The following is a 72,089-nucleotide window of genomic DNA, read 5'->3' as shown; positions in this document are numbered from 1 at the left end:
GGCTGGGCTCCTTTAGCCCAGTTTCCCCTCATTGTGAGAATAGCGTCAGAGTGATTTAATGTCATTATTATCCTATGGCTAAAGCAACAGAATTTCCGAGCACGCCCACTAAAAATATGATAGAGGAGTTCACATAGAGAAGAGAGTTGGTCTTGTGGTAGTAAGCATGAATTGTCACTTTTGCTAAGCAATTTCTGCCCTGGTATACTTTTGAATGGGAGACTATGAGGCTCTACACATGATTGGAGTGTAGAGCCTGATAGGGTTCTGCGGGGAGAGTGGGCTGAGCAGACGATTCCCTGCAGATGATTCCCAGGTTAGCCCTGTGTGGCTGGGTCGGCTGCACACATGACTACTGGCTCCTTCACAGAGCTGGTAGGGGCGGCAGAGGCCACCTGGCCTCCGGAAGTCCCAGGATGCCCCACGTGACTGCGCAGGGCATTCTGGGGAGATCCCCTGAGGCCGGGAGGCTTGCTGTAGCCTACTCATGAGGCTACTCAAGCTTCTACTCATGAGTCACTGTGGAGCCATGCTACGGTGACTCACAATTGCCAAAAAGGGGTTAGCTGAGCACTCGCTCTGCCGACCTCATTTTACTGGGGGCGGGGGGATTAGGCAGGCCAGCCACTAGGAGCTGCATAGCTTCTGGTGGTTCATATGCATGGGGGAAAGCGGGCTGGGCTCCCTTAGCCCAGTTTCCTCCATGCGTGTGGATAGCCTCTACATGTGAGCACTGTAAGATATTCCCCTTAGGGGACGGGGCTGCTCTGGCAAGAAGAAGAATGTTAAGTTCCAAGTTCCCTTCCTGGCATCTCCAGATAGGACTGGGAGAGACTCCTGCCCATAACCTTGGAAAAGCTGCTGCCATTCTGGGTAGACAATACTGAGCCAGATGGACCAATGGTCTGACTCAGTATAAGGCAACTTCTGATGATCCTAATTTGGGAGCTTGACACACTCCCAATTTTTGATCATATGTTAGATAAAAACAAGATTTTTATTGCAGCAGGGCTTGACTGGGGGGGTGGGGGGGGGGGTGCTTGACTGTTAGTCAAGCCCCAGCTGGGTGGGATGAGCTTGCCCTACCCAGATTCTGTCCATAACTTCTGAACGAATGGATCCATTTAAGCGAATGAAGAATGCCCTTTGAGCTCTGAATCCAGGGCTTCCCACTGCACTGAAGGCGTGTGGCTTGCAATATGCTGCTTTTAGCTCCAGCTAATACTTCACACCTGTTTGCAGTTGTTACAAGGGATTGCAGAAACCGGAGGAAATTACACAGACACTGTCCACCCCCAGATCTAATGTTCCCCTTCCATGCGGTTTCGGGATGCATGCAGGTTTTGAGTTGTACTTGGAAAGCATAATGGATGTACTGACATCTGGAAGTATCATAACGATGGCTGTAGGAATTATTGCCATAGTTGCAGATGAAGTCTACAGCTCTGCAATTGATCTAGCAACAGCTTGCTTTGGTTATTGGAATCATGCTCAAGAGCAGATTTTACTGAAAGGAAAAGAAAACAGAACCTAATCTAAAGATTAGAGTAAGAAACAGGGCAGCGAACTGTTTAAACTGATGACTGGTTTGTATTTGTTTGCTTGTTTTGTCCATTATTTGCAAAGCAAAATCAAGAGCATGTTCTTTTTTTTAAAAAAAGGTTTTAGAACAGAAGAAAAAGAGTTGACTGTTACTTGAACACTTTCAGTTTTGCCTTTCGCAGCGTTTTTAATTTTGCAGGCCTTTTGCAGGCCAAAAAGTTTCCACTTTTGTTGATCCAAATGAAAATAGCAATCATCTGGGTCAGGATCCAAAAGATCGCCTATAGAGCTTCCACTAGGTTTAAACCCACCCAGCCCGCCCCAATATATACTTATTAATTGCCACTCTGGCCCAAAATTTCTGGGGATACACCCAGTGGCTCTGATGTAGTGTGAGCTACTGTGCTCAGAACAGAAACCGTAGTGTACGTGTAGAAATATGCATGCACAGACATCTGAGGAACTCAGCCCTGAGCATCCGGCAGCTCAGTAATTTCCAGGTGGCCCAGGTCAGAACATATAGCAGAGGTATTGGAGCTAGACACAATATAACTATGAATAGGTATGTGTCATTGGAGATTCCTCTGGACTGCTTTGATGTGCAAGGCGTGGGTGGGAGATGTGGATGAGTTCCATTTTGTTTACTGCTCTAATTGGAAAAGGAACTGTAAATGTAAAGGCATGTTTGTATAGTTCTTAGGCTCCTCTTAGAATACTCTGAATCCCAGTTTTATTATTACAGGAAATAATAGGAACTGAGCACCATTCAAATCAATGGAAGGGAGATTGCACTGTACATTTGTAGTTGGCATTGCAGGGAAAAATATGAAGAAATGATAGGGGGGAAGAAGGGCAATGGAAAAGCCTAGATTCATTGTGCTTTTCAGACAACATGATTTCTGTCCATTATTTTTCTTGTTTCCTAAGAACTGGTCCAGGCTTTCATATATAATGATAAGCACTTCAGCTTCAATTGACAGAAAAATGCATCAAAACTATATGTTGGAAATTCCATATTAATGAAAAGTATATATGATATATGCTAAATGTATGCAGTTCAAATATGTAGATTAGCTGTGGTCCCCTGGCTGTTGTAAATCTTAGAGGCTGTCCTCACAATCAGCCTAACCTTGCCTGGGCTGCCCCAAGCAGGGTTAGGCTGGCTGTGAGAAGCAGCAGGATCCTTGCGGTTCCCTCCGCTCGCTGCCTGCCTAACCCCTTTAACAAAACTGGCTTTTAGCCAAGGTTAAAGCTGCTCTCGAGGGATAGAGCACCCAACTCCTGGGGGAATTTCCAATGGGATGCACATGCCTGGAGGATGAAACAACAGGTTCCAGCCGCAAATCCCTCCGCCCTGCTCCATGGAGCAGGGCTGTCTGTGTGGGTGCACAAGAGGCATGCTGACGATGGATGGTTTGGTCATCTGGGAGGAAGGTAGGTTAAGTTCAGCCTTTCCCCCGCACCTTCCCAGCCCGCCCAGGATGATCGTGTGACTCACCCCTTAGTGCAGCATTTTCCTGTGTCATGTCACATTTGGGTCTCATGCCAGGGCCCCTGTTATGACCCCAGATCCAACCAACCTAACTAAGGGACGACGCAGATAGTTCCAGGGGGTGAGATAGTGTGGTGAGATCCTGTGACCCAGTGGTCATGTATTACTGGTGCCTCTCATGGCAGGAGAACTGGGGGAACCTGAGCCAGTACCCCCATCTTAGCCAGAGAACATAGGAGGAGTCTTCTTAGGACTTACTAGTATTAGCAGAAACTCTTCAGCATCAGCAGATCAGCACTTACAACATCAGGCAAGGCCCCTAGGAAGGGGTGGGAAGAAGGCACTCTGTCTGAGTAGCAGCCTTAAAAACTTACAGGCACCTCTGGAGCACTGCTGGAGCAACATCCCACTGATGTTGTATTGTCTAGTTCTTTTGTCCCCACGACTCTAGCAGAGGTGCTGGCTCCTTGCACATGGAGCTGTCCAAGGTCTGTGGCATTTCTGTCTCCGTGCCTTGATCAAGGCACCAGCTTAGGCCTGAACATGATACTCTGTCGGTCAGACTTGCCACCTCCCTGCTACCTTTACTTTCTTCACTTCAAAACAAGCTGGCCAGAAATGGAGCTGCAGCTACATCATTTTGGGTCTTGGCCCTGGGACATCACTGAGGTAGCTGGCCAGATGGAAGACATAGGGGCTATTCTCACGATAAGCCAAAATCGGACTAGGACAGCCTAGCCTGATTTTGGCTGATTGCGTAAACCACCAGGCTCACAGGCGTCCCGGTGGCTTACAAGCGGCTAGCCCACTTTTTTTAGCCCTCCCCAAAGCCCGGGTTTGCGGAATGAGCGCTCCACAAACCCGAGCTTTCTGATCGTGAGTAGCCGTGGCGCAGCTCTGCAGCATGGCTACTCACAAGTAGACCCCCAAAGGGGAGGCAAAAAGCCGCCTCCCGGCTCCGGGGGTCTCCCCAGTATGGCCCCACATAGCCCCTGAGCTCCCCAGCCCCTGCTGGCTCCGTCACGGAGCTGGCAATCATGTGGGCAGCCGATCCGGCTGCCCAGGGCTCCCTCCCCGCTCACCCCACCAAACCAGGTCTCACTGATCGTGAGACCTGGCGCATAGTCAGTTTGCTGTCAAGCTTGCTGAAGACATAGTAATATGTGTCACTCCTAAACTGAAACATGCGGAGAGAGACCCAAGAACCGATTGCTGTCCATCTTGTACTATAAAGCATAGTTGGTTGGTTCCCATTATGTTTACTAGGGTAGGACAAGTGCCCCCGCCAAGTTCAGGAGTTATGCATGTGCGCTCCCATTTTGTGATTGTGGGTTTTTTAAAAACAAGGGAGGAGGTGGGAAATGATCATCTGTGAGGCTCCCACTGAGTAGGATCCTGGCTTTTCCTCCTAAGTCATTAAACAGCTGGGTACAGCTGCTGGGTGGAACAGAGCTCTCCTACCCAGCATAAGCCTCACAGGTGATCACTACCCTCCTCCCACCTTTTTTTTTTTTTTAACACACATGATCACAAGGCAGGAGTTCATGCATCTCCGGAACATGGATAGGATGCTTGTACTACCCTATTAAAGATCATGTAGACCAGCGTAAGCACTGCTTTTCCTGGGAAGCTTTTCTCTCTGGTCAGGTCAAACTGCTATTCAGCTACCTAGCCTGGCTGACTGTTACCCCTGCTCTGCCCTGCCTTGCCTCTACTCCCTGCTGACTCTCACCAAACCTGCTGTTTGTATTTTTCACATTAGTTGGAATGGCTGTGTTTTTCTTCCATACTGCCATGATCCTGGGAGCTGAGAGAGAGGATGGTATTTATCTGGGAAGGAACTATGTCATTGAGCCCACTCACATGGTTATTTCCTGGTGTAGTGTAGGTTCACGCCACAAGGAAGTCTCTCACACATCGTTGCAGATAATGGAATAATCTCTTGGGACCTGCCAATCCTTACAATTTGTCCCAGTGACTGCCTGCCAAGTTAGTTAAGGTAAAGTGTGCTGTCAAGTCGATTTCAACTCCTGGTGCCCCAAGAGCCCTGTGGTTTTCTTTCGTAGAATACAGGAGGGGTTTTCCATAGCCTCCTCCCGTGCAATATGAGATGATACCTTTTAGCATCTTCCTATATCACTGCTGCCTGATATAGTACCAGTGGGGATTTGAACCGGCAACCTTCTGCGAGTTAGTCAAGCATTTCCCCACTGCGCCACTTAAGGTGGCTTCATCCTCCAATTTAGTATGGTTCAATTTGGTCCATCCTGCACTAAGCTTTATCGCTTTCCATGATCTGGGAGGTGACTCCCAGTCTCCTCCTGTTGTATGAACAGACCAAGTAGGGATGAGTTTGTATGTAGGATCCTGGTGTGTGGGGGTTGACTAGATGCTCTTCAGAGACATGAAGCTCTATGATTCAGATGAAACCTGTTGACAAAGCTCTATATTGCCTCATTCCTGGACAGATGCCACTCCAAACATGCCACAGGCTAAGGAAGGTGGGTGTTGTTGGTTATCTGAGACACATTTCTTTACATTTCATAATAACAGCCTTTCAGGAAGAACTCTAATTAAAATGATTCCCAGCGTCATGTTTTCAAAACACAGAGTGCAATGAACGAGGTTGGCAAATGGCATGAGGGTGATAAAAATTGTTCAGTCAGGCCTTGCAGAATGAAGAACGGGAAGTAGACCTTGAGGTATTTTTGGGTTCCAGTAATACCAGGAGCCAACACAGCATTATCTATTAATTAAAACATAATAGTATGAGTGTAAGTTAAATCCAGCAGTTCTTCTCAGGTTGCAGGAACTCAAGTTAAAGCCAGGTGCACTGATCACATTTTTTTGTCTTTAGATTGCACACCAAAATGCTGACTTCGTAGCCATGTAAGTATATATTTGCCCCTGAACGGTAATGTGGCAACAGTAGGAAGAATTCTAAAGATAAGTTAGCATCTTGTGTGCGTTCTCTCACTCTCATACTTAATACATTTTGTAAAACACTCACTGGTGAAGTAAGAGCCTCCCCATCTCTGACCGTTGTTAAGGTGATGCTTAAATACATTTGTTCATCCAAGCTTTTAACTAGACTTTAATGTGAAATTGTTTTAAACTGTTTTAATTGCTGTTTTAATTATGTCATATTTATTGTAAACTGTCCAGAGATGCAAATCTGCGGCAGAATACAAATATAATCAATCAAGCAAGCAAGCAGATCTGTGTGTGAGCTCCGGAAAAGACAAGCTCAACATTTTTTAAGGGTTGTCAGTAATATGGGGCATGATCCACACACCCCCATGGGTGTTGCTGCTGCAGCAATAGGGGAATGCCATAGGCGTCTTTGCTTCTTCACCCTCCCAGCTCAGGTGCCCGTTGAGCATGTGCAAAATGCAGCTTGCTGGCCATTATTAACTGTGGATGGTCAGTCAACATGGGCCTCCTGGGGCAGCTCAAGGTACTGCAGTGCCTGAAGTAAGGTGCCAAGTGCTGCCTTATCAGACAACCCTGGTGGGGGCCAGCCTCCTTTCAAAACAGACCCTTGCAAGCTTTAAAAGTGGCATAGGGGTCAGGGAAGAGGGAAGGATCGAGCAGCCTCCTCTTGCCTTCTTGTGCATCTTACAAGCTTTGAAAGGTGTGTAAAGAAAGAAGAGCAACCTTTTCCTCTCGCCTGCCCTGCCCGGCCACTCTTTCCAAAGCCTGCAAGAATCAGATCAGTCCTGGAGAGCTACTCTGCTGGTGATGGCAGAGGGCATCTGGCCCCAATGATCTGCTGCCTAATATGGCCTCTCCTCACCTTATGGAAAGACCACCCCTACAGTGATCTATCTGTCCCTTTCCTCCCCAGCACCTGGCCTGCAAATTGATTTGCAAGAGGAAGAGAGGGAGGTAGACTGTGATATGGTTCCCCATGGGTACATAATGGCCTTTAGTCTGCAATCTGCATTTACTCACGGGCTGGCCAGAAACGGAAGGAGGGAAGTAGTCCAATATTTAGTCCTTTAGTGATAGGAGTGTGCAAGCCAGCTCGATTTGACAGGTCTCGGCTGGTCAGCATCCAAACCAAACTAGGCCCATTTGAACAGAGCCAGTTCACAACTCTGCTTGTAAAGTGGCAGCCGTGGGGGGTGGCGAAGTGGCAGTGGTCCCCCCCCCAACAAGAGTAGGCAGGGCTGGCGGTGGCCCGGTTTGGGCCTCTGTGCATACATGGAGGCCATTTTAGTGACTTCCGTGCATGTGCAAAGGCCATTCACATGATCACACAATTTTGCTGCCCTCCCTGCGGATGCCACTGCAGTTGCAGCCGCATCTGCTGGCAGCACTTGTAAGTAGCTATTTGCTTCCCTCCCGCCCCCTCGACCCTTAGGACAGCCCTCCTGCTCTTTTACTAGTAAAGGGGACTCCTCACTTGATTCCCCTTTACCAGTAGAGCTCTGAGCCGGTTGAATTGGCTCAGTTGAAAATTGCCAGTTTGAATTGGCTCAGTTTGAACTTTCAACTGGAGGCAGAAACAGGTCGGGTAGGCTTGAATCTGGTCCAGATTTGAGCCCAACTGCCAAAACTGGTATTGTGCACACACCTATGTGGCGATTCCCTGCCTCCATGCAGAGCTGCACTCACACAAAGATCAGGACTAGATTAATAATTTTAAATTTTTATATCCTGCCTTTCCACTTCCAAAATGACCAATATGACTAGCAACAATAAAACTGAAAAATATCAATTAAAGCAAATTGAGAAAACACAGACAGAAGCTACAGATAATATCAACTAAATTGAACAAGGCAGGAATCACGATTTCCAGGACAACTGAATAGGCTCTTGGCCGGCCAGAATTTAAAATGTTTCAACTGATGTTGGAACACCAGTGTGAGGTGGGATGGGAAGGAAAAGGATTTCCCAGAGGAGGTAATTCCAAGGTCCGGCACCTCAACCCTTGCCTGTGTGCAGCTAATGGTATCAATTACAACTTTTGAATTTTCAAAGCAAAGCTTTTGAGTTTTTACAGCTAAGGTTTCAAATGCTGATTGCCTCCAGTGTGCCTGATATCATTCCTCTTCTAAAGCTTTATTTTTAAAATAGGAAGTCTGGATGTAAAACAAACAAAATAAAACGGTAATAAACTACAAAAAGAAAATGCTAATTTCCTCCCCTTGTGTGCAAAGGAGAGAGGGAAGTATGCAAGCCCAAGGCTTATGTTAGTAGTGCTAAGCCATGGTTTAATCATGGTTAAGCATTACATTTGAACCCACCCAATGAGGCGCTTCACATGATTGGTGTGAAGCGCCGTTAGGGTTAGTGCCTGCATGCGGGCAGAGAGCTGTACCTGGGTGGCTGAATCGGCTACACATACGATTGCCGGCTCCATCACGGAGTTGGCAGGAGTGGTAGGGATCGGAGGCCAGCTGGCTCCCAGAAGTACCAGGATGCCCCATGCGAGCATGCAGAGCATTCTGGAGAGACCCCTGGGGCTGGGAGGCTTGTTTTAGCCTCCCAGCGGGGGGTCTCCTCATTTGTTGGTGCAGAGCCATGCGACGGCAGCACACAATCAACTAAATGGGGCTAGTGGAGCACTCGCTCTGCTAACCTTGTTTAAGGGGAGGGGTGATTTTGGTAGTTTGCTGCCGGGAGCCACGCGGCTCCCGTGGCAGCAGACAACCAAGAGAAATTGGGCTAGGCTCCCTTAGCCTGATCTCTCCTGGTCATGGGAATAGCTTCAATGTGTTGCAAGGAGAGTAGACAACAAGTTGTTCTGATAAGAACTAGTCTGCCTACTTTCATTTCACTATAATCTTAATTGATAATTACCATGTTTACAAGTTAGCCCACTTCAGCCTCAAACGTTCAAAGTCCACCATCTTGGACTGGGCTGGATGACATCATCACAAACGATGCTGTTGAGGTGTCGCTATGTGTCACTCACTACAGCTGTACTAAATTTGGTTCAAATTGGTTAGGCAGTCCACAAGTTAACCCACTTGTGCCTCAACCATTCACTCATCCTCCATCTTGAATCAAGTTGGATGAAATTATTACAAACTACGCCCTTGAGCTGTCCCTATGTGTCCCTATATCCCTATAGCAAATTTGGTTCAAATCGATGAGGCGGTTCACACTTGTGCCTCAAACATTCATGTGTCCTCCATCTTGAATTGGGGTGGATGACATCCTCACAAACTATGCTGTTGAGGTATCCCCTTGTGTCCCCAAAACTGTGCCAAATTTGGTTCAGATCAGTTACCATTTGCTTCTCAAATGTTCACACGTCCACTACCTTGAATTGTTACATCATGACATCATTACAAACTACGCCATTTAGGTGTCCCTATGTGTCACTCACTACAACTGTACCAAATTTGGTTCAAATTGGTTAAGTGTTCTACAAGTTAGCTCACTTGCACCTCAAATGTTCACACGTCTGCCATATTGAATTAGGGTGGATGACATAGTCACAAACTATGCCAAAGAGTATCCCTTTCTCCCTACAACAGTACCAAATTTGGTCCAAATCAGTTCCCACTTGTGCCTCAAACATTCATGCATGTGCTATCATGAATTGGGGTGGATGCCATCATCACAAACTATGCCATTGAGGTGTCCCTATGTGTAACTCACTACAACTGAACCAAATATGGTTCAAATCATTTAAATGGTTCACAAGTTCGCCCACTTGCACCTCAAACGTTCATGTGTCCACCATCTTGAATTAGGTGGATGACATCATCACAAACTATTGGTCCAGGCATTGCAAGGTTGACACACGGACACACACAAACACACAATGCCAGGTGATCTCATAAGTTTAGTTTCCTTAAGGAAAGTAGGCCAAAAAGCCCTCTGGAAAAATCAAGGGGGGGACTTATAGTTGGTTGTAAAATAAAACTTGGGCTACCTGGCTTTCTCAAATTGTCTCTGACTTCTCTGGCATGATGATGATGGTGGTGGTGGTGGTGATGATGATGCAGCTCACTTCTTCCTGAAAACATTGGATAATGAGGCTATTCACACAATGGGGCGAAACCCGATTTTGTCCCATCATGTGAACCACCGGGCTCGGCTGCGAGCCCAGTGGTTCCTAGGCAGGTAACCCGCCTAACTACCCCTGCCCTAAAACCAGGTTTGCAGAGTGAGCGCTCCACAAACCTGGTTTTAAAGATCATGAGTAGCCGCGGCCCGTTACTCACAAGTAGAGCCCCAGAGGGGAGGTGAAAAGCTGCCTCCTGGCTCGGGGGTCTCCCCAGTATGCCCTGCGTGCTCGCGAAGGGCATACTGGAGCTTCCGGGGGCCGCGCAGCCCCCGAGCTCCCCAGCCCCTGCCGGCTCCGTCACGGAGCCGGCAATTGTGTGGGCAGCCAGTCTGGCCGCCCAGGGCTCCCGCTCTGCTCATGTGTCTGCTCTAAATCACTCACCCTTCCAAACCGGGTCTCATTGATCGTGAGACTCGGCTCAATGTGTATTATCTAAATGCTGAAGAATTGTAATAGTAAGCCATGGTAAATATCAGTAATGCTAATAAGGCTTTTTGTTCGTAAAGTTTGACTGCTCAGAAAGACAATAAGCACATTTATTTGAATCCTAATAATAATTCAGTTCAATAATTGAACTGAAATCTGAAAGACTGAAAAGGCAATGTATCACTCAGCCATTGTCAGCTCATGACATTCTGAAGCACAGCCATCAATGCTGCCCCTCCTTTCCCCTTTCTCTTGTTTCCTACTAAAATCACACACCCAGTTCTTCTTCCCTTCTTTCAGCTCTCTTCACCTGCCCTCCTTTTCTGTTAGGAAGAGGGAAAGTAGCATGATGCACTTTCATCTTCCTACCTCTGCTGGCTGTCCAGGGGAGAGGTGCTGGGTGAGCTGCCGTGCTACCCCTGAAAACTGGCCCACAATCCGCCACCTGAAGTGGCCTGTTTCCTTCTCCTTCATGGTAGGACTGATGCTGAACTCAGCCAGCTTTACTTCTTTAGTTCTTATTTCAATGCTTCTGACTTTCAAACTCTAATCAATAAATTTTCATTTGTATTTGTATTTTTCTTTCTTTCTGTAATCCTCCTGTAGTTCAAAAATAAACATGACCCAATGTTGATATTGTTTAATGTTACCTAATATTATTGGGCCCCTGACAGAAAGAAGATCAAAGCAGTAGGGTTGGCTGAATCTCCAGGGGCCGATTTGGGTTTGGCCCACCTCAATCCCCTTCAGCCTAAAGTGAAGTGGTCTCCTGAGAGGTGGTTGAAGCAAAGTGGGGTTGAAGTGAAGTAAGCCAGGCCCCTTGAACACTTTGCTTTGGCCCCCATCCGCCACCCCTCAAACAGCAGGGGCAAGGAGAAAAGCCTCATTTCTTCCACTTTGCTCCATGCCACAAGGGAACAAGTAGCTGTCTTCTGCAGTTTGACCATTACAAGGACTTCTTTTCATTTCCCATGATGTCCCAGGAATAGTGCAGGTGCTCTGGGATCTGAAGTCTTTTCTACCATGGCTGCTGCCTCAGAAAAGGTTTGCCAAAGGGTTCACCTTGATGTGAACTGGGCCCCCTCGAAAGTGGGATTGAAAGGGGGAGAGGCAATTTAGGGAAGCTATGATGTGGTCCTGGAAGTGAATTGTTCTCACTTTGCACAGGCCTACAAAGCAGCGTGACAGACACAAGGACATCTGTTCCTTAACCTAGTTGAATCTAAAACCGAGTTTAGAACTAGAGGCTTCCAAGGTGCAGTATAGGCAAAGCTTATGATGTAAAGGGAACAGTCTCACTGAGAAGGTTTTTTGGCAATGGCTCTCTGACAAAGTTCCCTGCCGTCAACTGTCATTTATCCTATAGACATATATTTCTTCCTCAACTCCCAGTGAACAGAGAAAGGAGCAAATCTTGCCTTTTATACAAGGCCTAAATGTAAAAGGAGACAAAGGAAGGCTAAATCAGCAGAACTTTATAAATGGTGTCTAAATGGCTGCACGTGCCTGAACATTCCATTCACCCACTCTCTCCTAATACAGGCAGGAAAATATTGCTTTTAATTATATTTATTATATTTCCTGCTCCCTCCCTACATTCATCTCTGAAGTATCTGTTCCTAGACTGGGATCCATTGGAAATACCAAGTCTGCCGTGACATGGTAGGTGACTTATTGCTGCAAACGTTGTATGTCTGCAAGCATTCATGATGTTTATTGCCCTAGTATTTCTTTTAGGAGCAGTCTTTGGAGATTTCCTGTACTTCCTCACTGGTGCCTCTTCCATATGTGCGGTTGCATAGGATGTGTTTAAGCACACCTTCACACCAGGTCACTGCTCTTTCAGACGGGGTCAGAGTGAGTTCTAGCACCATGGGTCTTGCATAGGCACACTGAAAAGGTCTGTCACGCATTCTCTTCCTGGCCACTAAAATAACTCCACAGCGAACTTGTCCTTTCCTCAGTCATTCTGGTTTGGCTGAGAACTAAATACAGAAACTTTCTTATTATTTCCATATCTTTAACTCATGTTACATTTATTGCAAGTTAACTTCACAGACAGCATGAGCAGAGAACATCACTGTACTGCAGAATCCTTTTATCCTATCCTATCTCTGCAGAATCCTTTTATCCTAAGGATTACTAAAGGAGCCCAGCTCCGTTTTGCATGCACATATGAATCAGCGGGATCGGGCCTGATCCCGGCAGCACCACAGTGACAAACCCACCTATGGAGATGTTCTATTTAGAACATCCTGGGAAGGCCAACAATCCAAATCCGGAAAATCCCAACTTCTAACCAGAGTTTGAGAACAAGAAAGGATATGAATTGGCCAGTCCTTTGTTCTGGTGAAATTAAGTATTCCCTTAACAAGGAGATAATTCAAAATGAGTAGGGAGCATCAGTAAAGGGGGACAGCAGCCACAGCAGCTGTCTTGTTTTTGTTTTCTGGTAGTGAGACTGCAGCACTTGTTGGCTGCAGCCCAGCCTCCACACAGCCATCAGTTCATTTGTATGCACAGAGGCTCTCTATAGTGCATGTAGATCAGGTGGGGCTGCAGGAATGACCTCCCTCTCCACTCCATACGTTGAGTATCTCCCCACATTGGATCAACTGAACAAGAATTAACAACCTCTGCTTCATCCCTGGAATGTGTAACCAAGATGCTATATAGTATTACAGAAGTAGCGAGTGAGATGTTTTCTCACCAGTTCAGCCCACAGTACTCCTAGAGGTCATTCACCCAATCAGAAACTGTGTTCTATCTGGATTTGGGAGCTGGGTGTGCTTCCACACAACTGAAAATTGGGAGCACACACAGCTCCCAAACCCGAGTAGAACACAGTTTTTGACTGTGTGAATGACTTCCTAGAAGTAAAGACTAGTAACCGCATGAGTCTTTCCCATAGGATTAGGGAAAGAGACACATAGTTGAAGGACCTTAAACATTACAGATCAGAGTACTGTGAAATGAACCTGCAGCAAAGCACCACCAGTGATATTAGGGTATTGTTTAAAGAGGACCAAACTAGTGTCTGAAGAAGTTCAAATGTGGTGGTTAGTCCAGTCTGAGGCTATTCACACGATGGAGGAAAACCGGGCTAAGGGAGCTCAGTGGTTCATCGCAGGTGAGCCCGGTGGTTCAGTGCCGGCTAGCCCACCAAAATAGCCCTCCCCTTAAATGAGGTTAGCAGAGTGAATGTGGCAACTCACGAGGAGACCCCCTACTGGGAATCTACAACTAGTCTCCCGGCATTGGGTGTCTCTCGAGAATGCCCCACACACTTGCGCAGGGCATTCTGGAACTTCTGGGGGCTGGGCAGCCCCAATCCCTGCCATCTCAACTGTCTCTGTGATGGACCTGGTAATCGTGTGGGTGGCTGTTTTGGCCACCCAGGGACAGCTTGGCGATTGTCTGCAGGGACGGGTAAGTTAACCCACTCTTCCCGCAGACCTGTCCGAAGCTCTTCTCACTGATCATGAGAAGAGCTTCACTAACTAATGATGCAGACAGGCTCTAATCAGAGTTATTTGTTTCTCTTTGGACCACAGGTACAATATTCTTTACGAGTCATCCTAGGGAATGGGAGACTGGTGAATTGAGAGCACCCTTTCTAAAGGTTATTGATGCTTTCCTGACTCACTTCAGCTCCTGATTTCTCCTGAGCTCATCAGCAAATCAGAGATTGAAATTAGTCAGTCTAGCTGATCATGTAAACAGGCTCATAGTTCTCATTTGGGAAGATCAAAGGGAAGATCATTTTGGAAAGTGAGATGCAATGTTTGCCTTAAAGGGAAACAGTGTTGGAAAGCTTTGGAAGATTGCTATAATTGGACTTCAGACTTCAGAGTCTGCTGCAAAAAGACATGTTGATGCATATGTGTCATATGTTGCACTTGATATGCCATGATTATCAGAAGCTGATGAATAGGGCAATTAGACAGATTGGATTTGTGACTGGCATTCCATCAAGCCAGCATGAGTTAGCACAGTAATCAAGCCAACTAGTGAAGAAATGATGTCTGTGGGTGATTGAAACATTGGGAATTGTTGAACTTGTCTTCATATATTTTATGGTTAAATAATGGTTAACATTATTATTACCTTCCTGCGGATGATTCAATACATGTGTGAACCTTCAAGTCAATATGAGCTGCAGGCACAGCTAGATAGGATGGTGGAAGATCAGATCTGTGAACTGCTCTCTCGCTGTTTTTAAGGGTAAGAGCAGTTCTGGGTCCCCCATTCAAATTGTGGCTGTGCCGCTGGTGGGAGGGTTTTTTGACCCTTTCGCCTAGACCTATTCTCTTGCTCCAACCACCCCTTCCCCTGCAACTTGGAAGGATACCTATGTTTCCACCCCTTGCGGGCAAATAAAAGTTCTAACAAGGGGGCGATTCAGACTAGGGAAAGGGTGAGCTCTTCTCCCCTGTGCCACAGTCCCATCTGACTTGCCCACCCAGCTTCATTTACCCTTTAAAAACACCCACCGGAGATCTGATCTTTCTAGGAGATCTATTGTCATCTCATCTAGTTTGATCATACTAGATGACATGGCATATTACCCACGTGTGTGTTTTTTTAAAACTATGACATTGTTATGATTATGATCACCAGTTGTGTAATTCATTTTTTCCATCAAATGAAACCTGACTTTTGTCTCTCTAGATGCATGTTTGCACTGCGTATTGGGAAATTACAGAAATGGCACCTTTTGATTCATAAGCTTGATTGCTGAGTGTTTAACTCAAAAGAGCTGCTCTGTGGTTTTTGGTAGTGACAGTGAGGGTTCACTTCCCCCAACCCCCTTTTCTGACATAGCCATCAAAGCAAGTCCCCACCGTGCCAGACACAGAATATATATTTAGATTCCTTTTCAGAAGGGCATGGCTCATAAGCCACCCCACCACCCCATTTTTTCTCTTCTGGGAGAGCAGCACAGTTCAACATATATGTTTGCTGTCACAAATACACTACCAGATGCATTGAAAAGCCAGAGTTTAATTGGAAAAGAGGTAAGTGCAGACTTGCCCACATTATTTTCTTCTGTGCCAGGACTCACAGACGTTTCGAGTTAAAGCAAGCAACAGCCAGAAGGGAGGGAAATGTGCAGATGCCTAATTCTCTGCAGGATTTATATTATTATATGGTATTTGCACTCTATACAATAAAAACCAAGTTGGCTTTACTTACATAGAAAAGGAAACACAACAAAACCAAAAAATCACCAGCTTGATAGTAATTACAGTGAATAGACATTTATTTTATCCTTTTACTAGCAGGACCAATTGTGATTTTTATGCTTCGAGAAAGCTCCCTCTTAAATTTTATGTCTTGTGCCGCATTGCCAAATCTCAGCCTAATGTTGTTGTGTTAAATGGATGGCAAAATGCATTTGTAAAACCTCCATCCTGTAAAGAGGCTGTAATTTGGAAATGTGGACTAACGAGTCACAGATCCTGAGAAACCACAAGGTGCAGGTTTGTTGACAACCAAACTCAGTTCTTTTCGTAGCCTTTACAACATGAATTCAGCAGCCAAGACTTCATTGCTGGGATGGCTTTTTGTGTTCTTGGGGGCTATTGTGTTCTCCACATAGTGGTCCAGGGAAGGAACAATCTGGACTTCCTCATTCATGGGCCAAGGTCTATAATTAAGTTGGCCTTTGTTAGCAATAAAACCTTCACTGGTCTCAAGCGCATGCACTCAGGTGGTATGAGGTCATTGACTGGGAGAGGGCTCTAAAATGAATGTGGGTTTTCATAAAAGATTCCCACAAGAGGCAGATTGGCAGTGGTGCTATGCCTTTCCAGAACATACGATAGCAGTGCTATTAAACATATATGAAGTGCACATAGAGACTCACTGCTTCTTTTCCTTACGAGTAGAACTATGAGGGGGAAATGTGTACCATGCTTGATTAGCATTTGATAGGGACCTGGGACCTGGATGAAGTTGCTTTAGGACCCATACTTGGCTTGCAGGATGCTGGCTGGCTTTCCCTGGCTTAAATAGTTGCTTTCCCCAATTTACATATGAAGCATATGAACTAAATATGCCTTATACAAGTCATTCTTATACACTTAACATAAGAAAATGCTTCATACTGAGGTCATTCACACAATCAAAAACTGTATTCCACCTGGGTTTGGGAGCTGTGTGCGCTCCCAATTTTTGGTTGTGTGGAAGCAAGGTAGGAGGAAAACCTGGGTAGCTTCTCCTCCAACCTGCTTCCACACAATCACTTCTAGCCAGGTTTTCCCCTTTGTGTGTTGCCACGGCCTGGAGCCATACTGTGGCAATACAGTATTAAAAAAACAGGATTAGCAGAGCGCTCGCTAATGGGTATTTAAGGGGATGGGTATTTAAGTGGGTTATCCTTTTGGGGGGAAACTGGGCTCACCAGCGAGCCCGGTGGTTCCCATGATCCGTGGAAAGCGGGCTAAGTTCCCTTCGCCCACTTTTCACTGATAGTGAGAATACCCTCAAGGCTGGAAGTAAGCAAGATGGAAACATTGAGTGGGAAGCATGGAACAAAAGATATACTAGCAGGGGCGTAACTATTATAGAGCAAGAGGAGACCATTGTCTTGGGGCCCCCTGCCTCGGGCCCCCCGAGACATGTCTCCTCTGCCCAACGCCTGCCCGAGCTTCCTTGAATATATATATATATATATATAAAATTTTTAGATGAAGACAGTGACGGGAGGGGGCATTTTAAAATGTTGTCTCTGGGCCCACTCCAACTTGTTACGCCCCTGCGTACTAGGCCAGACAGACCGTTGCTCAGGCAAAGATCTGAGTCTGACATGAAAGCCTGTGATGTTTGCTAATTAAGGGAGCTATGGCAGGGCTGGCCAGACTGGCCTTTGAGGACAAAGCCCTCTGCTGGTGAAGACTTGTGAGTCCACATGACTCGGAGTAATTTCAGATGTGATTGTGTGGATGCTGCTGCTACAGGGAAAGTGGGAAGCAGAAGAGTCTGTCTTGCACTTTCTGCTTCTGTGTTTTTCTTTCTCATATCCAAAATAGAGAAATACATACTTCAGAACAAAGAAATAAGAAATAAAAGGTGAAAATAGAAAGTCTGAAATAGTTAGTTCTATTTTGAACTTTTTGCTTCCCAGTTTTAATTCTGATGAAATGAAGAAGTGCAGAAACAGTGGGCAAGATATTGGTGCTTCTTGTGCACTGGACATCATTGTCAAGTCCAAAGCCTCTCTCAGCCTAGTAAGCAGGTAGCTAACTAGTAGAGCATTCTGGCACAAAAGTACTTCCAACCGCCCAATTTGGCACTGACACAGTTGTGGATACTCTGTGACTAATGTGTTTTGCAAAGAATAGACAGTTTAATGGCAGAATTCTAATAGCAATTTTGAGTGTCGGGTACTATTTAGAAGTTACACAATACAGATCATCAGCCGTTAGCATATGAATTGCGGTGAGGAAATTCTTAGCTATTAGCATCAAGGGATTTTTTTAAGTGACTTCTCAATGACATGTGAATGACACTCTTTGAACGCAGGAACTGAGTAAATAATTAGTCCACATGTGAAGATAAAATTGAATAAACAAATAAAAATCTACTTCTCTCTCTGAACATTTGAATGTTCCTTGTAAGAGGACAGTTTACGTTAATGCTTCTTCATGGTCATGTAATCTGATACTTGATCCCATGCCAAAAACAACACAGATTGTTTGTGTGAATCAGCCTGAAGACATTTTGCTTATCCTAAGCTCCTAGAGAAGTCAGATCCAGGTTGCACACTATTAGATCTGAGCTATTTTGTGGCTGAGGTTTACTAAGCTTATCGTATGTATGTTTACTCAGAAGTAATCCCCACTGTGTTCAATGAAGCTTACTCCCAGGTAAAATGTGCATAAGATTACAGCCTTCATCAAGTTGCAAGATGAGCTGCAAAGTTTGCCAAGTAACTAAGCCCTTTGGACAATTTACCTTAATTCAGGTTGCTTTGAAAATACACTGACAAGTGCAAAGCAAAGTCAGAACATGCCATTTCAGCATTGGATGAAGGCAGATCAGCTTTAAAAGCCTGAAGCCCAACACACAAAGTGGAAAATCTTGGGCTGCAAAAGAACCTGAAAATTAAAACAGGGCTATTGGACTTTAGTGCCTAATCAGAGGCTCTAAATGCTCTTTTGTTTGTTACTTTCAGAAGAATTTCTAAGGTAAGTCCAAAGCCCTTTGAAACAGGGTATCAAGCATTGCAAAAAATTCTCAAGAAATGAGTTCATATGTCCGTTTGCATCGCCAGACTGTGGGCAAGGCATCAACACATCAGTAAAGTGGCAACTATTGGCTACGGTGAGTGCAATCATGCCTTTTCCACATTGATCACCTACCTTTGGAGGGCAAAACAATTGTTTGTGTTACTAGGGCATAATGTGTGTGTGCGTGCACAAAGCACTGCAATGATGAATTTTTGGAGACATCCCCTGCTGGCTCCATCTTGTCCTCCCATCCTTTATTTGATCGGGAACACGCAAAGTCCAAAACACTTAGGTGAAAGTAGGCTTGTTTCAATGTGGTTCTGTCCCTTTAAATGCATGAACTCTAGGGGCACGGCATCCCTGTTGCCAAGCAGCAGCAGGAGAAGTAAGGAGACAGCAGAGGGCAGAACATCAGCTCTGAGAAGTGGCCAGCAAGAAACACAGCTGCCCTAGAATTGATGCATTTCTGGACTGCTCTGACCTGACCTCTCTATGGTTGTGGGAGGAGCTTGTGCACAAACCCCAGGTTATAGTGGCAGCAGAATTTGGATGACAAGATGGTGCCTCAGGTTTCAGCAAGTACACTGCAAACCGAGGGTTCAAATTCAGGCTTGGAAACAAAAATGGAGCCACAGTTAGGTAACAAAACTATGGCTTCACACATTCAGATGATCACCTCTGCTTTGGCGTTCTGTCCAGATAGGACCAATAAATGAAGAGGATTTGTTTTCCAACTTTTAGCAGATTTAGTCTGATGGTCGGGAAATATAAAATGTGGTCTGCATATGATCCAGTCCAGGCAGATGACAGAATACAGTTTTGAAATACCCATCCAAAACAGGTTTTGTAGTTCACCTTGACCATAAAATGAGCCAATTCTCAGAGTTTACAAATAACACCCTCACATGGTCACCAACCTATAAGGAAGGGTGCGGTGTCCTTCCCACAAACACACCCAGTATGTTCACCTTCACAGTCCTTAATGAGACCAGGAAGTGAAAACAAAGCATTGAGGCAAGCAAGGATAATTGCTGAGGAAATATGTCCAAGCAGAAGGTTGGATGTTGCCAAAAGACAGCTAGGTGCATGTTTCAGATGACAAAAAAGCTTAAGAGTTCATAGCACATTCCCTAATGTTATGCACATAAGATATTTGTGTTACAGCATCCAGGGAAGGACCGTCATGAGTTTCAGTCAAAGGTCACTCTAGCTCAGTTGGAGTTCTCATGGATCTTGGGGGTCAAGCCTGGATATTTCCCATGTTACACCTCTCCCTATACCTCCTTTTGATCTGTATAAAAACAGCAGTGGCTGAAGAAGTGGCATGGGTGGTTGAATGGCAAGCTCAAGTGTGAGGGGCTGAGTCTTACCAGCAGATTGAACAAGGCAGCCATGCTAGAAAGGCATTAGGGCTGCACAAAGCTTCAGAGCCCTATTTGGATTCAGCCTGATTTGGCTTTATTTTGCTTGATGCAAATAGGGGTGTGCATTTTGGAATTTTCTTGTTTCAATTTGTATCCGAATCGAAACACCCCCGTTTTGTTTTGTACCCAAATTTTCTGAATCCGAATCAGCCCTGCTTTGTTTTGTAGCCGAATTTTCCGAATCTGAATCGATTTGGATCGATTTAAAAAGGGTCCCAGGGCAAAAAGAGTGGGTGGTGGTGGTAGTGTCCAATGGGTGGAAGCTACCACCCAAATTTCAAAGGAATTAGGCAATGGGCTGATATTTTGTGAATTTTTAAAGTTTACACATCTTTAAGAATTTTCCCATAGGGAATAATGGGGATTCCAGCAAATGTATCACTTCAAATCAAGGGGAAAGGGATGACCCAGAGCGGAGTGTGGTGGGTGGTAGTGCCCAATGGGGGCAAGGAAACTTCCAGAATTATCTCAAAAGAATTAGAAACATAGGAAACTGCCATATACTGAGTCAGATCATTGGTCTATCTAGCTCAGTATTGTCTTCAAAGACTGGCAGCGGCTTCTCCAAGGTTGCAGGCAGGAATCTCTCTCAGCCCTATCTTGGAGAAGCCAGGGAGGGAACTTGAAACCTTCTGCTCTTCCCAGAGCGGCTTCATCCCCTGAGGGGAATATCTTGCAGTGCTCACACATCAAGTCTCCCATTCATATGCAACCAGGGAAGATCCTGCTTAGCTATGGAGACAAGTCATGCTCAACCACAAGACCAGTTCTCCTCTCCATTGGGCAAAGGGCTGATCTTTTGTGAATTGTTGACGTTTATGTGTCTTTTAAGATTTCTCCCATAGGGAATAATGGAGGTTTCATCAGCCCCATAATTCCACTTGGGGGGCACTGGGGTTTCCCAGAGCGAGGGGTTGTGTAGTGCACATAGGGTGCCAACCACCTCCATACCCACAAGCCCTTGGGGTACTGGGTTTTGTGTTTCTGAGGTGTTCACTGTAGATTCTCTGGTAGTATATGAGATTTTCAGTGAAAAACAAGAATCCACTCTCATATGCTACCAGAGAATCTACACTCAGAAAACCACAGAAACAACAGAACCCAGCACCCCATGGGTTAGCAACCCTTCCCCTGGCCAATGTGGGGTCAGTAAAGAGTGGGAAGAAGCAAAAGAGCCAATGGGGAACAAGGAGGGAATTGTCAGTAGGTCAGCCCATGATTTAGGTCACCGATCAGAAGGCTGGAAGGGTGGGAAATTCAAAGAGATGTCAAACACAAAATGGAGACTGACTCAGAGATCACCACAAAATGGAGGTCCAAAACAACAAAACGTTTTGTAGCCGAAACAGGGACATTTTGTTTTGTATACAAAACTTTTGGATCTGGAAAATGGGTGTTTTGTTTTATCTGCAAAACACCCAAAACAGGCTGTTTTGGGTACAAAACGTTTTGTATCCGAAACATTTCACACATCCCTAGATGCAAATGCGGTCTGAGTCAGGAGAAATCAGGGCAAAATCAAAACAGATCAAGCTGATTCAGTTAGGCTGCTGAAGCATTGCACCTCATTCCTCCCTTCTCCTACTCCCTGACCCCTGAAAGTACTTACCAGACTGGGCAGTGGCAGGAGACAGGCAGGGACTTTTTTGTATGGGGTGGTATATAAATGTACTAAATAAATAAATAAAATAATAAATAGTTCATCCATCTCCTAGTAGCGAGCCAATGGCAACCTCAAGTGGTGGCAGCAGCTTGAAATTTAAAATGACAGGGTCTTCTCTGCAGCCCTGGGAATGGCATTCCTACAAATGGTCGTCTTTTCTTGAGCTGTAGATGAATTCTCTGTGCAGATGAGTAATTCTCTGCAGATTTATGTTATGTGTACATTCTGTACAATAAAGATGAAGTTGGCTTTATTTAAATAGAAAACACAACAATGCTGAAAAACCACAAGCTTAATAGTAAGGACCATGAAAGACACACACTAGCAGGGCCAATTGTGGTTGTTTTGCTCCAAGAAAGCTCCTTCTTAAATGATATGTCTAAATTTTGTGTCACTTCTGTGGGAAAGTTCAATTATCTTCTTCCTGTTTCCTGCTCACTGCCTGTGGGGTAGGGACTTCAGCCCCAAACTACTACTACTAATATTTATATACTGCTTTTCAACAAAAGTTCCCAAAGCAGTTTACACAGATAAATAATCAACTGCAAAGTAAATAACTGAAGCAACTGCTTTGAATCAGACTGAATTGAAGTGGGAACCCCCACCTAACCAACCACAAATTGAATTGAGGAGCTCTCAAACCACTGAGACAGCCCCTGAGCTGAAGCACGGCTGCTTCACCAAGCTCTTCAATGCCTATGTGTCTTCATCAACACTGTGCAGGTGTGTGGCTGCTGACAAGTTGGGCATGCCCAGTTGGTTGCTGCCATCCATAGCACATATCTGTGCTAGGCAATCTTAGCCAGTGAGAAACCACTCAGCTCTGTGATACTGACCAGGCAGCCATCTGCATCCACCTCCATCCAATACGTGCTGCTGATTAAGGCACAGAGATTTATCCTCCTTCATTAATGCAGTACCTGCTGCTGCCTATCCCTACATGCTGCCAAACCCTACATGCTGCCTCTATAGAAAAGCCATTGTTCCTCTACCAAACAAATGCAACATGGCATTATGGGGAATATCACCAGGTGGTGCTATTGCACACTGTGTTCCAAATTGTTTATCTTAGGGTGCTTTTACACATCTTGCTAGGAAAACAAAACACTCAGTGAACCCAGGTTGCCGCCTGACTTCAGCAGATAGAGTGAAAGATAGCTGCACAATCCCAACTGTGAATTTGATTCACAGCTGGTGTGCCTTGTTATGGCTGCTCCACACAACATTTCCCAGGTACACAGAAATTATCAACTTCGATAAAGATACTAATACATACAGTGTATAGGTGGGGCTGATGGCAATAAAAAATCAGCCGGAAAGGCACACTTGTGTTTGGCATATCAGGAAGCAAATGCACCCTGGAATGGGGAAATATCAGTTTTTGAACCTTGTAGCTGGTGATTATTACCTTGTTAGGGTGAGATTTGCAATGAATATAAAATGCATTCCTGGCAGAACAGAGGGTACTTAGTCTAGGGTGCTTTGCTGAATTATCCAAAGTTGGCATTTTTGGCTGCAAAAGGTGGTGGCTTTCAGGAGGTCTGAAATATTTCCTGAAATCTTCTAAATGCTTGCCTTTATATGCTTTTTGGCACCTGTTTGTTGCCCTCTTGGCAGGTGTTATGGTACTATCAGCACTATTTCCTCCCCTCCCCCAGCCCTCCCAACATTATTTTATTTAGGCTGGTTACATGATCTGAGACCATTGGAGTTCACTTGGCCAGTGTGATGATGTCACAAAGCCACATCAAATTTGGCTGTGATGTTATGAAGCCAATTCAGAATGATGACAATGTATCTTACCCACACTCTGAACAAACACCTTTACTCTTTTGCTAAAAGGGGAACACATTTCACAGGGGGTGAAAGTGTTTATAACATGCACATACACAGAGATTTCAGTTTAGCTCTGGCTTAGATGTGGTAAGAACAGGGAGGAGGCATTGATGACAGGGTAGTCCATCCTCTCATTTTCAGATCTAAAGAGCAGGCAAGTATCAGAGTTTGCAATCTGAGCAGGAGTCAAACATCAGAGGTGCATTTTGCCCATCAAGGCAGGAGAGCTGTACAGGCTGGAATGACAGGAACACAGGCCAGGAGGCAAGGACAGCCAAATCAACTGAAGATGGGGGCAAGGCAGATCTATTGTAAAAAGCAGTCGGAATTTCCAGACCAGAGGCTAACTTAGGCTGGTTTAGGAAATAGATGGAGAACAATCTGACTAGTCAGAAGTCTGAAGTAAGAGCCAATAATAGCCTGAGGAAACTTAGGATGTAGCTTAAAAGGCATTAAAGCTTTCAAGTCACTCTGCAGTTTCTTTAACTTCTGGGACATCTGCAGGGTAAAAATGTCACATGCAGCCAGAAGCAAGCCATATTCCAGATTTCTTAGAATTGCCGCAGGCTGCTGATCATGGAAACACGCACCATCACCGTTACAGTGCTTCCCTCTTCACACAAATGTTGTCATTTCCGTGAGCAGCGCTAGGAGTGAGATGAGTGACATAAGCACTTGCAAATAAGGGTGTACAATTCAATTTGACCTCAGATAGATTCAGGTCAAATCGGGGCAATTTTCTGATTCAACCTCGAATCAGATCATCCTCAAAATAGGGGGCCCAATTAGGGTTCGAAGAGAATCACCCCCGATTTGACCCCAATTGATTCAGGTGGTTTGAGTGCCATTTTGAGGTCCGTTTTGCTGGGGATATGGGCCTCAAAATGGCGATTTTTTTTTCTGGGGAACGCTGGTCTACCAATTGGGGTAAGTGGGTAGACCTGCCCTCCACTCCAGACCTGGTAGACCACTCTTCTGAGGCAGGCAGATGCACCAAGTCCAGAGTGGATGGCTGGTCTACCCAGAGACCCCAATTGGTAGACCAGCTCTCCCCAGAAAAATGGGCCTCAAAATGGCACTCAGATCACCCAGATCAATTCAGGTGATTTGAGGGTGATTTGTTGAGACAGCTGGCCAAACCGGCTGTTTTCAACAAATCAGTGTGATGATTCTGTGATTCGATTAGACCTTGAATCGAATTGCAGAATCTGATTCGTGTACACCCCTGATTGCAAGCGCATTGTGCAGCATTCTTTTGAACATGTGAATCGAGCTTGTGTGAATGACTGTACATGGATTCACTTTCAAAGTGAACCTGGGCACAGGACCCCTCAAATACAATTACAGGTAGAGAGTGTACTAGTATATACATGCATTGAACATTACATGAATAAATATATGTGCATGCAGACCTGTATGTGCATGCACTAGACACAGATTATATTGTGTTGAATTTAGCATGTGAATAGTGCTCAAGTGCCTCTTGTATCTGCCACTGGAAGGCAGAAGAGACATCCTGGGTGAGGAGGCCTTGACCTCAGAGGGAGGGAGTCTAATGTCAGACTGTTTTAAATATAGTGTAAGTCATCTCAAGAACTGAGGATAGTAGGCGAGATATAAGTATTTGAAGTAAAGGGAATAACCCTTATGTCAGGGTTTCTCAACGTTGGGTCCCCAGATGTTATTGGACTTCAACTCCCATAATCCCTAGCCCCAGTGGCACTTGGTTGGGGATTATGGGAGTTGAATTCCAACAACATCTGGGGACCCAACGTTGAGAATCCCTGCCTTATGCATTTCCAGTCTTATACAGGCAGTATACTCAGGAGGTTTGCCAACTCCCTCATGGACCATCATCCATAGCTTGTGGGCTGTTCACTTGGTTTATTCAAAGTCATGGAAGCCTGTTCTGGATATGCCCATCTCAGCTCTTCATTGTCTTTCAGCCTTCCTAAGGCACTCCTTTCTGATAGGCTGCAAAATATTACATGCCAACTTCAAAGCTGAGGAATATTGTTTCATCATCCTGGAAATCATTTATCCATGAGTTTATATTAGGTTTGAAGACTATAAGTCTTCCCCAACCACCAATCCAGTCCCATTTTAAAATATTGCAAGACAGATCATCACATTTTTGTTAGTAATCACGCAGATGTGACCATTTTATCAGAACGCTCTGCCAGTACTAATATATGTTATTCTTAATCCTATTTATAGGTTGAAAATACTCTGGGAAATACTTTGAGATTGTACAATTTAGTTTTAAGTAGGGTACAGAAGGCCACTTCAAACCAGCTTTGGCCAACATTATTTCATCACGGGCTCACAGAAATTATTTGAGCTTTCCCAGGGCCACGATCTCCATTTTACTTGCTCAGCAAACTCTTATTATGCAATTGTTTCTGACAGCCTTAAATGCAAACAGCAAGGCTGTAGTAACAAGGAAATGTAAAATATATTGCTAATGCAATGCCAAAGGCAAAGGGTTGACAGTATTTTATTGGAAATGTAACTGTGCTTTAAACAAATATACCATAGTGGCAGTAAAGCATAGGATCAGATGCAAGGTCCCATCGCCAGTGCAAGGAAACGCTTCATAAGGGGTGTGCATGGACCACTTGGTGCAGTTCGTTCCGAATTTGGACCGAACCACGGGTATACGAACCGGTTCACTTGAACTGATCAGCTGAGCTGGTCATTTCGATGAACCAGCTCAAAATGGTTTGAAGTAGTTTGCAGTCCAGCCACTCAAACCAGCCTGGTTTATGGCGGTCTGGTTCATGATCAAACCATTTCTGCACACATCCCTAGTATTCATTTCCTTTTTCTAGTATTGGGATTCTGTTATGTGCACTTGTCTACACTTATACCACATGCTTTCTTGGAGGGAGGGAAAGGAGAACACAGGCAAGAGAAACAAAGTTGCTAACAATACATTGCTGCACTTTATGAGGATCCTTTTGTGAACAGTTTATGCAAATGAGGGTGAAATTAAAGCATGATAAAGTAATTGTCTGTACTATTTATTTATTTTATTTATTTATTTTTACATTTTTATACCGCCTTTCATTAAAAGAAAACCCCAAGGACTGCAATTTTTTAATTTATTTTGGCATAACAATAAATATATTTATGTATTGCATTTTTAATCAAACTCTTCAAGGGGTTCAGGGTGGCATAAATGGTATCTTCCCCTCCCCACCACCACACACTCACTGAGCCTGTTCTCATTACCAGAGATAGGAGAGGGTTAGCCCAGGAATTTGTGGTCATCTGGGGCACCAGGAGTCCTCCTGACCCAGGAGCTCTAAACCTGAGTAGCCCAGTTCAGCTACCCAGGTTAAAAGTGAGGTGGGACAAAAACAGAGCCTGTCCTACATTTTGTTTTGGTCATCTGTGCTGCAATGCAATTTTAAACAGTTCTTTGGCAGCCGTCAGTCATGATTATCATAGAGTCCTGTGGCTTGCAGGACCAGGCAGAGAAGAACTGCCATAGGAGAGAGGGCTGTCTCTCTGCTGCTTGTGGAATGCATTGTGGAATAGCTGGAGGACCCAGCTCCCAATATCAGCAATGGAGATCACTGCTGCCTGGTTCGTGTGGGCTGGGCAGCTGCAGAGCCAAAAGGAGAGGATCTGGTCATCGGGGAGGCACAATATAGGAATGTGCCTTCAGTCCATCCCCATATGGTGTTGACAACAGGCTCAATGTCTTCACCAGTGAAGTAGCTGAGACTAAAAGAGAGTGACTAGCCTGGTGAGTTCCATTGTTGGGTAAGGATTTGCATTCAGATCTCCTCACTTTAAGTCTAGCACATCTGGTGACATAAAATTGTCAATATATCATATTTCATTTAATCACCACCACCACCACAACAACAATGGCATCCACATTTCACATACAGCCTATTCACATGATAAATCGGGCTATGAGATTTCTCCCTATTCAGACCAGCATAGCATAGGAGAGTCTAGCCCGATTTTTGCTAATCGTAAGAACCACCGGGCTTGACTGCGAGCCCGGTGGTTCTTGAGCAGCTAACCCGCTCAAGTAGCCCACTCCTTAGCCTGGGTTTGCGGAGCAAGTGCTCAGCAAACCCAGGCTATTGGATCGTGAGTAGCCATGCCATGACTACACACGAGGAGACCCCCGGAGAAGAGGCGAAAAGCTGCCTCCTGGCTCTGGGGGTCTCGCCAGCATGCCCTCACTCAGGGCATGCTGGAGCTTGCGGGGGCTGATCGGAGCCAGCAATCGTGTGGGCAGCCAATCCGGCCGCACAGGGCTCCCTGCCCGATTGTTTGCAGTTTTGGAAAAAGCGGGTCTCACAGATCATGAGACCCACCTCACATTGTTTTCATAATCCTTTCTACAAGCCAGTATAAAATCCCTGTTAGCTGGGCAAAGAGGTACCTATTGACGTGGTGGCTTTCTTTTATTTAGCAGTGGGACAGCAACTCTCCCTATTCCATTCATCCTCCTAAGGCAGACATCTCAGAATTTTCTAGGGAAGCTAAACAAGGTTCCAAAAGTTGAGTAAAATTTCTCAAGGGTCTCTGGCACATCCCTAGTTGGAAGAACTGGCCTTATGGAAGAACTATTGGTCTTTGGGTGGAGGCTGACAGAAGGAGCTTAGACAAACCTTTACAAAACAGATTCATTTTTTAAATTTACTTGGCAAACACTGGGTTATCTAATTCAGATTTTTCCTCCAGTTCCCAATTCTCCTAACAGATCATATGCTTTGTGAATAGCCACTTGTACTGTCTATGTAGGTAGAGAGATAGAAAACAAATGCATTATTTTGAATTTATAGCCTTTTAATTTAACTTTAACCAGAAGGAGAGTCCCTGGCAAAACTGAGCTGGCTGTCTCCTAAGAACTATTAATATTATAACCACACATTTAGATAGTGGCATGAACTTCTAATTTTCTGTAAAACAGTCTTAAAGGTCATAAAATTGATTCTGCTTCCCAGATTCCATCTTTCCCATTTCATTTACTGGCTGGTTATTAGGTCATTGGGCCATTTTCCTTGGGGAAAAACCAGTACGTCCCAAGAATTCTAAAAATAGACAGCCTTTTAAAAAGTCATTGTTAGTTTTTTTTACTTTTTGAATTCTTATTTGACGTCAGTTTAGAGCAGTCTGGAAAAAGTTTGACGGAGATCAATGGCTATGTTCTTCTCATGAAGGCATTAACAACAGCTTGTGCTTATCTATTACCCATTGGCAGTAATACCTAACCCTCCAACCATTTCATCCAAGTACCTCAGTATTTTATCATTTCCCCCCTCCTCCTCAATGGCTTTCAAAACTCTTATTTCTAAGAATTGGTGCACATACAAGCCCCCTAATAAAGCACAATGTTTACTGAACCTTCTCTGGGCTATGTTGGCTTCCACTAGAAGGTGTGTGTGGGCAGGGGGTGGGGGACTTCTTCTCCCCACATATCAAAACAGGCAACTGTTATTAGCTGGTGCTTTGCTTTGGGTGCTCACTAATTTTATTTTATTTTTTGCACTCACATGGATAACGTGGGGTATCTTTGCTGGTGCCAGGCATCAGGTCCATCCCTAGGGGGTCACGGGGCTGGAGGTAAATCAGCATATGTGAGGCCTCCTTAACATTTTGATCTACTACAGGAACCTAAGAAGCTGCCATATACTGAGTCAGACCATTGGTCTATCCAGCTTAGTATTGTCTTCACAGACTGGCAGCGGCTTCTCCGAGGTTTCAGGCAGGAATCTCTCTCAGCCCTATCTTGGAGATGCAAGGAAGGGAACTTGCTCTTACTAGAGTGGCTCCATCCCCTGAGGGGAATATCTTATTGTATGTAGAACACAAACACAAACATACACATTTTTACACATATGCATAACTTTTATTCCAAAATTGAATTATTTTGCAATAAAAATCTGATTTTGAAGGAAGACACTTAGATTCCCAACATGACTGTACATTTATTGCAAGGGCAGGTATCATTTTGAACAAGGTACTCCACACTTTTGCATGGAGGTAGAATTAATGCGGTCCTCCCTCCCTCATTAAAGGCCATGGGAAAACAACTGTATTTTATAGGGTGGAGGAAAACAACACTGCACCTAATTGTTCAGTGTGTGACATTCTCAGAGGTGCACCTAGGGAAGATTGGAGCCTGGACCAAAAAGCCTTTGGAGCCCCGTCCCCCCACTGCAAGTTAAGCATCATCCCCCTACACACACATATATGCACACATACTTACTGTGAGACATGCAGTATTTTTAACACATGGGTTCTAGAGGGCCCACACAGCAACTGAGTGAACAGGAAAGTGAGGATGTAACAAGTATATTCATGCAGAATATGCCTGTGGCCGATTTTGCTCTGGTTTCCCCTCCCCATTTTTACACAGTTTTTCTTTTCAGTTAAAAACCATTGAAACGCTGCTCTTAATTTGAAATGTTTGGTTTTAGATGAATTCACTCTCACTAGAATCAGTTATAGGGAATGGTGCATTGGCACTTACCTGAAGGGTCATTCTCCTCAGTGGTAGGGAGTGTCTCCTCATGACTGATGGGTTGATTGTCCCACCTGCCCTGAAACAGGGCCAATAAAATTGAGCTCCCAGATCCCCATGGGAGGATCCACCCCTCCTGACTCCAGGATTCAAAGCCCTGAAAAATATGCGTTTTGGTGGGATAAATGAAAAACTTTAACCCTGTACAGAAAGGGCCCTAAAAGTCCAACAATTGCACTATAATAACAAAATTGCAACATTCTGGAGGAAGGGCGGAAAGCCCCAGGAATCTGCCCTAGAGCTAACACAATGCCCCAGGTAGACGGACTGCCCAGATAAGAAACTGCCCAACAGGACAGAACAGTAAGGAAAAGGAAAGAACCAGATGAGGGTGTGGGGGGAAGACACACCCTACCATTGAGGAGAATGACCCTTCAGGTAAATGCCAATGCACTATTCTCCCTCAGTGGGAGAGTGACTCCTTGTGATTGATGGGACCTACCAGAGCTGAGTCCCATTGAGTGGGAGAGAGTCTGGGTCCTACAGAGGAATTACCTGTTGCAGAACCCGTCTACCAAAGGATTTTATAATGTCTTGTAAAGGTGGCTACAGAAGACCAGGTAGCCACCCTGCACATATCAACCAGGCGGCGGGGGGAGCAAGATGGCTAAGGCCACGGAGGTTGCTGGACTCTTAGTGGAGTGGGCCAAGACTCCCTGGGGGTGGGGGCATGCCCTGAGAGACATGGGCCAAATTGATACACTGGCAGATCCACCTAGATAACGTAGAACTTCTTCCCCAATCACAAAATGACACAAAAAATGATTCTGAGTGTCTAATCATGCAAGGAAAAGAAACATTTTGTGAAATATCATCCTCATCCTCCGAGAGTTCCCCATCCTCCCTGTCTGACTCAGGCTCCTCAGAGTCTGACACATTATGAGGCATGTTAGGCTAGTCATCAGTTCCCCCTGGGTTAGAAAGCCCCTGGGGCTACAAAACAGGGAGATGCTGTCGAGATCTGGCCCTTTTAGCTTTGGGTCCTACACAGGTCGAAGAGGAACTGGTTTCTGAGCTGCTGGAAGAGCGACTTGGCTGCACCTCAGACCTCTTAGCTTTGTGGCTTGAGAGCCCTCTGGAAGTGCTTTTTCCAGGCTTTCCAGGCTGAGGCTCTGCTGGTGGTTACAACCTGCCTTCCAAATCGGCAGGAACAGGGGCAGCCTATTTTTTTTCCAGCTTCTCAGCCACAACCCGTCTGAGGAGCGCTATGAAACATTCAGGGATCTCCTCCTCCTCCGATTCCCCCTCAATCCCACCTAAACTCACCCAGGTCATTCGAGGAGCGGCGGGGTCTCCAGAGGTTGCCACGAGAGGGGATCTAGAAGACCGCTCTGGGAGAGAGCCGGAGATGAGCACACCATCCGCTTCCGCACCCTGAGTTGGGTGCAGCCACTTCTTGGGATTATTGCTTTTGGCGATCACTCTGCAGAGGAAGCATGCCCCCATTTGACTAGCCACTGCTGGCTTGGCCACAACCAGGACAGCCAGGGTGGCCATAGTAATGGCCTTTGGGAATAGCAGGCCCTAAGGGAGCCATGACAGAGCAGCAAACACTGCCTCCCTTTCCCCACTGACTCATAGCTGGGATCCACAGGAAGGAAAGCGGGGAAATGAGACAGGCTAATTCAACAAAGCAAGCTCCCAAAAGGCTTATTGCTACCGAGCTGACAAAACAGGTCCTGTTCTAAGCAAGACAGGGCGAATACTGGAATCAGGAGGGGTTGATCTTCCCATGGAGCTTTGGGTGCTCAATTTTATTGGCCCTGTCTATGGGCAGGCGGGATGATGAACCCATCAATCAAGAGAAGACACTCCCCCACTGAGGGAGAATTAGAGTGAACTCTTTTACTGTACTAGGTTGTGGATAAGTATTAAGTTAGTGTTAAGGAAGATGTTGATTTGTTTTTTAAAAAAAACTATGTTACTTTAGTGGCTGCAGTTTTTAGGATTTATTCTGAATGAATTATTTCAGAAATTAACGAGTTTACAATAACCTGCAATAATCTATAACCATTTTAAAAGAAAAATCTAATTTTAAGCCAAAATTACAGCCTGGTGGAAGGCACCATTCATCCAAACACCCACTGCTCCTCCCTTTCAAAGGAAGAAAATAAACAATCTGTTGGCATTAGATTGCACTCTACTAATATATCATCCAATACATAATAGGATTGCTTACAATGCATCTAGGCACACTTAACTCAAAGTCTGATGGTGACCCCTGAGTGTTTAGTTACAGTTAAATAATCTATTATATATATTTTGAATAATTGGTGGAAAATAAAGCCATACTTAACTTTCTAATTACCGACAGATACCAAATTTTGCATGAACAATCCTGCCACTGAAATAAGTTGAATGTACTACTTTTTTACAATTTTACACCAGTGTCTGTATTTAGGGAGGAGGAATTCTCGAAACTTCCCACCCTCTTGCACTAAATTGTAGGCACAGGCATTGCCTCAGAGTTGGGGGAGGAGGGAAGTATAGTCACTCCACTCCTTTGTCTATCAGTGGGCGCAAAGGTCCGAGCTCCTCTCTGGGAGTCCACCAGACCAACAAACCTCATCCATGCTGATTGTCTCATCTTCAGCAGCCACTGCCTTAAATAAAGCCCTAGGACACTCCTCCCCCTCCCCACCTGCTTCCAGCTTGCTCCTTTTCCCCCGGCCAGGCAAGTGGATTGGCCACCCGATCGCTGGCCTCCCAAGGGGCCTTTTGCCCCAACTCCACCCCCTTCGCTAGCATTTCCACACAAGGCTGCAGCTGTGGAGCGGATATCATACCCGTGCTAACTTGGCAAAGAGGCACCTTTTGATGTGGTGATTCTTTTTATTTAGCAGGGGGAGAGTAACTGGCCCTATCCACCCCCAAGCACAGGACTTCCAGTGACTTGAATCCATCTTATTTTTTTGTTATTTCTCTGTGTAAACTGCCCTGAGCCATTTTTGTAAGGGTGGTATAGAAATTGAATGAATGAATGAATAAATAAATAAATATTCCATCTCCACCGTTCGGCTGCCTCCTGGGCTGCACCTGCCCATTCCCCCAGAAGCCACTCCCCGCCTCTCTGAGCCCTTCCTGGCTTCTGAAAGGGAATTGCTGGGGTTGGACTGGTGACTGGAGCTCTCTGCTTCTCTTGGCACACGGCCGTTTGACTGGGTACACAACCTTGACTCACGGAGGAGGGTAGGAAACCCCGACAACCAGAATATGCTGGGGGGGGGGGAGTTTTAATCTCATATTGTATTCTTTAGAAGAAACCATCAATGTTTTTTTTAAAAAAAAAACACAAATAAATATAACTATCAGATTTTAACTGTCATAGTTCTCATCAGATATTTACCACTCAATAATCAGATCAGTAACTCTAAAACCACATCATGCTCAAAAGAAACTAAAGATTTTTCTCAGATTCACATTTGTGCTCTCTCTCTCTTTCTCTTTCTCACACACATACATACACAAAAAAACCATTTATTCCCAAGCATGCAGTCTCGGGAGTCATAATTTAGAGCTACCACACCTCAGAAAGGGGGTCTGAAATTTATCAAAGTGGCTCCAAGGACTCTGGATGAGGAGAAGTAAAAAAAGGGCTTGAATTTTGAGGGCTGGCAAAATATGTACACCAAAGACAACAACATGAGCCATGGCCAGAGGTAGCCCTTTGCTTCCAGACATAAGAAATGAGAAGCACGAAGAATAACTCAATGCATACTTCTGAGAGGTTTCTCCCATGTTTTCATATGGCAGCTTGCACTAGAAAGAATGGTACAAGTGTAGATATGTTGCTGGAAATTGAACATGTACTGAAATAATGATAGGCCCGAGTTTACAGTTTCAAGTGATTGCAGTATATTGCAAGCAGAAGGAAAAGCCACACATTTGCTATCGATTTAGGTTTATATACCCACCAATCTGATTTGAAACAGGACAACAGAATGGAATACATGGAGTTACCCCAATTTCTTAGGATTTACAGATAAGCATTTCAAGACCGAGAGAGCTTTTTAAGAGACTTTCCTGTGATCTGATATGCAAAGTTTTATTTTGAAGGAAGTGGATAAAATAGATGTACTTTTGGTGATGGAGGAGGGGAAAATGTTTAATGTTCATTTCAGAAATTTGTGAAGCTACTTTCAAGAAGTTGGGGTATGTTAGTCCATTACAAGCTTATAAAAGACATAGAGGCAATTCTCATGATAGCCAAAAAGAAGGCTAAGGGAGTCTAGCCCGCTTTCTGGCGAGCGTGAGAACCACGGGGCTCGCAGGTGAGCCTGGTGTCCTCCAAGCAACTAACCCGCTTACGGAGCCCTCCGCTTAGACGAGGTTAGCAGAGCGAGTGCTCCGCTAACCCCGTCTATTTGCTCGTGTATTGCCGCGGCACATGAGGAGACACCCGCCAGCCCCGGGCGGCTCTCCAGGATGCCACGCACTCACATGGGGCATCCTGGAATGTTAGGGGGCTGCGCGCCCCCCAATCCCTGCAGTCCCCGCTGGCTTCGTGACAGAGCCGGCAGTTGTGTGGGTGGCCGATGCAGCTGCCCAGGGCTTCCTGCCTGATCGTCTGCGGAGAGAGAGGACTAAGCCCACTCTCCCCGCAGACCACATTTTGGCAAGTGTCACTGACTGTGAGATTTGCCTCAGTGTGTGTGTGTGTGTGCCCCCCCGCCCCGCCGCTGTATGAACTTGTGTGAATTTGAAAGCCTGTGTGATTGTTTCTTCCCCGTCCCTCTCATCTCAACTACTGTATAGTGTTTATATGTATGTGTGTGAGAGAAATTCTTCCCCCCACACAACACACACACACACACACACAATGGAGCTATTCTGACGATCAGCGGAAAGTGGGCTAAGGGTGCTTAGCCTGCTTTCCACCGATCATGAGACTCACTGGGCTCGCAGCCAAGCCCGGCTGAGTCAAAGCAGGTCACCCGCTTTTTTAGCCTTCCCCTATGCTCCGCTAACCTGAGCTTCCTGATCGTGTGTAGCCGCAGCACGGCTCCATGCCGCGCTGTGGCTACTCATGAGTAGACCAGGGGTCTCTCCAGTATGCCCTGCATGCTTGCACAGGGCATACTGAAGCTTCCTGCGGCTGCGTGGCCCCCGAACTCCCCAGCCCCCACCAGCTCCATCGTGTGGGCGGCCCACTCTCCCTGCTGAACTTCCCAAACCAGGTCTCACTGATCATGAGACCGGGCTCACTTTCTTCTTCATCATGTGTGTGTGTGTGTGTGTGTGAGAGAGAGAGAGAGAGAGAGAGAGAGAGGTTTAAACTTTTTTACAAGTCATGTTTAGGGGCCAAGTGTAAGCCAAAACCACTCTAATACAAAGTTGTAAGAAACCCCTCTCCCACCACCCCATAGCAAACCTTCTGGTGAGGAAATTAGTCACTACAAAAAGTATTAAAGGCTTTAAAAATATTAATAGGGAAGAAAAATCTGTTTCTGTTTCTGTTATTTTCCTGCCTTTTGGTTAGTTATGTGCTTGTTTCTGAAGGTACTAAACTGTTCATAGCCTTAATCTTGTGTGTGTGTATGTTCGCATGCTCCTTATGTCTTTACCTTATATTATGAAGATATTTATATACTGTTTTGCTTAGCAACAAAGTTCTCAAAATGGCGTACATAGCAAAGTACATGAGAAAATTATTCTTTATTCAAATGTTTCTCTATTTATTTACTGACTATTATTTTGCTTTATGCTTGTAACAGTACATAAATAACTTACATACTGTGGGGTGAGTCTCACAATCTGTGAGGCTTGCCAAGAGTGGGTTAGCAAGGAGAAGGGGCTTAGGCTGCTCTCCCTGCAGATGATTCGGCAGGAATCGGATTGGCCACCCACACAACTGCTGGCTCCATCATGGAGCCGTTGCAGGTTGTGGGGATCAGGGGCCGCATGACCCCCGGAAGTTCCAGGATGCCCTGCATGAGTGCAGGGGGCATTCTGGAGAGACCCCCAGGGCCGGGAGGCTTGTTTCTCCTCATGTGTTGCCACGGCACGGAGCCGCGCTGCAACAATACACAATCAAATAGGGGGTTAGCGGAGCACTTGCTCCGCTAACCTCATCTAAGGGGAGGGCTCCGTAAGTGGGTGATCCACTTTGAGGACACTGGGCCTGCCTGTGAGCCTGGTGGTTCTCACGCTTGCCAGAAAGCAGGCTAGGGTAACTTAGCCCGCTTTTTGGCGATCATGAGACTCGCTGCACTGACTTAAGCAAATGGAACAAATCTCTCTCTCTCTCTCTCTCTCACACACACACACACACACACACACACACACCAGATAAGTTTTTAATTTTTACTTGCTTTCAAGAGCTCAGCTTTTCCTCATGGCTGGCTTCCTTGGCATGCATTTGCATTCAAATGCCGAGCGGGGAAGGAGCACAGCGGATGGAAGGAACTCCAGGAGAGCCAATTAGGTGGCTGCTGGTGGTGCTGTGAGAAAGCAGGGGGCAGGCACAGAATGCATGATTGATTCCCTCCTTCTGTTCGCCAGGAGCCAAAGCGGGAGCAAGGCTGCTGAGCAAGCGGAGAGGTAGGTTGTTCGCTGCTCATTCGGCCACTGGTGTGCAACGCTTGTCCAGGCCCGGGGCCCGGGGTGATTGACCCGGTTGCCCAGCCCTAAGGACAAGCCTGCCAGGCATTTCGTCCTTCCAATCTTGATCTGGACCTCAAAGACCAAGAAAGAGTGTGGATAAATGAAGGGCAATTTGTAAGCGAGTAATTTGTGACATTGCACAGCATCATTACTGATCAGTCAGCATGTCTGGTAACGCATTATCCTTAGGTTTCAGTTTCCCAGTTTTGTGGAGCTTGAGCCAAATTGAGATAGCCTTAACTCTGTTCTTAAACTAGTAGGTTGTTTACCCATCAAATACATCTTGTATGAAAGTAGTCATTGAGCCCTTTCTCACGATCATGGAGAACGAGCACCATGATGCAGGGGAGGAAGCCTTAAAATGCTTACCTTCCACACAGACGATCCTGATCTTCTTGTTGGGCAAGTGGATCACTCGCCCAGGTGTTCACCAGCTGCTACCAGCAGCTGGCAGGTTTGGCAGCCAAGAGGCCCCCAAGAACTCCCATAATGAGTCCTTAATGCAAGTGTCAGCCGGGAGCTCCACAGTCTCCTACCCCAGCTGGGGCTGGCAGATCATCAGCAAAATAGGGTTAAGAGAGCACTCACTCCCTTAACCCGATTTAAGAGCATCCTCTTAAATGAGGTTAATGGCTTTGTTAGCCTGCGTGTGAGAAACGTCTCATCATATACACCACCAGGAACCCTACAGGCATTGTGTGACAGCTCCTAGCGTATCCCTACAGCCCCTTTTAACATGCACTTCATTAGTCAGGATGTCAGCCACTAAGGTCATTCTCACGACCAGTCCTACCTGAGTAGGTCAGAGCTAACCTAGTTATAGGAAGCCCTGGGATTGCCCAGGCAGCCCTGATTCTAAAACCTGGCTTATAGTGAGGTGACAAGCGCTCACCTCCTGCCTCACTCATGGGTTGTGTGGGCTGTTGGGCTGTCAGCAGCTACTCTTGGGCTGCCAGCAGCCATCTTTATCAGAGAGCCGAGGGGAATGAGTGGCCCAGCAGTAGGGAGCCTTCCCAATGCACTGTGCTGCTTGCATGGTGCACTTTGGGATACCGCTCCACTCCTGATCAACACCCGGCTTGCCACAGCGCCACTTGTGTGGTGGAGCTGTTGCTCTTTGCTTGTTGGAGGGAAAGGCAGGAAGGTTCCTACCTTCTCCCCAGCCAACCCCTTGTGGTCATGTGAACAACCTTACTGTTTTCTTCAGTCACTTCTAATTGTCAAAATAGCTTAAATATGAATGTGTTCATGCAATGTAATGCTTTAGTTATTTGAGACCCAGGCAATAGGTACTAACAAAAGCAGTACATTTGCTGGTCACCTCCAGACTTGATTACTGCAATGCGATCTACGTGGGGCTGCCTTTGTACATAATCTGGAAACTGCTGTTGGTCCAGAATGTGGCTGCCAGGTTGGTCTCTGGGTCATCTCGGAGACACCATATCACTCCTACCTTAAAAGATCTACACTGGTTGCCGATAAGTTTCTGGGCAAAATACAAGGTTTTGGTTATAACCTATAAAGCCCTAAACAGCTTGGGCCCTGGGTATTTAAGAGAATGCTTTCTTTGCTATGAACCACACTGCCCATTGAAATAATCTGGAGAGGTTCATCTGTAGTTGCCACTGGCTCATCTGGTGGCTACTTGAGGACGGGCCTTTTCCATTGCTGCCCCGTGGCTTTGGAACACACCTCCTGCTGAAATAAGAGCCTCTCCAATCTCTTACAACTTTTAAAAAGGAAATCAAGATGCATTTGTTCACTCAGGCTTTTAATTGTGTTTTAATTGTGTTTTTAACTTTTTAAATTTTAATTGTAATGTTTTAATCTTATCTCTTGTTTTCAGAAATGGATAGACAATGAAATGCCCTCAAAAGAAGATTGGTTGATAAAAATTTTGGAATATGCTGAGATGGCAGAACTTACAGTATTGATAAGGGATGGAAACTTGGAATGTTTTAAAGAAGATTGGAAACCATTCTTACTATACTTAAAGAACTATTTTTCTAATATCGATTCTTCAGCAGGGTTTGAAATTTAGTAATAATAGCAGGTTGGGTAGAGTGAAATCGAGTTTGCAATGTGTAGGATATAAGTTTTGAATTACTATAGCAATGGTTGACTTGTATAGTTAATGAATCGTGCTGATTGGTGAGCGGGAAGTCAATATTTACTTAATTAGATGTAATGGGATTGTTAAGATATTGTAAAAACCAATAAAAATTTAAAAAGCAAAAAAATTAAATAATAATCTTATCTCTTGTTTTCATTGTTTTGTTGTAAACTGCCCAGAGACTTGTGTTTTGGGCGGTATACAAATGTGTTAAACAAACAAACAAACTTACTGAAGGAATTCTGTTTTGCGGTTCCATTTCCTTATCTTGTGCATCAGAAGTCTGCAGAAAATCCAGATACCAATTAAAAATTTGGCATATTCTAGTTACATATAATTTCCCTCTATATTATTTATTCCTTGGACATGCATCCATATTTCATTTGAAGTTGAACTACATTTGAGACTGCACAAATAGTGATTAATCCTTGAGCATGTTGTTTTGCTCTTGAGAATGAAAAGAATTTGTTAGAAAAGTTAAATATTGGAAGAATACAGGTAGCTTGGCACCAAAAAGGTGCCTATTTTATTAATGCCTTGTTTATTCAAAGAATATAGAGTGGCAGTTCTTAGCCTTTTTGCACCTACGGACCCCCCAGATCCTCAAGTATTACCTATCCACCCCCAGCCCATTTATATAATATATTTTCATAAGGCTTCAATAAACATTAGAAGAAGAAAAATCAGTATTCAGGATAGTTATTTTCAAGAACTTTATTCCACCTCACCAGGAAGCAAATTAAATTCAGTGCAGCAAGGAATTTCCACAGACCACCTGGATCTATCTCATGGACCTCCAGGGAACAAGGACCCCAGGGTAGGAACCCTGATATAGAGGCTTAAGAGAATACAAAAAGAATACAGAATACAAATAAGAATGATTCAGTGATAGCTCTCTGGGTGATTTGCAGTAGATCACAATGGTTTCTGACTCCCCAACCCTGCTTTTTTTTAAACGGGAGCTGCGTGGCTCCCAGCAGAAAACCTTGGTAATTCCCCCTCCCCTTAGCCGAGGTTAACGGGCAAGTATGCACCAGTACAACAAGAGTGTAGTATAACAGAACTTCGGAACTGACTTTACTGATGCAGCAGGTAAGTTCCAGTTTTTTATACCTATGCCTTCCCCAGGAAACCCTCTGTGCCACCCAGAAAATATGTCCCCAAGGGCTGCGCAACCCACAGGGACATATTTTCTGGGTGGCACAGAAGGCTTTCTGAGGAAGCGGAGGGTGCCAAAAATTGCCATTTTCCAATTGCACTGGTGCAGTTTGTTGGGAAACTGCTTTTCAACTGCTCTGTCGCTCTTCCAGTGCATCCTTGACCTGTATGTCATCCAGTTCCACTACTCTGGGTAATATCCATCCCTCAAATGTAAAATCAATAAATTTGCTTTCTTTAGCTTCCCTCTCTTTTCTCTCTCTGGAAGGTGGTCAGTCTTTTTGTGAATAACAATCCAATGTTAGGTTCTCAGCTCTAAAACTGGGCTCTATATCCCATGTACGTTCCAGGTAGATGCATATTTGACACGCCATTATTGTTCAATAGTGTCAGCTCTAGACACTTAAAGGCTGTTGGAATGTAGTGGGGAGTGGGAGGAGGGAAATAATATTTTAAACCACAAATGGGGTAATAAACTGCAGCCAGAAGCTAATTGTCTTGAAACCTGATCTTTTATAACATGTTATTGCTGTAATGGGACTAGTCAACATTACTGTGCTGGGGTTTGTTTCACCACAGCTTGAGCAGTATGTACACATACATTATTCCTCTCCCCCTCCTCAGAAAGGCAGATTAGACAGCTTGCTCCCCACTGTAGACCTAAGCAGAGTTCTCAATGCATTTGATATGTTAACTTAATAATGACTGGGGATTGCCCCACATAATGTTTAATGGCTCGCTATGGGACTTGTTTCCTGCTGCCATGGCTCCACCCAAGAAGTCCCTCCTGTCAAGAGAAATGAATCATTACCAGGAGCCTGCCAGACCAGAGGTGAATTGAAAGAGGCACCATGGGACACTGGCACGACAATGTTGTTATTTTATTTTTACGCTAGCATTCAATAATATTTGAGCTCAGGGTGGCCATACCCATGGGTTGCTTAGCAGGCCAATTCAGCTGGAGAAAGGCTTCATCCATCAAATGTTAATTTCATTTTTTAAGAAGTTGGTTCAATAGTCATTTCATCTTTCTTTGAGTAGTTTCTAAATTAAAAGGGAAACAGACTTTCGCCCTTTATCCAGTCCAAAGCTAACGGGAGAATGATGACTGAACAGACATCCTCCAGAATTTGAGTAATTCCTTTCTTCACTGGAAACAAAAGCTTTGTCCAGGCATACTTCAAATTGTGAATATTATACCTGGCCACAGAGTCCACAAGAACACACCCATAAGCCCTGTCCCCATACTGACATGCACTGAAACCTGAGTATAGCATGTTTATGAGGAGACAAACACTGAACTACTGAAGAGAGTCTTTCCATGGTTACAAATGCTTGGATGCCAGTATAGCATTTGTCTCTTCAGGCAAACACTGTGGACCATTATGGACAACCCATTTCCTTTCCATGCAAGTAGAAAAGAGATGCACCGGAAGTGCAACTTTCGTGACATCATCCATAATCTCCGATGCCCTTCTGGCACATTCCTTTATTGCATGGGAGGCCCGTTCATCCACATGGCATTCTGAGTGCTTATATTATGCATTCTTCTTCTAATCAGAAGCCACCTAATGGTGCAGCAGGGAAGCAATCTGCCTAGAGAGCAGGAGGCTGTTGGTTAGAATCCCTGCTGGTGTGTTTCCCAGAATATGGGAAACTCCTATATTGGGCAGCAGTGATATAGGAAGGTGCTGAAAGGCATCTCATACTGTGTGGGATAAGGCAATGGTAAACCGCTCCTGTATTCTACCAAGAAAACTGCATGGCTCTGTGGTTGCCAGGAGTGGACACCAACTCGATGGCACAAAATTTCCTTTCCTTTTCTTCTAATCAGATGGGCAGGGACTATATCATCCATATCATCCATGTAATGGTGCTGAGTAGGGGTGGGTTTTCAGCACACAGCAGTACTGGAGCACGGCACCTAGGCATGCTTTGATAGACACAGTGCCCAGGTAATAGCATCCATGATTTTTAAAAATTTTTTGTTTCCAATGAAGAAAAAAATGAAGAATGAAATGTTTCCAATGAAGAATGAAATGATTCCATTTTGGGAGGATGTATATTTAGCCATCATTTTATTTTATTTTTATTTTTTTAGTTTTGGTTTGGAAAAGAAGTATGCCTCAACAGGGCTAAAGTGAGTCTGCTAATTAAAGCTGGGTACAGTTCTGGGCCCTGTTACATAGCTGCACATGTAAACGCATCAGTTCTATAATGCTTTTGATATACAAAGTGTTATAGGTCTTATTTCATTGTCCATCACAACATTTCCATGAGGTGAATCATAATTAATTAGCCCCATTATATAGATGGGGGAACTGAGTGACACTCAGAGATTTAAGAGTGACCTCCACTTTTAGCTTCCAGCTTCAGCATAAAATAGAAACGAATTCATACAAACCTGAAATGTGTGAAACCCTAAGAAAATTCACTAATCTTCTAAAAGGTTGTTTCACTTCTTTCAACATCCCTCAGATATTTCAATATAGCATCCTCAGATATTTTGCTCAGGCAAGAAACTCACCTTGAAGTTAGTTTTCATGGAGAGAACAGCAAGGACAGTGAGGAATATTTTAATAGTGTAGGGCAGTGGTTCCCAACCAGGGTTCCTCCAGGTGTTCTGGACATCTGGAGGAACCCTGGTTGGGAACCCCTGGTGTTGGGTCTGGTGAGCGAACACCTTAGACATGCTTTTGGCATACAGAGGAGCCCAGGGCAGTCCCTAGATGCTTTACGGCTCAGGGAGTTACGGCTTGGGCTTGCTCTAAACTGCTGTAGCTTCACCAATCAGAAATGACTATATGGCTTCGGGGGGTGGGGGGGTGATACCTTGTGCTGTTGTGTGACATTAGGTCAGCTAGGAAGGGCAGCCCCACCCACAGGGAAATGGGCCTGTCTGGAACCAAGGTGTGTCACCTATAATGCCATGGGCGACACACCTTGGTTCCAGACAGGCCCATTGCCTGTGGGTGGGGCTGCCCTTCCTATGTCATGCAAAATCCTGTGACTTGGGTCTTCATTTGTCTGGGTGCAAGAGACAGACACCATTCAGCTGCCATGTTCCAGCTGAGGGGGCCCCTTTCTCCCCAGCTGCCACCACAGAGCTACCTAAGAACCATCTTGTTCGAAGGGGAAGAGAGAAGGAAAAAGTGAGACAAAATTGCTCAGCATGTAATAATCTAACATGCTGCTTGATGTATGATTCATTATTGAAGCTTTTAGGTAATGCGCTTTGGGAGGTTCACCTGAAAAGGGGTATATAAATGCCATAAATAAATAAATAAATAAATAAATAAATAAATAAATAAATAAATAACACAATAAGCTCTCAGGAACAAGGAGGATAGTATTTACCCAAATCCAAGACTAGGTCCCGTCCCCCCCGCCCAGTATTTTAATATTAGAAATCAGGAAGTCATCTTAAATTCAGAGTCCTGTTCCTTTTGAGTAAATACAGGTATAACCTGTATTTAACTTTTACTTTTTAAGGGGTCATCTTAAATTCAGAGTGGCCTTTGATTTGGGTAAATACGGTCTGTGTCCCTGAGAGTTCATCCCTGAGAGACTGCATTAAAAAACAAAACAAAACAGGGAACTGGCCTGGGACAGACCAAGAGGTCTAGGGCACTGGAAGCATAAACAGTGACTTCAAATGTGCTTGTATAATGGTCTCTCCACATTTACTTTTGAAATCATCTTTTCCTTTGCAGCATAAGGATTGTGAAAGGACCTTGGAAAGGAGAGGAGAGCCGGTCTTATGGTAGCAAGCCTGACTTGTCCCCTTAGCAAAGCAAGGTCCACCCAGGTTGCATATGAATGAGAGACCACATGTGAGCTCTGTAAGATATTTCCCTTAGGGGATGGAGAAGAGCAGAAGGTTTCAAGTTCTCTCCCTGGTTTCTCCAAGATAGGGCTGAGAGAGATTCCTGCCTGCAACCTTGGAGAAGTTGCTGCCAGTCTGTGAAGACAATACTGAACTAGATAGACCAATGATCTGACTCATTATATGGCAGATTCCTATGTCCCTATGTTCCTATGAAACATTATGTTCAGTGTTGTCTCGATGCAAGTAAGGAAGGGTGGGGCCAGTGGATGCAATCATGCTCCCCCACTACATGTATAAGGACAATACTAATTGTAATGTCTGCACAGTCCTATAGAGTAAAGAGTTTAAGAAGGGGAACTCAACCTCAAGTTCTGATGTAGGAAATTGGGTCAGCAATGCCTCTTATGCTATGTTAAGATTCGTTGTTCTTACACCTGGCAGAGACTTGTAGGCCTGCATTCAAAATTAAACTCATCACTCAGTAGGATGAATAAGTAATCATTCTGAAGTGCTGCAGGACACTTTCCTTCCTTCCTCTTGTCTTCCCCACTTTTTTTTTTTTTAACATTGTAAACTGCTCAGTTCAGGGTCTTGTATTTTTTGCTTGTATTATTATCTAAACCATGTGCAGTGATGGTGCAGGCAGGCAAACAGTATGACGCTTCCTGGGAAAGCCTGGTCCAGCAGGGAGAAGAGCGAGACAGATTCCGAACTATGTGTGGCAGACACAGGATACACACAAAACCATCGGGCTTTGGGGAACACCCTCAAAATGGAGGTTTTGGCATTTTAAAATGGAAGCCAGAATGTCAAACTGGCCTATAAATGTCATCATGGCCAATGTAGGCTCTGTTCATCCCAGATGCTGTATAAAGCAAAAACAATATGATTATTTCTAGGGCGAGAGGGGATGGTTTCAGAGTTGTGGCCATAGTATATGATTTGGTTTCCATTTGCTAGGAAAGACTTGGATATTTTGTCAAAGGTACTTTACAACAAGGAGTTTGTTAGTGGAATATCACCTTCTGGTTTCCTGCCATAGGTACAGATTTTGCAGTGAGTCAGATTTGTGATTATCTCTACCATAGTCAGGTTTTCAGCTGATTCAGGTACCCATTTTTGGTTAAATAAGTCTCACCTTTTCCAAAGTAACAATAAGGCAAAGGCAGCAGTTCTCAAAACTCCTTTTAGCTAGAATTGCAGAATACCTCATATCCTGTTCTGAAAATCCTCCTACACACTGGCTGAGGGTGTCAAGCTCCTTTGAAATATCTTAGACCCTGAGTCAATAAGAAAATGCCATTTTAACACAGTTGTAACCGCATGTTGAAGCCATGGACTGTTTTAAGTTGATTCTGGCCATCCGCTAACCAAACTGAGGGCTATTCCTGTTGGTCTACATAGAGCAAATTAGAAACTAATGGCATTAAATTACTTAAGTCCAATACAGAAGGAGGGAAAATTTGTTGATAGTTTGAGCTGTTAATCTATCATACTAAAAAAACAACTGCCAAATGGGAAGAACAGAGCTGAAGCCAAGCTAACTTGAGAAGTACTTATACTTCTTTAGAGCCATGAGTGCACACACACACACACACACACACACATATATACACACACACTATATGGAAGTAATTCTGGGAATTTAATTATTTCAAGCTTTTGTGGGACAGGAGAGGAAGTAAGACCTTTCACCTCAAGATCTTTCTCACCAAACATATGATTACCAAATCCTGTAATATTTGTCAAATGAAAACAGGTCTTTTTTTTCTATATGGAGAATCATGTTCCCAACATATATATTAGGGGAGGAATATATTCTTATATGGCCATCGTTATGTCATTAAAATTCAGGGGCTGAATACACCATGCAACTTTACACTCTTTTTGTAATGCTGCATTTGTGCAGTTGCAATATTTCCAATGGATGTATCATTGCATAATTTGTGTGTGTGTGTGAGTATGTATGCAAATCGCACTTTTGTGCAACTGCACAAATGCTATGTTGCATGGTATGTCAGCCAATGCCATCAATGTTTATGATATTCACAGAATGTCAATTTTTTATAATCCTGCCACCAAAAGCTTACATTTTGGGTTTATCAAGTAGTAATTCCTGTCTTCAAAAAAGCAGCATGAGAATTTGTTCTCAGAGAGTAATTTTTCATAAATAGCTGAGTGGGGGGGTGGAATATTTTTTATGGGTTCTGGTTAGTGGCATTCTCCATTCATTAATTTTGGAAAATCCAAGCAATTGCTCAAGATTGAATTGAGATATGTAATTGTCTCTGTGGCTGAATGCTGTGTGTGTGTATGTTTTATTTCCATTATTTTATTTATTTTTGCATTTTTAGACCACCTTTTGTCTTTTGATCCCATAATGGCATACAGAGAATTAAAACATCAAAGCAACATTAAACCAGTAAATTTACATTACAGCTGAAAAAGACACAGAGGTCATTCTCACAACCAGCTCTACCCGGACTAGTGCAGCCTTACCCAGGCAGAGCGAATCATGAGAAGTGCCAGGATCAATCCCAGTCCTGGTGCTCCTCATACAGATAGTGTGAGTTTTGTACCCAGGCTAAGAATGAGGTAGGAGGGTGCGCATGCAGCCTCCTACCACACTCCCCAGTCATGTGGACACCAGGTTGCTGGCAGCCATTTTGACCAGAGAGGTTGGAGGAAGTAGCAACCCAACCTCTAGAGTTTAAACAACTCACTGTGCTGATCACACAGTGAATTGTGGGATTCCTGGAGGCTGGGCTTTGCTCCTCCAGCCTCCAGATTGCTTTGCCACTCACCACAACAGCAATCATATGGGTGTGCGAGCAGTGAGGCAGGGAGGAAAAGGAGGTCATGGGGGGGAAGGTTGGTGCAGCATGCAGCAGTCATAAGAACATAAGAGCAGCCCTGCTGGATCAGGCCCAAGGCCCATCTAGTCCAGCATCCTGTTTCGCACAGTGGCCCACCAGATGCTGCTGGAAGCCACAGACAGGAGTTGAGGGCGTGCCCTCTCACCTGCCATTACTCCCCTGTCATGTGAATGACCTCATGGACAAAGATAAAACCATATTTATAACAGTAGCTAAAAGTTACCTCCAAAAATCCTGCCATGCTGGAGGAAGAGTGGGGTTCACAAAGCATACTATCCTCTGCAATTTAAGCTGGAATGGCTCTCACTCTGTCCTTGTCTGCTGGCACCTGTCAAATCTCCCCAAAAGGCAACACTCAACACTCACTCCCCACCCCCTCTGATGCAGCCCTAACCTTACAAGGTCTGCTGCCAAAACTAACCAAGGGGAAGCCCAGACCTCAGAGACCAGCACATTATTACCCAGTCCATTATTCTTGAGTCCTTCCTCTCACTGAAGTCCAGAAACAAGAGGGAAGGTCCTTGTTTTCATAGCCAGCCAACAGTCTTTTTTTACTGCTTGCTTCTTTTCTGGTGGTGAAAGCTCCTGGGAACACCCCAGCAGCATTGGTGATGCTGACGATCACAAGAGTGCACAAAGATTACCACCAAAGAAGTTGTTCCAGTGTGACATGGAACTGAAATGGCTTACTGCATCTGCCTCCCCTTGGAACTGCTAGGTTTTGACTCTATGTTCATCAGAACCCACAACAAAGGATTGGATTGTATAATTGTCACATCTGACTCAGGGCCCCCTCTATCTATCTATCTATCTATCTATCTATCTATCTATCTATCTATCCAGTACTGGCAGGCATTATATGAACACATTCCTTTTGCTTCATTTTGCATGTTTGGATGAGCTTCTATTCAGAGCAATTGGCCCATAAATTAGGCACCATTAGGGCTACTTCTGTAAAAGACATAAATATATGTGACTGCATTTGCCCATATCCCTCCATCATGTTATCCTTCCTTCCTTCCTTCCTTCCCTTCCTTTCTTCTGTTCTCTTATCCATTTAGGGTGGCATCCAGACTAGTTAGTCATAACTAAGCACCACTGAAATCAATGAGAGAAGTTTCAAGGAAATAATGGAAATCATGACTAACTCACTCTGGATGCTGCCCTCTAAGTTTAGATAGTAAGCTCCTTGGGGAAGATACTTTTCGTTTACATCATTTTGTGGTGCACCATGTAAACAGTGTAACCAATAACAATATTTGCCACTTTTTCTAATGATGGAAGCAGGTTGCTTCATAGGAAATAGTAAAATAGAGGTTATCCAATAATAATAAAATTCAGCCACCCCAGGTCCTTGGGAAGGACTTGATGTCTGGATAAAACAAACCAGTCAATAACACCAGTTTGACTGTGTAAATAAAATAATAATAATAATAATAATAATGGATGACCTAATCAGCTGTTGTAAAAAGATCACACAGACTGACTACAAACAAAGGCATGACAAGGTAGCAGGGATGATACACTGGAACATCTGCAAAAAATACAAGCTACCTGTAGCCAAAAACTGGTAGGACCGTACAACTGAAGGGACCATAAAATTGAAAGCATCATAGAAAATGAAGATGTAAAAATATTATGGAACTTCCGACTACAAACAGACAAACATCTGCCACACAATACACCAGATATAACTGTAGTCGAGAAGAAAGAAAAACAAGTCAAAATAATCGACATAGCAATATCAGGGGATAGCAGAATAGAAGAAAAAGAAATAGAAAAAATCACAAAAGACAAAGATCTACAAATTGAAATTGAAAAGCTGTGGCAGAAGAAGACCAAAACAATCCCAGTGGTAACTGGTGCCCTAGGTGCAATTCTAAAACAACTGGAAGAGCACCTCAACACCATAGGGGCTCCATCAGCCAATCACCATCAGCCAATTACAAAAAGCAACATTACTGGGAACAGCCTATATTCTGCGACGATATCTATAATAATAACAGCAACAACATTGATAATAAAATTCAGCCATCCCAGGTCTTTTGAAAGGACTCGATGTCTGGATAAAACAAACCAGTCAATAACACCTGTCTGACTGTAAACAACAACAACAACAACAATAATAATAATACACTTTCTTTGTTAGCCACCCCAAAATAAATTGTTCTCTGCAAAGTCCAGACAATCTGCCATATTTTCATTTAAATCATTGAGCAAACCAGACCATATTCTACAGTCATCCTGGGTGAGCACAATGAAGTCTAAACAGTGCCAGTTAAATTGTTCTTGATTGTTTGGGCCTGTTTCCTTTGCTCTAGGGTAAAAGAGAGGCACCCTTCTCAAGATATTATTGGTGAAAAATTGTAAGTTCCAGTTCTAGTTCCAGTTTAATAAGCATTTTCTCCATGTGTGTAAGTGAGAGGCAGGAGTGGGTAAAATAGCTCCTTTATATATGATTCCCTCCCTGTTCCTTTTTGGGGGATACAAACTATACATTTGGGGGTTTTCCCCAAAATGTCTAAAATTCCAACATTGCTATATGCAAGGTAATTTAAACTAATCTGAAATACTTTCAGTTTTGTTTTCACTTTCTTTATTGTTGAAAAGCATCCTTTTGTTTGCTTTTGATTGCCTCACACAATTTAATCTTCTTTTTTTGTCCAAGTTCTGGACACTTATGAGCTGTCATAAACTCATAATCCACAAAAGCCTGTTTTTAAAAGGTTGATTTTGAATACTGGATTTAGATGAGGATGTAACAAGAGGTCCTCTTTTATCAAACAAGTAAATTTTTACACTGAAAATTGAAATGCACAAAAATATAGTTCAGCAATTAATATTTTACTTGTTTGCAAACAAAGGTTTTTTTAATATATAAAGTTCTTTCTTTCTTTCTTTCTTTCTTTCTTTCTTTCTTTCTTTCTTTCTTTCTTTCTTTCTTGGATTAAATGGAAATAAAGGGCCCCTTCTAACAAAAATTTTGCCCTTGTGGAAAAGGGATCTTTATTTTGGCAATGTTTAGGGGCACACATAAACAGGACCCAAAATATTCACATTCTTTCCCATGGCAGCTGCAAGAAGGCAATCTGTCTTCTTTTCATATCTCTCTGTTGCTTGAAGTATTTGGTCCTGTCACAGCAGACTTTCTCAGGGCACCCTCTGATTTCATGTGTCTGTAGTACTGATTCCCCTTGGCCACTACTGTGACATGCCATAATAATCTTTCCAGAATCTGAATTACTTCTAAGATTCAACCTTGTATATTGTGTCTGCATTATGTAGCTGCCAATAATTATTATGTGCATTGAAAGCACTCACCGTAGTATGTATTAGCATTATTGATATTAAACCACTAATTCTGATTGATTCTGCCTGAATTAGGTAACATTTGAAGCTACTTTCAAGGGTTATTATTTATCATAAAATAATTGCCCTTCACAGATTTGGACATACAGCTGAGGATTATATATGATATGTCAGAAACTAGAATGTTTCAGCGAATATTGCAAAAGGATCTGATTTGCCATGGAAAGACAAGCTGTTAAAAGTTCAGGGATATCTGTTTAGCAACAATAATTTAGATGCAGCCACAATTAAGATGGCATTAGCACTATTGCACTTGCAGCATTGTTTGTTTGTAACTCCATCTTGGACAGAGCTCCTGACATATGAAACCAGTCTAGGGCTGACCACCATGGCAACAGTCATAGGACAGATGGAATTGGAGATTTTTGTTATATAAGATCTAAATTAAGTCAAACATTAAAGCCACTCTATTAACATTTCCCTCCTATGATTGTCACAGTATTTGGTAACTTCTGTTTCTTCATAGCTGTGATTTGAGAAAGCTCCCCCCACCTCCATGACAGCAATCGCGAGTTGTAAAATAATAGACCATCAGCCAGCAATAATTTGCAATCCAAACAGACTTGACGTTCCCTGACATTTATGGAAACCTCAGCCCCTGTCCACTGGTTTCAGTTTTCCTCCCTTTGCTCTGTTTTTACAGACAGACAAGTGCTTAGACTTGGGTTTAATAATGAGGAGAAATTTTCAATTGGCCGGGCTTTGCTTGTGTTGGCTGAGCTGGGGGCGTGCAGCAGACAGGCGGTTGGAGTTAATTACACTAAATGGTGAGAACATTATTTGACCCCACTGGTTTAACACCAGATGGTGTAACTTGTCTCTAAGTAACCGGCACAGGAATAAGGCTTACATGCCAAGATGGGGAATGTAGTTGACTTGGGGCAGAGTCACAGAACATTATCTGTCCCAAACTATAGTTAGACATGATCTATAGTAGTAGTTCTCTGCTCTGGTCTATAGGTGGGGAGCTGGAACATGAGTCCCTGAGTGGGACTGGAGTTGGATAGAGCATCAGCACAGATCAGGGTCAACCCAGACACCGAATCAACTGCAGACTAGAGCCTGGTGCTGGCAGGCAGCAGGCAGAAGAGGCAGGCAAGTGCATTGGAAGCTGGCAGATTAGGTGAGGAGTAGACAAGTAGTAACCCAAAGCAGTTAGAACAATACAGAGCTCATTGCAAGACCCCATCTGGTTTACAAACTGATGGGGGGAAACTTTCCACAAGATGAACACCAAGGTAGCTTGAATCTCCATTCTCTGAGATGCTGCAAGATCTTTGTTCTTTTTCCAAGAGGGCAATATCTAGAATAGAATATATAAAGCAGAATTAAGACTAAAACTATTCTTTACAAAGGTCAAACTGTCTTTATAACAGGGACACATGCAAGATTTCTATAACCTAGCTGGCATCTATCAGAGATAGAGAGCTGGTGTAGGTACGGTAGCCTTGGTCTGATCTAGCAAGGCACTTCTTACATTATCACACTTGTAATAAAGCAGCTAGAAGGCAAGTCCTCCAGGAAATGCTAATAAGAAAAAAGAAGATTGAGGGTGAAATATGCCAAGATTTTTCAAAGGGTTCTGCTAGAAAATTGTGTACTCTATCCACTAAGATTACACTAAGATTACGAAAGCAAACTGTCAGGGTGGGGGGAAGAGAACCTATCTGCATGCCATAAGAAAAACATGCATCTCTTACATGCATCTCCCTGTTAATGTTCAATCAATCAATCATCTTTATTCGGTCCCTTGACCAGCAAACTGTGAATGTTTTGTTAAAGACAACAAGCCCTTTCTCATGATCTGTGAGAAGGGTTTGATTGGCAGGCGGAGAGGAAGGTTTCGCTACCTTACCTTCCCCGCAGATGATCCATGGAGGGCACTGGGTGCACCCAGATGATCCTCCACTACCTCCAGCAGCTTGGAAGGTTGGGGGCTGGGACACATTGTTCCATCCCCCCAGAATTACCAAAATACACTGCATAAGTACGTGATGCATTGTGGGTAGCCCCTGGCACTGGCTGGGAACCTCACAGTGGCCACCTCTTTGGGACACTCTCCCCCCCCCCCGATTCGTTCAGCCCCCTCCTTAGTGGCTTTTAAGGACCTTCTTAAGACCTACCTTTTCCACCAGGCTTTTGCCCTTTAATTTTTTTTAAAAAAAAATATAGTTATTGTTATTGTTCGCTGCCTAGAGTCTTTGGAGGAGGTGTACAAGAAAATTTTAATGAATGAATGAATGAATCTTGAAGCTATTCTTACGAGCAGCAGAAACCAGGCAAAGGGAGCCCAGCCCAGTTCCTGCAGCTTGTGAGAACCAGCGGGCTTGAGGATAAGCCCGGTGGCTCCATAGTGGCAAGCCAGCTTGTGTAAATGCTTTTAAATGAGGTTTATGGAGTGAGTGCTCCGTTAACCTCAGTTTTTTGGTTGTGTTTCTGCTGTGGCTGCTTTCAGCCATGGCGTGCACACTCGGGGAGTGGGGAGGGGAAGGGGGGGTCCCAGAAATGCACCGCACACTTGTGTGGTGCATAACTGGGGCTCCGGTGGTGGGGCTTCCCTGTGCCCAATCCCCGGAGCTGTCAGGAGAGGTAAGGGAATGCCACAGCCAATCCGTCACTTGTCTGGCCAGGCAATCCACCTGCCTAGGGAAGAGGTGAGTAGGGTTGGCTGCTCATCTGTGAAGAGTGTCAGGCAAACCCACTGCCAACAGAGGTGGAGCCCTGCTCACTTGATCATGAGGAGAGCTCTAGTATGTAGTTTGGGCCAGGAAGAACTTCCTAAAATGGGTATAATTCAGCAATTCAAAATTTACCTTTGGAGTGAAGTAGCTGAAGCAGAAGGTACATTCAAGGACTATTTGAAAAATGAAATTCCCATTGGGTGGGAAAACCTTGAGCCAGTTGTTAGTCTCAGCACTCTTCATAATAGTTTGGTGCACTGTAATTTCAAAGGGGAGATTTCAATCCAGCGATTGACTTTGACATTGGCCATAATTTATTTTGAAGCCTGAGAGAAATTAGCCTGAATTTCCAGAAGCAGATTAGACTGAAAAGATTTATAACAGCATTTAGGAGTGTTGGGATTATGACAGCATGCCACAACATGACAAAGTAGTAGGCAGCTACATATTTCATTAGGAACTGTTTATTTCAATTTAATATTATCCCATCAGAGATGTTTTCACTACTAAATGTCTTTATTTCCATAGCAATTGAATAGTGTAAAATACAGCTACCTAAAGATATATTAAATTGAGTGATTTATCTTTGTTTCAGGATGCATCTGAACCTTAGTACAAATTTGAAAGCCTAAAGCCATGTTGAGCTGAAGAAAGCCCCACACAGGGTTGGTCTGTGTAGTGTAGTGGTTAGTGTCAGTAGGGCTTAGAAGACCCATATTCAAATCCACAGTCAGCCTTAGAACTCACTAGGTGACCTTGGTCCAGTCATGCTCTCTCATACTTGTTGCAGAGTGGAATACAGAGCAAATACCAGTGGAAGTTTTATTTATGTATTTGTTTGTTTCGATTTATATAGCACATTTCCTAAAGTGGATCAGGGTGGTTTACACTAAAATAAAAAATGCATAACAATTAAAATAAAAAACCAATTACAAGCAGATTAAAATTACAATTAAAACTAGATATCATTAAAAGCCAGGATAAAAAGATTGGTCTTTAAGGCTCTTCTGAATGGCCTTATTCCAGAGTACCCAGAATGTTGGGGGCAATATGCTAAATCATTGTAAACCGCTTAGAGAGCTCCGGCTATAGAGCGGTATATAAATGTAAGTGCTATTGCTATTGCTATTATCAAAGGAAGATAATCCTCTCATATGCATGGGGAGTGCGTTGCACAACCTAGGGGCAACAACAGAGAAGGCCTATCCCAGGTTGCAACCAGATGAACTGGTGGCACGATGGACCCCTCCTGATGATCTGAAGGTGTGGTGAGGAACTTGTAGAGAAAGGTGCTCTCTCAGGTAAACCCAACCTAAGCCATTCAGGGCTTTAAATGTAATAACCACCACTTTGTTATTTGTCGAGAAACATATTGGCAGCCAGTGCAACTGTTTAAAAACAGGCATAATGTGGTCACTCTTAAAGCTTAATGGCATGCAAAAGCCCCTTAGAGGTCAGCACAAAAACATGCCAATTTACACAACCACTCAGAAAGGAACAGGAAAGAGAGCAACAAAAGCTTCTAGAAAGCCCAACCATCAACAGAACAAACTAGAACTCCTTGTTACAAAGGGTATTTAAACAACTGACATTTTTGATGGGTGGGAAGGCAGGCAGGCAGGGAAAAGGCTGTACAAAACATACCTTCCCCCAGATGAGCACCTCACCTTTAAAGGAAGCGTGGACTGCGCTGCGCTATGCAGCACAGAGTTCTGGAGGTCAGGATGTGGCATCCCAGCCTCCGTGTATCCCACAATGTACCATGCAACAAGCATGGATCATTGCGGGAGCTGCCTGCCCACCCAGCCACCCACCACGTCGGTTGTTTAAATACCCTTTGTAACAAGGAGTTCTAGTTTGTTCTGCTGTTTGCTGACAAATTTGTCAGATTTGTCTTCAAAAATTGTCCAGTGTGCAAAACCAGCCTGGTTTTGCACATGCGTGAGAACCAGCAGGACTGAGGGCGAGCCCGGTGGCTCCTCAACAGCAAGCCCACTTGTTTAGCCACCCTCTTAAATGAGGTTAATGGAGCAAGCACTCAATTAACCCAGTTTTTCTGGTTGTGTGTCTGCCATGGCTGCTTGCAGCCACGGAGGAAACACCTGGGGGGAGGGGGATCCCAGAAATGTCTTCATAAGGTGAAGATCCCAGAAATGCACCGCACACTCATAAGGTGATTTACTGGGGTTCTGGGGGTGGGGTGCCACGCAGCAGCACTTTCATTCACCTGACCCCCGGAGCTGCTGGGTAAGATGCGATGAGTTATGGGAGGCCCAGCGGGTAAGTGATCATCTGTAGGGAGAGCAGGGAGCAGGTCAAAGCCACACTCCCCGCAAACCTCCTCTTGGCGCTTCACACTGCTTGTGTGAACTGAGGGGAGCAGAAATAAGAGAAGAAAAGGACAGTACCTTTTGCTCCAACTCTCCAGCAATGCCCGCCCCAACCCCCGCAATGGTCAAATAATCACTGATCTTTTTTTTTTTTTAAGAGCCACAAAATGGTTCTCTGCTGGAAAATGGCAGCCAGAAATGCTATCGGAAGACATTTCTGGGTCATTTCCGGCCACTCAACTGCAGATAGTTGAATTTTGCTTATTTTTCTACCTGTTGGTAATGCAACTGGGTCTCTAAGACCCACTCTCAGATGTGAGAAACCGCAGATACGGAGTCCACAGATAATGAGGGCCATCAGTAATTGCACAAATAGTTTCATCCATTAATGGAGTGATCACATCTTCTGAATGGGAAGTGGCCCTCAGTGCTGATCAAGTGCTTACTGACCTTAAACCACACATAACTAATGGATGGCCATATAAAAACAAGGTACCTGAACATCTTCATGTTATACATGCACATAGTGAGTGAGCTGTCCCTTTTCAATGAGGTGGTGCTGAGGACTGAATGTTTGGTGGTGCCAATCACCTTAAATGCAGAAGTGGTCAAAATTGCCCATGAAGGACACCTGGTCATGTGCTTGACTAAAGGGCAAATCAGAATCAGAGGAAGTTTTTGGTGGCCAGGTATAGACAAACACATTGAAAATGTAATCAGGCACTTGTGCTGTATCTGAGAAATCACAGAAGACTTTTACCACCCGCTTAGCTCCAGAAGAGTTTCCCAATGGTCCCTGGGAAAAACATGTTCTGAATATAATGGGGCCTTTTGAAAACCAACCCACAAAACAAAGATTTGTTATAGTGATGGATTACTGTTCCAGGTGACCAGAAGTTTCATTTGTTGACAATGTTACTACAAACAAGGTGATCCAGTTCATGGCTGCAGTTTCTGAGAGAGAGAGGGTTCTGTGGGGAGAGCGGGCTTGACCCACTCTCCCCACAGATGAGCAGGCAGCCCACATGATTACTGGCTCTGTCACAGAGCCGGTTGGGGCTGTGGCGATCAGGGGCCGCCCAGCTCCTGGAAGTCTCAGAATGCCCCGCGCAAGTGTGTGGGGCATTCTGGGGAGCCCCCCGATGCAGGGAGGCTTATTGTAGCCTCACAATCAGGGGTCTCCTCATGAGCCACCATGCCACGGAGCCACGCCATGGTGACACACAATCCAATAAACTGGGTTAGTGGTGCGCTCGCTCCGCTATCCTTGTTTAAGGGGAGGGGCATTTAGGGAGGCTTGCTGCCGGGAGCTGTGCAGCTCCCGTTGCAGTACACCACCTGGCGAAACTGGGCTAGGCTCCCTTAGGCTGGTTTCACCTGGTCATGAGAATAGCCTCAGAGTCTTCCTAAAGAACTAGTGACAAACAATGGGACACAGCTTACCTAATTTGAAATGGAGCAAAACTTGCATGACCATGGGATAAAACAAACGACATTTTCCTTGTACCATCCTCAAGAGAATGGCTTAATGGAAAGAATGAACTGGTTAGTGAAGGAAAATTTACAGCTGGCGACTATGCAACAACAACCCTGGAAAGAGGCAATCTATGAAACTCTGAGGCTATTCACACGGTCTGCAAAAATCAGGCTAAGGGAGCCTAGCCCGATTATTGCAGACCGTGTGAACCACTGGGTTCAGCTGCGAGGCCAGTGGTTCCTGAGCGGGTAACCCGCTCAAGTAACCCTCCCCTTAAACCGGGTTTGCGGAGTGAGCGCTCTGCAAACCCATTTTTTTTTGCTCGTGAGTTGCTGCGGCACGGCTCCGCGCCATCGCTACTCATGAGTAGACCCCTGGCCAGGAGGCTCAAAAGCAGCCGCCCAGCTCGGGGGGTTTTCCAGCATGCCCTGCGCACTTGGGGCATGCGCAGGGCACTTGCACAGGGCATGCTGGAGCTTCTGGGGGCTGCATGACCCACAAACTCCCCAGCCCCCACCGGCTGCATGACGGAGCCAGCAGTCGTGTGGGCGGCTTCTGCAGCCACCCAGAGAAGACTGCTGCTCATATGCGGGGAGAGGGGGCTTAGCCCCCTCTCCTCGCAATCCTTCCCCAGGCTCTTCTCACGTGAGAAGAGCCTCTCTATTTGCTTATCAAACTACTCCTCATTCCACTATGGGAAAGTCACCTTTTGAACTGCTGAGAGGACACAAAGCACCACTAAACCTACCCAATTGCAACAACTGATAGGGCTTTCCATGCCATCTTACCCTGAGGATACAGAGATCTGTGATTGGGTAAGGAAGAAACACCAAAAATATAAATCGTATGTTAATCAGAAACAGGGTGTGAAATGGCAAGCATTTCAAGTGGGGGACTTTGAGTATGTTTGCCTCATAAAGTGAGAAAAGACTTAATTAAACAAACATCAGTTTGCTCTGTATTTACGAGAGAAGCAGCTATAAAACAATTTGACCCAGCCCCCTCTGTAGCAGTTCATAAAACTGAAGAGCCCTGCTTCTCTTGACGTTAACTCTTGAAGCCTTAGGGAGGGCTGTATGAAAAGGAGCTGAGACTGAGCATCGCCACCCCCAAAATAAAAGAAAAAGAAATGAAAAGAAACAGTAAAACAGTTTTTAAAAATGCAGATGAAGTAAGACCCATGTTAGAGCAGAGACTCCTGTCTTTTGTCACTAATTTTTGTTTTTTCAACCAACAAAACAAAACAAAACTTTTGAAAACAAAAGTTTTTTCACGAGGCTCAGCCACAGGCTCAGGTAATACTTGCACACCAAGCATGTAGTACAATGTTTTGTGTGGGTCCATACTTGTTCATAACTGCTAAGCACAACCAACAAAAGAAATGAAGTATGTGCTCCTTTTATTGGGGACATAGCAATATACACTTCACTTATTCTTGGTCTTATTCACATATTCATTCACCTATTCTTGGCCCCATGCTTTAACTGTTAACATCCACCTACCCTTGTGCCTCCTTTTCTTTTTCAAAAATGCCATGAAAACTTGCCAGTTAGGCAAGTGGTGGGTGGACACAAGCATTAAACAACTGGCAGATAGAGTCTATTGTTGGGTTGTGATTTTTTTTTTTTTTTGCATAACCAGAGTTACGTCATTGTTTCCATATGTTCTTCTCGCCCCATAATGTGCATCTTCATGTTTATTTTTAGCGTACTTAATTGTGAAGTCTTTTCAGGCAGGGATTTCATTGTCTTTTCTTAGTACCTCCTGAAATAGAACTCCAGTTGGTGATTAAAGCTTTTATGCATCATTGCAAAAATATAAATAAGTCATAATGATTTGTGTCATAAGGAAGATATTAGAAATAACTAAGTGTCCAACACTATTTATGAAAACTATGTCTCTTTTTTGGTCGTTTACTTTCTGCAGGGGCGGGGGGACATTATAATCAGGATATAGGACACAGGCTATGGCAACAATCCTAAACAGCTATGGAGAGAAATGCTTGTGCAGAAGGATATGTTTTGAAAATTTATCCTGTGATGAATCAACCAGGAGAACAGGAAAGTTGCCTTTCCATTTTAAACTAGCTTCCGTAGTAGTAGACAATGGGGCTATTCTTACGATCACAAAAATCGGGCTAGGGAAATCCTAGCCCGATTTTTGTGAGCATAAGAACCACCGCGTTCGCAGCCGTGCCTGGCGGTTCATGAGCGGCTAACCCGCTCCTGTAGCCTGAACCTTAGCCCGGGTTTGCGGAGCGAGCGCTCTGCAAACCCGGGCTATTTGCTCGTGAGTAGCCGCGGCACCGCGGCTACTTGTGAGTAGACCCCCGGCCAGGAGGCGAAAAGCCACCTTCCGGCTCGGGGGTCTCCCCAGTATGCCCTGCATGCTTGCGCAGGGCATACTGGGGCTTCCGGGGGCCGCGCAGCCCCTGAGCTCCCCAGCCCCCACCGGCTCTGTCTCGGAGCTGGCCATCGTGTGGGCGGCCAATCCGGCCGCCCAGGGCTCCCTGACCGCTCATGAGCGCGAAGAGCGGGCTTAGCCCACTCTTCCCGCTCACAGCTTAAAACCGGGTCTCACTGATCTTGAGACCCGGTCCAATGCCTACTCAACCTGCTAATCAGCTGTAGTAAAACCTTTCCAAACATAATGACAATTGCCTTCTACCAATGTTAATTAAAAGGGTCCAAATACATTAGGATGCAGTATATATGGATACCGGAGACCAACCTTCTGGTCAAAAACATCTTTTATAAATTAGTTGCATTCAGTTTACATGTGTAGTGAAAAATATGGTGATTTTCATCCAGAGTTTGTTACATCGCAGCTACTTCTATCCTATCTCCCTGTCTTTAAAAAAAGAAGCAGCAGCATTGGCATTGATTTTGCAGTGTGCAGCCTGAGTTTCCCAACAATGTAAACCAAATATCAACACTTTGTAGCTTTGCAAATCTCCCAATAGCAATGTAATGGCTGTTTTCCCTCACATGTGTCCCTTTGCTTCTGTATCAAAGTGCATTCCTAACTCCCTAAGCTGTTATTAGTTGCTCAGAGATCAAGAAGGGAAATACACACATTGAAAGCCTGTGGGAGGTGCGCATGGTCTGATTCCAGTGGTATCACACATGCCTGCTGCAGTTCATGGCTCAGGGCTGAGATCACTGTCATGGCCTCAGAACATCAGTGCCAGGGGCCTCCTGAGCACATCCGAGATGGAAACATTGGGTTTGTGGTGCTGCTTTTTAACCCTGATCTGTGCCCAGTGGAAAATACCACACCAGTAAAGTCAAATTGTGGTTTTTACCATTTCTAACTGCAGCAGTGTCTTGCTGAAGGGAAAAGAGGGAAACATCTGTGTTATTTCTTGCTAAACGTCACATCTCAGTTTCACCCAGTAATGCAAGATCCACCTTCTTTTAATTTTGGGGAGCTCTGTGAAAGATGGAAATGGGGCCCATTTTAATACAGAGCTGCTACACGAGTAGGTTTGATTTCATCCACATAATCTATATTGTGGACTGACACTGATTAGCTGAACTTGTATGATGGTTTGGAAAGTTTAGTTGCTCAGGGAACCAAACAATTTGTTGTCTAGCTGCTCAGAGGAATAGAAATACTGTGCATTTGGATGGAATTAACATTAACACCTCACACAGGGGCAGGTTGATGATGGGAAAGAGGTTCTGGAACATGTAGAAGCTAAGGGTCTGAAAGCCCAGATCCAAGGAGATGGAAGGGAGGATTTTAAAATGAACACAGATACAGCTGTTCATGCAAAAGCATGGACAGCATGCTAGGGCACGGTCTAGGATAGGAGAAGCCCCCTACCCCATTTGGGAGCTCTGCACGCTCCCAATATTTGATCGTGAGTTGCTTCACACGATCGGTGTGAAGCGCCTAAGAAGGTTCTGCAGAGAGAGCGGGCTTAGCCCATTCTCCCCACTGACGAGCAGCTGGGCAGCCAGATCGACCACCCTCATGACTGCCAGCTCCGTCACAGAGCCGACAGGGGCAGTGGGGATCAGGGGCCATATGGCCCCTGGACGTTCCAGGATGCCCCGTGTGAGCATGCAGGGCATCTTGGAGAGACCCCCAAGCCTGGGAGGCTACTTGCAGCCTCCTGGCGGTGGTCTCCTCATGTGTCGCCATGGTGCAGAGCTGCGCCATGGCAGCACACTATCCAAAAACCTAGGTTAGTGGAGCACTTGCTCTGCTAACCTGGGCTAAGGGGAGGGCTACTTTGGCGGGCTAACCACCAGAGAGCCACTGGGCTCACCCACAAGCCCGCTGGTTCTCATGATGGGGGAAAAGCGGGCTGGGCTTCTTTAGCCTGGTTTTTCCCCGTCATGAGAATAGCCTCCGTATGTTAGATAAAAACAAGGTTGGAAGCAGGGAGCTGGCTCATCTATCAAGCCTCAGTTGGGAAGATGAGCATGTGCTGCCCAGATTCCGATCCCAGCTCTGGGTTGGAGTAGGAGGGAAAATCCTCCTACCCAGAGGGACTTGACAGATGACCAAGCTGCCTGCCTCCAACCTTGCTTTTATCTAACACATGACCAAATATTGGGAGGGCAGCCCTACTGTCTGAATGGGTCTTAAGAGCATTAGACAAGCCCACCCACACAAGGCTGGAAAATAGTGAGGTTGTTCTCACATTTAGCTCTACCCAGGCTAGCACAGCCCTACCCAGATAGAGCTGCTCATGCAAACCGTTGGGATCAGTCCTGAACCCAGCACTCCTTGGCCAGCTAGCCCAGGTTTTTAATTGGTTCTAAAAGTGAGGTAGGAGGGTGCGCACGGGCCCTCCTCCCTCACCCCCCCCCCAATTTGTGTGGGCAGCTGGGCTGCTGGCAGCCATTTTAATGGTTGCTGGGATAAGGAAAGATGCTCAATAGAGCATCACAGGATAATATTCCAGTCAATTTTGCTGTTGGTTTCAAGCAAGCATATTTGCAGCTGTGGCTAAAATTATTATGAAATTTTGAATAATGATATATATTCAGTAATCTTTTTGCCTATAACCTAACAGTTTTGAGCAAAAAATAACCTCCAGCAACTTCCTGGTAGATTATGCCCTTGTTTGCTTATGCCTGGCCACAATGGTGCTTTTTAAATAGTAATATAATAGTCTAGTTTCCAACTGACTATTACAAACAATGTGAGAGAATTAAGGCACTTAGCCTAAGACACAAGCTAGATTTTCAAAAAGATAATTTCCAAAAATGCTTATAGAAATGATGATGTGCTGACTGAGGGAAACCTGGTTTAATTTGTTCCCTATGTTTTAAAGTTTTAAACACAATCATGTTTAAAAGTTTTATTGATAGTTATTTTAAACAGTTTTAAATGATCTAGAGATTGTTCACACAACCAAAAGTGGGGGAGGTGAGCTTGGGGGAAGCCAGTATCCTAACTACCTTCCCTCCACACAATTGGCAACTCTTCTGGGCAAAGCTGCCCATGCACCCACACAACCAGTGTGGTGGTGATCACCCAATATGGTATCAGGAGCAGTGTTCCCTGTAACAGGGATTTCCTGATGTTGTTGACTAAAATTACCATAATCTCCAGCTGGGGATGATAGGAATTGTAGTCAACAACATCTGGGAATCCCTGTTACAGGGAACACTGATCAAGAGGAGGAAGTACTCCCACATCCCACAATGCACTGTGCGGGCAGTAGAGAGGCAGCCCTTGCCAATGCAGCAAGGCTTCTCTCCCTGGTTACACTTTCCACAGGACTCTATGGTTGCAAGCTCCAGGAGCCCTTGAGACAGTGGTTGTGGAACAGATGACCAAATAAAAAGGTAGGAGGGGGACTGTTTCTCTCTTACCTCACTTTTAACCAAGGTTTAGAAGCTGGGCTACCTGCTTGGGAAGGAGCTGGGTTGGAGAGGGTCCCATGAAAGGGCTGGTTGTGTGAACAACCTTCTATTGTTTCTAACTGTTATGTCAATCTCATGCATCTTCAATTAAAGGAATTCAGATCAGAGCTCAGAGAATAATCATCATCATCCCCCAGTGAGGCACTACCTTGGCGTGGTTGTGGGGCTTGCGTGCTTTGAGGAAGGTGAGAGCTATGCCAGAGGTCCAACCATACTAGACAGGTCTCACCAGAGGAGCCAGACAAAGAGGTCATTCACACAATCAAAAACTGTGTTCTACCAGGGTTTGGGAACTGTGTGTACTCCCAATTTTTGATTGTGTGGAAGCAAGGCTAGAGGAAAACCTGAGTAGAAGTGATTGTGTGCAAGCAAGGTTAGAGGAAAACCTGGGTAGCTTTTTCTCCTACCTTGCTTCCACACAATCACTTCTTCCCAGGTTTTCCTCTAACCTTGCTTCCACACAATCAAAAATGGGGAGTACACACAGTTCCCAAACCCAGGTAGAAGAGTTTTCGATTGTGTGAATGACCTCAAAGAGTACCTCTCCCATCAACAATATGGTGAGACGTAACTTTAGTAAATCTATACTGGATCGGTTGTAGCCTGGGTCAACAAGGACTGCGCCAGGTGCTGGAGTCCCTGGACATCTGATAGCAAGTGGGCTACAGGACTCAGGATCTTCAGTTGAGCAACCAGGGCTGGAGACTGCAAGGTTACTGGAAGAAACATCGCTTAACCAGAAAAAATATACGAAAAATGCCAACAAGGAAATAATGATCTGCTATTACAAGTCTAGTCCAACTAGAAGAGGTTATTTAAAAAGAATGTAACAAATTTGGAAAGAGAAGCATCCAGATACAGAAATAACAGAACAAAGGCTAGCAGGCCAGAGAAGATACATAATAAGAAATAAAGTATTCACAGGAGTTGAGCTGGAAGAACTGCAAAGAGTAACACAGGCTCAAGATATGGAAGAAGAATTACCACCAACTGAAGAAGTTGCTCAGGTGCAGGTGGAGGAGGTGTTGGAAATAGAGGATGCCACTGTTGCTGAACTGTTTCAAAATCAAAACCAGGCAACCTCCCCTTTCCCTTCACCTCAAAAACCCAAATGCCGTTTAATAGAAAAGCAACAAGAACTAAAGCAAAAAATAAATTAGCACATGAGCCAAACAACTACCAGAATTCAACTTCCAGCTCTAAAAACAGTTGCCAAAAAACAACTTGCTCAGGCATTAAAAGATGTCAATGCTGCACTTGCAGAAATAACAACCAATAATTTGCAAGAAACAAACCAACTAATGTATAGTACAGCAACAATAACAACACGAGAGCTCGGATATAAGATCAGTGGACCTGACAAAATAGAAAGTAGTACATCACCTAAATGGAAGATTAGATTAGAAAATAAAATCTCCAGGCTTAGATCAGATGCTAGTAAATTGAAAGATATGAAAGAGAAGAAGCTGAAGAATGAAAACACCAAACAGTATCTGATCCAAAAATACCACCTAGATTCAAGGAAAATTAGAGAAGTCCTGGAAATAATAAAGCAGCAAATAACAGCAGTGTCAAAGAAGATTAGCAGATATGAAGCCAGAATTACACAACACAGGCAGAATCTCCAATTCCAGTCGAATCAGAGACGTTTCTACCAAAAAGTAGAAGGAGAAACTAGAAGAAACCTAGAAACACCAAATAAAGAAGAAACAGTGCAATTCTGGGGGAAATTATGGGACAATCCAATAGATTATAATAAAAAAGCAGGCTGGGTGAAAGAGGTCAAAAAATGTAACCAAAAATGCAAGATCTAATAATAACACCAGAATTAATAAGTGAAAGAGCAAAGAAAATTAAAAATTGGACTGCTCCAGGCGACGATGAACTGCATGGCTTTTGGCTTAAACACCTAACAAGCTTTCATAAACAACTGTCAAAACAGTTCAATCACATTTTGCAAGGAGGTGATATTGAACAATGGCTAACGACTGGGAAAACTCATCTCATCATGAAAGACCCAGCAAAAGGTGCAGTTCCAAAGAGTTATAGACCGATCACCTGCCTGCCAACCATGTTCAAATTATTACCTGGAATAATAATAGATTAAGTAATGCAACACTTATTAACTAACAAACAGCTTCCAGTTGAACAGAAAGAAAATTGCCCGTACACCAGAGGCACAAAAGAGCAGGTGCTGATTGACAAAATGATTTTAGAAAATTGCAAGAGAAGAAAAACAAATCTAAGTTTTGCATGGATTGACTACAAGAAAGCCTTTGATTCATTGCCTCACATATGGATACTAAAATGTTTAGAGACAACTGGTGTCAGCAAAAACATTCAGATATTTATTTTAAAAAGCAATGAACATGTGGAGTACATAGTTAACAATCAATGGCGAGACACTTGGACAGGTTAGCATTAGAAGAGGCATTTTCCAAGGGGACTCACTATCCCCTCTGTTGTTTGTAATCACCATGACCCCACTTTCACAAATACTAAACAAAACAGGCCTTGGATACCAAACATCTAAAACATCACGTAAAATCAACCATCTGCTGTACATGGACAATCTGAAGTTGTATGGAAAGTCCCAGTCAGAAATCGAATCACTGCTAAACACTGTCCGTATATTCAGTAGCGATATAGCAATGGAGTTTATTATTATTTATTTATTTATTTACATAGACTGGTGTTATTGACTGGTTTGCTTTATCCAGACATCAAGTCCTTCCCAAGGACAATATTATCAATGTTGTTGCTGTTGTTATAGATATCGTCGCAGAATATAGGCTGTTCCCAGTAAACTTGCTTTTTGAAATTGGCTGATGGTCATTTCTGTGGCCCCTGTGGTGTTGAGGTGCTCTTCAAGGTCTTTTGGAACTGCACCCAGGGCTCCAATTACCACTGGGATTATTTTGGTCTTCTACAGCCACAGCCTTTCATTTTCAATTTGTAGATCTTTGTATTTTGTGATTTTTTTCTATTACTTTTTCTTCTATTCTGCTATCCCCTGGTACTGCTATGTCCATTATGTTAACTTGTTTTTCTTTCTTCTCGACTACAGTTATATCTGGTGTATTGTGTGGCAGATGTTTGTCTGTTTGTAGTCAGAAGTCCCATAATATTTTATTTCTCAACCCACCCACCCTGAACTGAACTGAACTGGTGGGGGCGGGTTCTAAGGGGTACTGGACCAAACTGGACCAGTTCATTTCGAGGCTGGTCCGGCATCAAACCGAACTGGGCCAGCTGGTTCTGTGCACATCCCTACACCTCATTGGCAGCAGCACTCAGAGGAAGGCCTCCAAAGAAGATCTTGGGATCTGGGTTGGGAAATATGGGGCAAGGCAGTCTCTGAGTCCCAAGCTATTTAGGACATTAAAAGCAGCATTTTGAATTGGGCCTGGAAATGGATTTGGAGCCAGTGCAGCTGACAAAGCACTGGCATCATTTGATCTAAATGTCCAGTCCCAGTTAATAATCTTGCAGCCCCTATTTTGTATCAGCTGCAGTTTCTGGACCATTTTCAAAAGCTGCCTCACATTCAATGCTTTGCAGTGATCCAAGCGAGAGGTTACTAGAATGTGAGTAACTGTGGCCAAGCTATCTCTGTCCAGGTAAGGTCACAGTTGACTTATCAGCCAAAGCTTATAAAAGGCGCTCTGAGCCACAGAGGCCACTTGAGGCTCTAGGGACAGTGCTGGATCATTTAGCACCCCTGAACTGTGAACCTGTGGAGGAGAACACGGCTCGAATTTGACAGGATGGAGCATGTGACCCACCTGAGGGCTTACACAGAGGCAGTGCGTACGGCAAAAAAGAAGTTCTGGTCAGTTTTCATTGCTTCTGCAGATTCACGTTCAGCAGAGTTATCCTGGGTAGTGAGGAGTCTAATTTCTACTCCTTCTGTTTCTAATTGGCTCCCGGAGGTGCTCTGCTGTGATGCCCTCAGTGGGTTCTTTGCGGACAAAATCTCCTGTATTTGGGCTGACTTGGATTCCACTTTTTCAGCAGGGTCTATGAAGGAGGTGTCCAGCAATCCTTCTTGCAATATTAGGTTGGCTCAATTTCAATCTGTAATTCTTGAGGATGTAGACAAGCTGCTTGGAGTGGTGCGGTCCACCACTTGTTCTCTGTACCCTTGCCTGACTTGACTGCTTCGCTCTAGCAGGGAGATTATTCAAGGAGGCCTGGTGAATATCATAAATGCATCGCTGAGGGAGGGTAAGGTGCCTGCATGCTTGAAGGAGGCAATAATTAGACCGTTTCTTAAGAAGCCTTCCCTAGATCCCTTGGCGATGGGTAATTATAGGCCAATCTCTAATCTCCCTTGGTTGGGCAAGGTGATCGAGAGGGTGTTGGCCAACCAGCTCCAGGCGGTTTTGGAGGAAACTGATTATCTAGACCCATTTCAAACTGGCTTTAGAGCAGACTATGAGGTTGAGACAGCCTTGGTCGGCCTGATGGATGACCTATATTGGGGAATCAACAGAGGGAGTGTGACTCTGTTGGTTCTCTTGGATCTCTCGGTGGTGTTCGATACCATTGACCATGGTATCCTTCTGGGTCGCCTGGCGGAGTTGGGGATAGGAGGCACTTCTCTGCAGTGGTTCCGCTCCTATCTCTGGGGCAGATCCCAGATAGTGGAGCTTGGTGACAGCTGCTCTTCTCAACGAGAGCTGTTATATGGAGCCCCTCAGGGCTCCATTCTGTCACTAATGCTTTTCAGTATTTACATGAAACCGCTGGGTGAGGTCATCAGGAGATTTGATGCTGGGTGTTATCAGTATGCTGATGAAATCCAAATCTACTTCTCTCTTTAATCTGCTTAATCAGGAAATGGTGTTCATTCCCTCAATAGCTGCCTACAGGCAGTAATGGGCTGGATGAGTGATAACAAATTGAAGCTGAATCCAAGCAAGACGGAGGTGCTCATTGTAGGGGCTCAGAATCTGAGGGATGAGTTAGATCTCCCTGTGCTGGATGGGGTTACACTCCCCCAGAAGGATCAGGTATGCAGCTTGGGGGTACTCCTTGATCCAGGCCTCACCCTGGTATCCCAGGTGGAGGCTGTGGCCAGGAGTGCTTTTTATCAGCTTAGGCTGATTTGACAGCTGCATCCATTCCTAGAGGAGGATGACTTCAGAACAGTGGTGCACCAGCTGGTAACCTCCAGGCTTGACTACTGTAATGCACTTTACGTGGGGCTGCCTTTGTACGTAGTTCGGAGACTTCAGTTAGTTCAAAATGAGGCAGCAAGGCTGGTCTCTGGGAGAGACCATATTATGCCTGTTTTGAAACAGTTGCACTGGCTGCCGATATGTTTCCGAGCAAAATACAAAGTGCTGGTTATTACCTTTAAAGCCCTGAACGGCTTAGGTCCAGGTTACCTTAGAATGTGCCTTCTTCTGTCTGATCCCCACCGCATGCTAAGATCATCTGAGGAAGTCCGGATCCAGTTGCCACCAGCTCGTCTGGTGGTGACCTAGAGGGGGGCCTTCTCTGTAGCCGCTCCTGGACTGTGGAATGCACTCCCTGCAGACATTCGTAATTTGAATTCTTTATTGGAATTTAGGAGAGCCCTAAAGACCTACCTGTTCGGCCTGGCCTTCCAGTGCTCTTAAATTGCTTTAAAGGGTCTTTGATGTTTGTGAACAGCCCTGAGCTATTTTGTAAGGGCGGTCTAAAAATCGAACAAACAAACAAACAAACAAATAACCTGGTCCTTCAGGGGGAGAGAAACTCCATCTAGAATAGGCTGTACATCATTCACCTGGGCAGAGGAAACACCAACCAGCAGTACTTCTGTCTCATCTGTACTGAGTCTCAGCTTGTTCATCCTGATGTTTTCCACACTAGACCCTACAGTGAGGTCAGGGCGTATCTCGGAAGTGTGCTTCCACATCATGACACTGCAGTCCCTACGCGGACAGGAGGGTAACATTCACATTTCCAATGTCTTGTTTCAAATTTAATCACTGTGATATAGAGCTAGGGCATTATATATCTGGCTTGAAAAAGTTGCTGTTTTGGGGGGTTGTTAGTTGCTGTGAGGCTGCTCCCCCTGCTGTTTACATTTTGAACGCGACTTGCCCAAATGGAGGCATTTTGCTGCTAATGAGCAGCTAGTCTGGAAAGCACCCCTCATCCAGTCCATTACTGCATCCAGGTGCTGATGCAGGACAGTCACCACCTCACCTGCATCTGATGAAAAAGAGAGATACAACTGAGTGTCATCCGCATACTGATGACACCTCAGGTCAAATGTCAGGATGACCTCTCCCAGCTTTTTGATGTAGATATTAAACAGCATAAGGGAAAGAATGGAACCCTGCTTAACTCCAAAGCATAACTGCCAAGGGGTTGAGCAGTAATCCCATAGCACCACCTTTGGGAAATGGGCCTCGAGGTAGGAGTGGAACCACCTCCAAGTAGTGCCTCCCACACTCAACTTGGCCAACCTATCCAAAAGGATACCATGGACAATGGTATTGAAAACCACTCAGAGATCCAAGATAATTAACAGGGTTGCACTCCCACTGTCTCTCTCTCTCTCCACAGGGCATCCAAAGCAGTTTCTGTTCTAAAGCCAGGCCTGAAGCCTGATTGAAATGGATAACAGTCTGTTTCCTTCAAGAGTGTCTGGAGCTGGTCAGCCACTACACACTCAAGTACCTTGCCCGGGAAGGGAATATATTAGCCAGAGGAAAGAACAGAGACCGTTTTTCTCGAGGCCTTGAGGAGCTGCTGTCAGTCAGAGTGGATAATGCTGGACTAGATGGATCAATGTTTTGTTTCAGCACAAGGCAGCTACATGTATTCACATGCAATAAAGTAACATGTTCCTTAAAGCCATATCCTATTATTTGTTGTTCTAATGAATGTTCACATCAGTTGCGGCACCAGCCGAATGGCGGCCTGGGTCTGGACCCACTCGGTGACCTCCTCCACATACACCCATGCATGTGACATCATGTGCATGGGGGTGTGGCTCAGGCTCCAGAGGAGTCCAGAGCGAACTCCCCCCTCCTGCCCGGGCTACCGAGAGCCCAAGCAAATGCTCTATCTGTTATTTCAGGCATGGCGCGGCCTGAAATGACGAGCTGAGAGCTCGCTTGGGCTCTCGGCAGCCCGGGCTATGCCCTTTTGTGCGTGACGTCACGTATTAGGCAGCAGCGATAATAGGAAGATGCTGGAGGGCATGATCTCACACTGTACAGGAGATGGCAATGGTAAATCCATCCTGTATTCTACCAAAGAAAACCACATGGCTCTGTGGTTTCCAGGAGTCGACACCAACTCAACAGCACACTTTACCTTTAGATGGGCCATGCCACTTTAGACTGAACGTGAGCATGCCACTTTAGAATGATGCTCATTATTTATTTTTTAAAAAATCCCTATTAAGGAAAGAAAAATGCCTTAGCACATCAGGGAGAGAGGTTCCATTCCTGTCAGGTCCTTGTTTTGTTAGTTTTCTAATTTCTGGAAATTTTTCAGGTACAGGAGTATTCAAAACTGTTGACATTAGAAATGATGGAGTTCATTCAACAACCTCAGAACACCCCCACCTCATTGCCATCTCATTCTGTCATATGTAGGCCAGGCCCCAAAGGTGATCATCATGCACTTTATGTATGAAGCCGCTCTTGAAGCTGCACTGTTACAGAGGAGTTGAATTGTTTGATGGATATTACATGGAAATACCAAAGTCTATTCCAAATTTTCAGCAGTCCAAGACACAATCCCAGGATGTTCCTCATTGCCTAGAAAACTCTAACACCTTAAACCTGATAGGCTTCTCTCTGTTTCATTGTGACCTGTAAGATCTGCTGGGAATACCCTGCACTATCCATGCATCAGATGCAAATAGGAAGAGCACCAAGAGAGATATTCTCCGTATATGCCCCATATTCATGGGCCTTTCTTCTCCTACTGGATCACTCAAGAGCACTAGCCTGAGTACATTTCAGAAGCTGTGTAAGATTTCTGTGTGAGCCAGCATTTGGTAGCTACTATTAATGTGGGAGGCTATTTAAATTTGTGGAAGGTGCTTTTATTTTTTGCCATTGCTGATTAATATCTTATTACCTTCTCTGAGGTGCCGGCATAGAACATAAATGTAATGAAGCATATATTTTTTAAAAACCCTTCTGAAACAATTTCATTGGCTTCTTTTCAGAATCTTAAATTATCCTGTTTGTGATATTGTGGTGCTTGGATACTTGGATATTGTGAAACCAATTAAGTATCTTAAAGTGACTCACCAGGTTGTGATCTCATCTCCTTTATGAGAAGTGCCTGTCAGACACCATGCCCTTTCCCCCCCTTTCCTACTTTCCCTAATGAGCTGTAAGGTAAAATGTGGAATGCACCAACATACATTCCTGTCAGAAGGGGGGGGGGAAGGTTGGTCTTGCAGCGTATCATGAGTGCAAAGTCACGTACACAGGATTCCATCCTTCCCCATGCCAAGGAATTTAATTCAAAACCATAGAGCCTTTTAATGCAGAAATTGCCTCTTCAAACACAATGCCATGATATACAACTGGGGCACTAAGTCCCACCAAATGTAGGGAACAAATCTCTTCTGCTTTGGAAATCTGAATGTCTGTGTGTATCGATAAGCTTATGCTGAGCTGTTTATTTCTACTCCTGAACTTTTTGGATAAGGGTATCAATTTGCCCTTTGATTTGCTGTAGATGAAAACAAGAACAGCTGGTGAGGGCAGCGCCAGGGCGGGGGGGGGGGAGAGGCACCTTTAAGGAGGTAATAAGCAGGTGCTTACCATCGTGTAAGCAGCCCCTGCAAGCTGCGGCATTCCACCCTCAATCCTGTGCAGGTCAGCATCCAGCACGGCCATGGCATGGCCCTGGTCTCTGCATTTGTGCGGAGGCTCCACACACACGCAGAGGCTAGGGCTACACTGTGGCCTTACTGGATGCCAGGCAGAGCACCGCCATCCAGGGTGGGATTGCAGGCAGCGTGCCAAAGCTTGCAGATACTGCTTACATGATGGTAAGCACCTGCTTCTTACCTCCTTAAAGGTGCCTCTTGCCGGCCTTGGCTCCACCAGTGCTGCCCTCACTGGCTGCTCCTGAATGTAAAACAACCTGTTTGCACCCACTGTATGCAGTGAACAAACCTCTGTGACAGGAATATAGGAAGCTGCACTCGGTTTACACAATTGTCTACACTGACTGGCAGGGGCTTTCTAAGGTTCCAAGCAGGAGTCTTTTCCCAGTTCTACCTACAGATGCCAGGGATTGAACCTGGAACCCACATGCAAAACAGATACTGTTTGGACAATATTTGCTGGCCATTGTGTTGGGATAATCATATGCCTGCACATCTCTCTCTCCATCCAGTACACAATTCCATCTCCACATATTCCTGTGGGGAAGAAAATGTCTGATAGGCCCCTAATCACCCATTTCTAGCACTAGTATAGTAACTATACAATTGGGGAGGTTCAGACATTCCCTTCCATGAAAAGCATGTGGGATAGAATGATGCGCTCAGTGGTGGTGGGGATGTTTACGCACATGCTCCTGTTCATGCAGTGGG

Source organism: Hemicordylus capensis, chromosome 2 (assembly GCF_027244095.1).
Source record: "Hemicordylus capensis ecotype Gifberg chromosome 2, rHemCap1.1.pri, whole genome shotgun sequence".
Lineage (NCBI taxonomy): Eukaryota > Metazoa > Chordata > Lepidosauria > Squamata > Cordylidae > Hemicordylus > Hemicordylus capensis.
The sequence above is the reverse complement of the archived record's forward strand: the minus strand, read 5'-3'. Positions refer to the sequence as shown.